Here is a 60948-nt window from a genome sequence, read left to right as displayed (position 1 = left end):
ATAAAGGTTTGTATAAAAGGAAATTTCGAACTTCAGCTTGACTGGTGCCACATTCAGGAATGTATTGGAGTTGCAAAATTGCTGTAAAAGCATCTGAAAGAGGTGGTTAGAAAATGGATGGATGGTTAACAGTTTTTATAGCTTCCTTTAATATATTATTTTTGGTTCACTGCACCATCTAACTGTAGCCTTTACACTAAGCTTCTAAAGCAATGCTAAATTCCATCAGAATGTAGCAAGACTAATAAAAACAACACTTTTGCTACTCAACAGCACACAGAAGACTTCCTTGAAAACAACTATGGCCAAAATTAGAACTTCACTAAAGGTTGCGTTAATTCCATCTCTGAAAGTCGCTTATCCAGTACAGATTTTTTGGGAATTTTAAGTTTCTCTGATTAAAGAGTTAAAGCAGCTCAGCAGTACCTGTGAAGTAAATAGTTGTACTCTTCACATAGAGTGACTGAAAACACAGAAACCTCACTATTGTGTAATCTAATAGGGGTCATCATAGCCAGCCAACCAACCAACCAACCAAAAAAAAAAATTCTTTGGTATATTATCTCCATGTATCATCAATTCTTCACCAAGGTTTGTGAAAATGGAAAGACCAGCAGACGACATCTCAGGAGCTTCCATTAAATGCTTGACTGAGTTTAGATGTGAGGCATGTTCTCCATGCAAACCATGATTCCCTCACATATTCGCCATCAATAACATTATTGAAGATAACCATATTTTAAACAGATGCTTACATACTAAGTGGGGTCCGATGTAAAAGATGCTTTAAGAATGTTCCATGTGAAACATGAGCACAAGGAGTAGTCTTTACTATAACCACTACAACAAACTGCCTTTTTTCAAGTCACTAAATGTCTCATCCTCTGGTCACGATAAGAAAATGCTAGACATTGCTGCTTCTTTGATTTTGATAAGTCACGCAGACCACCAATGAACAATAACCTGTTTTTATTAAAATCTGGGACCTTACTTGCACCCTCCACCCATCTTTAAACCATGCCTGCATCTGTAGAATCCCAAGCCTTACAAACTGCTGAACCTATATATTTAACTTGTCAACATTAGATTAATTTTAGTTGGTTAACATATGTACACCCAAGACAGAAACACACATATACAAAGGATTTGTTTCTCCAACAGTTTAGGCATGCCTACAATTCATACCAGCATATCCCACTATTACTGTTACACACTGCATATTTTCGGAATATTGCAGTTAGAATCAACAATACTGTACAATAGCAATTAACTTCTGCAAAACGTGTAATTTATCAGCTATACTTAACACATTTTTCACAAAAGTTCTTCAATGTGCTTACAATGACCTTCAAAATGTTGGACACAAAAACAGCAGATGGAAGAAAAACATCTGCCACATTAAAATAGGCAAAGGTAACTCCCAAATCTCATAAGTTATTTTACATTTTTGTTCATCTTTCTCAATAAAGAAATTTTAAGACAACTGTTCTGTTTAGGTCATTTCAAGGTTGTAACAGACACAATAATTAAAATGGGGAAGCTTGTTGCAAGAAAAGGGCATTTAAAGCAATACAACCACTTGGTAAAGGACAAATGCTCCTTGCTGGCAGGCGCATATTTACATAAATTACACACTATATTTAATGATCATTTCTTTTCTCTTTGAGTTGAAGAAAAATGTAAATAACAGGGCATGAACACTATCATATATGGAAGAAATGAAGCAAAAGGTTTCTTTTAATGTTTTCCAGCCCACAGACTTTCAGTAATAAACTACTAGCGTGGGTGAAATAATGGCAATATTTGAGAAATAATTACAGTTGACAAGAATTCTGAGCTAGGGAAATCTAACAAAGAACACTTACTTAGAAATGATGGGAAATCTTAAGATTTTCAAAAAAGTTAACTGGTTTCTTTTACCAAGTGTTATTCAGCATCAGTCACGATGATGATGTGTCACATTTAACATGAGTAAATGCAAGAGTGAAGCACTGACAACAGAAAAAAAAAGTAATTACATTGTTACTTTGTCAAGCAGCCTGCACCCTTTAAAACAAATTTTGAAAGAAATTGTTGTACAGGAAGATAAAGAAAAGGCAATACAGATTAAAAATGTACCTCGGAATGGGAACACGGGGGGGGGGGAATGGATGCCATTTCATCACCTATTAAGTGTTGGACAAGCAGCCATTTTGTGGCCAGGGAAATACTAGCAATACAAATGTGTACACAAGTTCAAAAAACAGCTAACTTTAGGTCAATGTACGGTGGCCCCAAAGAGCAACCGACAAAAAAGGTAAAGATTCACTCAATTAAACAAGGTGACATGCAGTATTAAATGTGGTGCCACACAATTAAACAAGGTGAAGAGCACAATCAAACGAGGTGATGCACAAAATTAGAAATGACATGCTCATAATCAGAGGGGTGACAAGTAAAAGTGTATGGAAAGGGTAGGTACCGTGGCAAAACTAAAGGAAAATACTGATTGGTGGCAAAGTTTGTTTGTCAGTTTCCAGTCAAGTGGTATGCTGAGTGAGGGAAATACAGTATTTTTTTTTCCCAATTAAATTGTAATTGTAAATTGTAAAATGTAAATGATACATGATGTATATTAACAGGCTGACATCAATTTCACTCAATGCAGAGTTATTTAAAAAAAAAAAATCCAACCCCAAAGAAAACTGAGGTGATCAGAGTTTTTTCTTGCCTGCAGTGCGGTACTTGACAGTTTGTTAGCAGCAAAAGAGAAAAAACAAAATCAACTCTCATGATCATGATTTATATGTGCACCGAGTGTCCATGCTGGACAGTTCTGGATATTGCACAGTATTACCTGTTCGAGACAACAAGGCATTCCTTTAAGTAGTGGAATGACTTAACGAAAAAAGCAACATTTAAAATTAAGCCCTAATTAGTACAAAAAAAAAAAATCTAAAATGATCTAATGTTTGAGGCAATCCATCTTTACAATTCTTTTTACAAGTGTTGCTTTCAGTAATGTAAGTTTATGTATCCTAAGCGATTTCTTTCAATAAGAGTAAATAAAATGTTATTAAAAAAAAAAAAAAAAGACCCTAAAGTAATCTGGGGTACTCCCTGTATTTTTTTTTTTTTAAACTTTGCATTTTTCGCTACATCACTGCACTATTCCTCAAAGGAATGCCTTGTTGTCTTGAAAAAGTAATACTGTGCAATATCCAGAACATATGGACACTCTGAGACACATAAAAATCATGAACACTAGGGCTAATTTTTTTGTCTCTTTTGCTGCTATACCTCACCAATGACACAGCACCTGATCAAACGTAAAATCAACACGGAGCACCACAGATTACAAATAAATTCCTTCAGGGACTGTTGTTATAATAAAATGGTATGTAGAATCTTAAACTGGAACAAACTATCAAGCACTGCACTGCGGGGGTTGAACTGGGAGAACCCCAGTTTACCTTGGTTTTTTTTTTTTATATAACTCTTGCATAGGGAAACAATGAAATGGATGTCTGCCTGTTAATGTACACCATCATGCACATACACCGGGAACTGTGATCACCAAAACTTTATAAGAAAAAAAGAATACTATTTCTCTCTCACTTAGCACACATCCCCTATGGACTGACCGGCAAACCTTGCCACCAATCAGCATTTTCCTTTATTACTTGTCGTCACCCCTCTCACTGTGAACACGTCATCTCTAATTTTGCGTGGCACCTCGTCTGAATGTGCACACCACATTTAACTGTGCGTGTCATGTTATTCAATTGTGTGGCACCTCATTTAATTTTGCGCATCACCTCGTTTGAATGTGCGTGTCACCTCTTTAAATTTTTTTTTCACTTGACCTTTGGGGACACTGCATCAATGAGTTCCTGACAATTAGATGGTCACATACAGTGCATCCGGAAAGTATTCACAGCGCATCACTTTTTCCACATTTTGTTATGTTACAGCCTTATTCCAAAATGGATTAAATTCATTTTTTTCCTCAGAATTCTACACACAACACCCCATAATGACAACGTGAAAAGTTTTTGAGGTTTTTGCAAATTTATTAAAAATAAAAAAAACTGAGAAATCCCATGTACATAAGTATTCACAGCTTTTGCTCAATACTTTGTCGATGCACCTTTGGCAGCAATTACAGCCTCAAGTCTTTTTGAATATGATGCCACAAGCTTGGCACACCTATCCTTGGCCAGTTTCGCCCATTCCTCTTTGCAGCACCTCTCAAGCTCCATCAGGTTGGATGGGAAGCGTCGGTGCACAGCCATTTTAAGATCTCTCCAGAGATGTTCAATCGGATTCAAGTCTGGGCTCTGGCTGGGCCACTCAAGGACATTCACAGAGTTGTCCTGAAGCCACTCCTTTGATATCTTGGCTGTGAGCTTAGGGTCGTTGTCCTGCTGAAAGATGAACCGTCACCCCAGTCTGAGGTCAAGAGCGCTCTGGAGCAGGTTTTCATCCAGGATGTCTCTGTACATTGCTGCAGTCATCTTTTCCTTTATCCTGACTAGTCGTCTCCCAGTTCCTGCCGCTGAAAAACATCCCCACAGCATGATGCTGCCACCACCATGCTTCACTGCAGGGAAGGTATTGTCCTGGTAATGAGCGGTGCCTGGTTTCCTCCAAACGTGACGCCTGGCATTCACACCAAAGAGTTCAATCTTTGTCTCATCAGACCAGATAATTTTCTTTCTCATGGTCTGAGAGTCCTTCAGGTGCCTTTTGGCAAACTCCAGGCGGGCTGCCATGTGCCTTTTACTAAGGAGTGGCTTCCGCCTGGCCACTCTACCATACAGGCCTGATTGGTGGATTACTGCAGAGATGGTTGTTCTTCTGGAAGGTTCTCCTCTCTCTGCAGAGGACCTCTGACAGCGTGATCATTGGGTTCTTGGTCACCTCCCTGACTAAGGCCCTTCTCCCCCGATCGCTCAGTTTAGATGGCCGGCCAGCTCTAGGAAGAGTCCTGGTGGTTTCAAACTTCTTCCACTTACGGATGATGGAGGCCACTGTGCTCATTGGGACCTTCAAAGCAGCAGAAATTTTTCTGTAACATTCCCCAGATTTGTGCCTTGAGACAATCCTGTCTCAGAGGTCTACAGACAATTCCTTTGACTTCATGCTTGGTTTGTGCTTTGACATGAACTGTCAACTGTGGGACCTTATATAGACAGCTGTGCGCCTTTCCAAATCATGTCCAATCAACTGAATTTACCACAGGTGGACTCCAATTAAGCTGCAGAAACATCTCAAGGATGATCAGGGGAAACAGGATGCACCTGAGCTCAATTCTGAGCTTCATGGCAAAGGCTGTGAATACTTATGTACATGCGCTTTCTCAATGTTTTTATTTTTAATAAATTTGCAAAAATCTCAAACTTTTTTCATGTTGTCATTATGGGGTGTTGTGTGTAGAATTCTGAGGAAAAAAATGAATTTAATCCATTTTGGAATAAGGCTGTAACATAACAAAATGTGGAAAAAGTGATGCACTGTGAATACTTTCCGGATGCACTGTACATGCTGCATCTGTAAAGAAGCTCGAGACACTTAACCATGAAAGGAAATATATATATCACTTTTCTAAGCTGGTTCATATTTCCTGAACCCAACTTTGTATCCACAAATCTATTTATTTAACATGTAATAAAGACGCATTTGCTGGTCAGTTAAAGATACCTAAAACATGAAATAATCAGACACCTATAAGTATATAATGGGTACCACTACACCAAATGGGAGAATCAGGCATTATTTTCATGTGTAATTAAAGTGAAGGAATTTATTCCACCACATAATGGAAAATTAACAGGTATTACCACTTTATGCAAGAGATAAATATTTGAAACACAATGTTAGAGCATATTTATAAACACAGACACAACAATTTAACATATTTATTTGATAAAAGTTAAACATACAAAACTTAAGATTAAACACTTAATAAAAATTATATTCTTCCCTAAATAGGAAGAATCTCAGAACCATGTTTATGCACAGATACTTTGCATTATTTTTTCATTTATTTTTACAAAGAAATAAAAATAAATTTGGCTGTCAAATTATGATGAAATGGTATCTTTTCTCAGGCAGATCATGAACTGTCAGGTTGAGTAGGGAGGTGCTTTCTCTGTGATTTCAAACACACAGAAATCACAAAGCGCTGAGAAAATGACTGCTGTAAGTATACACACGGGAATTAATTCATACAGAAATATATATCTTATTGTGAGCATTTTTTTTTTTTTTTTTAAACAAGGTGCACTTTTTAGTCAGTCTGAATTAACTTCAAATTAAATGAACAGTAATGTTTTAATAATCAGATAACACATAATTGTCATAGTTTAATTAATTGTCCGTTCAGGTATAATAAATGGTAACAGGCCCACATCAGTGATTGCACAAAAGATGCAATACTAAACTAGTGATTCCTTTAAGAACTAAAAGGTGGTTAAACTATTTAAGCAAAACAGGGTGTAAACTTATAGATTATGCATTAAACTATACAGCTATTCAAGCAACATATGGCATTCACTTATGTATTTTGCCTAAATTTAAATAAAAAAAAATCCACACACAACCTAACATGGCTGCGTAGGGATGGGACTACATCTAGGAAACAGAGCTGCTGGCTAACGTGTTTACAAATGGGGGAAAAAATAAATAATAAAAAAAAAAGCAGTGGACTTGCTGGCAGCTCATGTAGACTGTAGTAGGTCAATAATTTAATTCCCTGCACAGCTTCTAACTGCATTATAATCCACAACAGCCTGCTCCAACTTTTTTTTTTTTGGTCAGCAGTGTTCTAAGGAATTTTCATACAAAGACTACATTAGAAAAACCTAACTTCCTTAAGAGACTGCTCTTTTGTTCTTCTAGCAGGATTCCTGAATAACCATTACACTACAATAACATTCTGATTTTAAATCCTTTAAAATGAGAAACTGTACTAGATTCAATAAATAGTACATCTTTTTCAAGACAGTTGAACAATTTACTAAAGATTTTTCAATTCAATGCTATGAAAGTTTATGGAATATAAACTTTATTATATCTGGTTCATGTATGATAAGTATAACATGACCTGAATTGATGATGTGACCATACTCAAAAGGACAATAAATTTATAAGAAAAACAATAAAATGAAAATAATTCCTGATGAAATTGAGAGAATTCATACATAACAATTTAACTAGTACAAAAGGACATATGTCAATCCTAAACAAAATAAAAAGCTATTACAGAGATTTAATAACTGACTCTACAAACACATTTAACTCAAGTCCTGCTGTAAAAAAGGGACACTCAGGCTTACAGTTAAATGCAGACTATATTTATGTAGGTGTTGAATCATAAAAAATTACAGACCAAGTGTTTCTTTTTTTTGTTCCTCAAACTGTTTCCAACAAAAAGTTTAGTAATCTCAAAAGCACATTTTGTGCCAAGATTTAACAGCTTCACGCTCAAGACATGTTTAAAACTCTTAAGAATTCAAGATGCCTGTCTACATATGTTGATATTAAGTTAGATTTTGGTTGAGGGGATGCTGTAATAGAACATCATTAATTATATTTCTTCTAGTTGTTACTGTGGCATAAGATGCCTTACATTATATTTTGATGTATCCTGATATTGAGTCATTGGTTTATCTGCTATTCCGCATGTTCCAACGCCCACTTTGCCATTTACACTTTCTGGAGATGCAAATATACTCCTCTTCACCTAAAAAACATAAAAATTAGTACATATTTGTTAGAACATTTCTAACATATCAAAATGCAACATTTAAACTGCAGTAATAACCACACCGAAGCGAATGTTACAATGAAATTATAACAGCAACTGCAGGACGGGGGGAAAACAAAATCTACTGAAAGTGTTCAAAATTGCCCAAATATTAGAATACATAAAAACTATTAGCATTAAAAATCATACGCTAACATCTACAAAAATGAACATGTGTATTACAAAATAGCTGATCAGAGCATTTTTATATTAAGTGACTTTAAAATGTTTAAATCATTATAGAATTTGACTGAAGAGAAGGTCCTCCCTGCATGGAGTTTGCATGTTCTCCACATGTCCATATGAGTTTCCTCTGGGTGCTCCGGTTTCCTCCCACAGTCCAAAGACATTAGGTGCATTGCTGATCAGTGTGTGTGTGCGCATGTGTCCTGCGGTGGGCTGGTGCCCTGCCTGGGATTTGTTCCTACCTTGCGCCCTGTGCTGGCTGGGATTGGCTCCAGCAGACCCCCGTGACCGTGTGTTAGGATATAGTGGGTTGGAAACTGACTGAGAAACATTTTGCGTTCCACAGTAATACAAAAATAGTGATTTCAGAACTAATGCACACAAGAATACATAAGCCCCCTTTTTTAAATGGTTGATGTATACACCAATGCAATGGCATATGAGTAGGACAAAGTCACTGTATATGATGCACTGTACCAGCCCTCAAGGTCGAATCACTTACCAACTGCTTGAATTCACTGATACAATTATATACTGATGTAGCAATCTAAAGATGAGGAATTTTCAAACAGCTCAGAAAGAATAAAAAGAATTTCTGTATACTAGTTGACACTTATATTGAAGAAAAAAAAAAAAAGGGTGGACTACCAGCCAGTTCTCTGGAAAATATACATTCAGATTAGTTCCTAGGTAAAATTAGGTTTCAGGACTTACAAAGAGACAAAGAAACCGAGTATGTGCTTTGTTTTTCAATTATTGAATTGTAAGTACATAATGCATGGAGTGGGGAAGGGGTATAACAGAACTTGTGCATCTGTCCAAAACTCTTAAAGAGGAGAACCTAATTGTTGCATTGACTCTCAAATTTAAATGGAATATAAATAAAGAGGGAAGAATTGGATACATCAAAAATTAATCTGGTATAATACTTTAAAAAGTGTTAATAGAAAAAAAAGGAAGAAAAAAACAAAAATCAGTAGCTGTTAAACTTTATAGGGGACAGACTGTGAGATAATACAATAGATCATATTGCACCAGAGAATTTGTCCATTATAAAAGTAGTGCCTTTAATTGAGCTCTAATGCTTAAAAATCTTGATTCATGTTTCTGTACCCACATCTGCAGAATGGTTTAGATGAGATTTGGAGACCTTTAGAAACTTGAAGTTTTTTTTTTTTATTATTATTAATCTCAAAAAAGTAGTCAACAACTAATCTCAAAATTATGTTAGGTTGCAACCCAAATATACATATGCAACAAGGACTGGCAAACAAACATCTGTGCAATCAACTGTTCCCCCTGTATCTGTGGTTCAACTATTATATAGAGCTCCTGCTTCTGTAAATACCTCTCCAGAAACTGTCCTCACTTTCAGTAGGACTACCAAGTCAATAAACGGTACCCCTTCCACCACAGAATCAAATGATTCTATGAAGAAAAAAAATGCTCTATATAGTTTTTTGATGGGTGTATACAGAGAACGGACATTGTCCCTAGTGCCCTTATTTTTGCATGTCTCTTTTTTACACAAAACCAACATCCTTACCTGTCCTTTCTTGTTCTTTGAATATGCTTTGTTATTAAACTGTTGCCACTTCACTTTCTGATCTTCCCTCTCTTGCTCAAGTTCTTTCATTCTTTGGGCCTTTTTCAGTGCTTTTTTCTTCTTGTACTCCCTCTGCTGGGCTATTTGTTCTTTCCTGTAAGCAAAATTAAATTAGTAATACCAAATGTAAATGATAAGAGTTTTACCTAATATCTTAAAACAAATTATGCATTTTTCAAAGAGTACAACACCAATGAATATAGCATATGTTCTCTACATCTCTGACCAGAAGGGAAAAAAAAATAAAAAACAAAATGGTCAAACTAGTGTAGGTCTTCACTTCAGCTCTGCACCAAATGCTCACAACAAAAAAAAATTAATAGCTATAATACTTAAAATCCAGAAAATATTTATCTTACTGGATTCATTTAATCACTTCTCAGACTAGGACAAAAGCTTAAGGCATCCTAGCCACCACCAATACTAAGTTGCAGCCAGGCTGTGAAAGCATTTGGAGACAACTCATTTAAAAACCAATTAGGCTAGTTTTTCATTGTATGACTAGATTGCAAACATTACAATACACCAAGATTGTAGTACAGACATGCAGAACAAAAAACCAAAAAACTAACCAAAAGCTTAACAGCTTGGGAAAGCAACAATTGTTAGTTCTCAGAACAGTAACAGGTGCTTATTTTCCAAAAACAGAACATTCAAAACTGTTACAGTGTTATGTGTATGTTTTGTAGTGCACTGAAATGCTTATTTCCTCAGAATATTTATATTTGCAAATATCTGTTCATATATATTGAAGATGGAATCTACCATACACTTCACAAGAACAGATAGAAAAAAATTACTTCTAAGATGTCCCCCAAATACTTTAGGCTTGAAACTTCTGTTTAAGCTATTTAAATCAACACCATATGGTCAAATAAAACATTATGCATTAAAAAAATTAAAATAGGCATTTGGAAATGACCATTTTATTGCATATTTCTGGTACTTGAGGTGTACATTTGACATTGGAATACACTTTCCATTAGCTTGTATGATAGCAGTGGCCTTTCTGGGATAAGTTCTCACATAAACACAGAAGTAAATCAATAGGATACTGAGAACGTGGCAGAACAGTCGAGTGTGACTTGACCTTTGGAGGGGAAACCAAACACTGGGAGATGAAAGATTGTTGTGTAGTTAGACAAGCGCTGATGCAGCGTGCACAGCTGATTTTCTTTTAAAATTAGTGAATCTCATAAAAAAAAAAAAAACTATTGAAAAAGATATGTATAATCTATTTTGCAACACGTGTTATATTAACACGCAAATCAATGTTTGACAACTTTCTTACCGAATGTCAGTTTCTCATGGCAAGTATTTAGGCTTTTATTTTCCAGGGTGCCGTCTTCCCCTTAAATTACATTACCAACAACTTATTTGTTTTACAGAAAAATTCTTTTGAACACCATTTTGCATTGCAAATACATACAGGTGTCTCAGAGGTTCCACTACTGCCTTGTAATAAGGAGGATCACGGGTTCATGTCCCGGGTCCTGCCTGCGTGGTAGTGCTTTGAGTAATCAGAAAAATGGTACATACATCTGATGAATTATTATTATAATAAATATTATGCTTGTAAGAAATAACTTCAATATGCAAAGTTCCAAACTTACTGTTCAAGCTGCTCAACAAGTAAATGACCATTCCTTACGAATTCTCTCTCCCTAGAGTTGTTCAATAAGGAATGTGCAAGCCAGGGACTGGCAACTGTAATGAAACAAAGTAGCTACTGGTTTTAATTTTACTTTCACTTTGGTTTCATTTCAACCCATCACAACAGTAAAGCCAAAAAGGCAATTTACTTACTAAACAAAACAAAAAGGCCCCTTCCACTCCAAGTACATATGAAACTGTTCCAGACTCCTAAAAACTTTCCTGCCACTTGGCGAGCTGTGCTTAACTTTCTGGCATCACTCTACAGTCAAGCATATTGCTATCAGACTGTTTTGCCCAGCTGAAGCCTTGGACATGTAACATTATGTAAACTGAAAATTATGAAGGTATTGTAGAATGTAATATTTAGAACATTGTTTTAAAACTGGGCCTAGGTGCTGGGTACTGCAGCTGGCTAATGATTACCCTACAAAAATCACCCAGGAATGTAGGTACGGTCTTGTTAGGGTGTATTTGCCTAATCTGAATTCCACCAATAGGCTGTGGTACAACTCTGAAAGCTGGATGATACTATCCTTTAAACAATGAAGGATTAGGAAATGTTGACAGCTTAAGTGAACATTTTAACTGGAATGATGCAGCAAGCTGACCATTACTACTTTTCTTTATACATTTCTAAAGCTTGTACACTTCTCCTTGCTATAAAAAGATTGTTTTGTGGAAGTGAAAAATGTATCTTATAGTCTACCAACAGTAAAATTGTAAACTACAACCAACATGAAAACACCTCAACTGGTCCATTAGGAGACACATATACATGCTAAAGTATCATTCACAGGGACACAACATTCAGATAGCCCTGACAAATAATAAACTAGCAAAGTATATAAACAAATTCACTTTGAACTTGCATGCGGTTCACGAGAGGACCTAAACTTGCAGACAATGATCTAAAAACACAGTGCAATAATCTCTCTCAAAGAAAGATGAAATTTTGAGATTTAAATATGTGAGGTAACACACAGCTTTTAGGGACCTGGTTTGTAAACTTACCAGCTAAGCTCACGGTTTACCAGTGTGACCTGAAAAAACACTTGCATCTCTTCCAGGGCTTATTTCTGCCTTGCAGTGATTCCTGCCCATTTCTGTGGGATAGGCTCTGGCTCCATTTGACTCTGTACCAAGTGTGCAACTGGCCTTGTCCAAATCCAGGTTTAAGAAGGTGCCACTAAACAGATAAGAGAGCCAGAACTTCAACTGAGTAATGGAAATCTTCTTTAAATAGAAGAACTGGCAGCTCAGATTCCAGAAAGATGTGTTCAAATCTCACCTCTGTTCAACACTGTTTAAACAGTGCAAATATTCAGTTTAAAAATATGACTTTTTATAAAAGTATGAAACATTATTGATGTGGGCAGTTAATGGAGAGTTAACACCAACAATTGGTGTGTAGCACTGACACTGGTAGAAAGGAGAAAAACTGGTAGAAACAAGACACTGGTAAACATTTTCATATATCATTTATAGTGTAGTACAACTGTGGAAATAGAAAAAGAAAAGGTGGATTAAGAATAAATAGTCGACTTTCTTTGTGAAAATGGAACAACAGATGGAACATAGTACTTTTCCATAAATGACGTGTCTTTTAGTTGGTGTGTGTGTGTTGGCGGTTTGGGGGTTGGATGGGGAAAGCAGCCCTGAGTCCAGACCCAAGGGGGGCAGATTCACCAGGAAGCCGGAGACTGCAAAGGGAGTGCGGCTACATTAATAATACATGAAGAGGGGTTGATTATACAGCATTGTAAGAAGCACTTTATTACTCGGCTTCCTGCTGCTGAGGACTACTGGATGATGTGAAAGGCCACCGACAAGACTCGGAAGGACCCTGGACTTGGGTCAGTTCATGGAGCAGGGGGATAGTATGGCAGTTAAGTTGTTTCTGACCCTGGGTGAGCAAAGTAAGGCGGAGCTGGGTAGTACACATGGGTGCAGGATGAAGTAACAAAGCAGCTGGGAGTACACAGTGCTGCAGAAGACCTGGTGGTAAAGTGAGGACTCAAAAACCCTGAAGAAAAAAAGTTTTCAGGACCACATCAGCAGTCTGGCGTAAGGTGGCTGAATATATGGTCTTCTGTACTCCTCAGATTGTTACAATACAATTAGAGTACAGCTATATTGAAATGCTGGTGCACATACTGAATTACATACATACAATCAAACATGCTATATGTTGTTACCCAAATGTGGATTGCTGCCTCACTCTCCTCCAAACAATTATATATCAAAAAAAAAAAAAAACCTGTAATCACTCACACTATTTCAGTACATTTCATAAAAAAAGGATCATATGCTACTCTCAAAACTCAGTCCTCAAGTTATTTCAGTTAAACTAAAAAAAAATAAAATAAAAATAAAAGTGCACTGCAATGCTTTTAATAATTCTTAATTCTTTGCATTTATATAGCTCTTTTCTCACTACTCAAAGCGCTCGGCAATTGCAGGTTAAGGGCCTTGCTCAAGGACCCAACAGAGCAGAGTCCCTTTTGGCATTTACGGGATTCGAACCGGCAACCTTCCAATTGCCAGTGCAGATCCCTAGCCTCAGAGCCACCACTCCACTTTTGCATACAAAGTACACTGGATCAATCTGACGTGGTGAAAGGAGAACACGAAAAATTATCTCTGTGGATAGAGCATGCTGCATGTACCAACACAGACACAGCTCATCACAATGTTTCCACTGACCCATAGACATATGGACATGTGAGAATGAACCGACTGCAGATACTGTTCGGTATGCTGTCTGTGCTTGGCAAGGCAATGTTTTCACATACCCCGGAATACAAAGTACAAAGGTCAGCATCAATCTGACATGTGTTGTACTCTTCAGTGCTGTGCACTTTGCATGCAACATGCTCCATCCACAATATGCAATCTTGTTTTCTCTCTTTCTCTGTGCCATACTGGTGTTGGCTCTGCAGTCTGTATACTGACAGCTTTACTGCTCTTAGACATTTGGCACACTGTGATGCTGGCTGTGTACTTTCTTCCAAGTTGTGTGAAATGAATGGTGGCACATTGGACTTTTTTTTTTTTTTTTTAAATAAGAGATTTTTGCTCCACTGACAGAAATATTTAGTAAATTTGTTCTCCGTTTCAAAACCGGTCCCGCCCACACGCAGCCGACACGGCATTTCTCGATTGCTATATAAATGTAATGAATTACTATTATTATTAGTCCTCTTCCAAACCCTTCCCCACGCTGTCTGCAGCTCCTCTTTCAAAACCGGTCCCGCCCACAAGCAGCCGACACGGCATTTCTCAATTCCTATTCCTGCTCTTCCAAACCCTTCAGGCCGGAGGCCTCCCATACACCCCCATGCCGCTTTTCTCGATTCCTATTCCTCCTTTGGACTATTGCATCCCCCGCTCCTCTCTCATGACCCCACTGGTGTCATGTCACCGCCCTATATCTAGCCTGACCGTGTGACCTTTCACTTCAGCCTTTTCCGTAGCCTGCTACAGGAAGGTACTCGGTTAACCATTGGCATTGGTTTTGCTCCTTGCTATTCATTTCACTCCTTCCTATTTTCGTTATACTGAGACGGTTGTTTCCTAAGCCTGTGTTATAAAATGAACGACAGTATCTCTAAATTCTGCCAAATATTGCCAGTTATCTTCCGCGGTTCTTGAGCCCTCACCATTGCCTCTTCCATCAACAAACACAGGCTGTGGAACGAAATGAAAGTCCTAAAACTCACAAAAAATATGACAGCTCTTGAAAGTGAAAGTCAGTTTGTTCAATGGCTTCTTCAAGTTCGGGAAGGTAAAACTAGAGACACGGCAGAACTACCTTCTCAATGTTTACCACAACAACAAGACCCAGTTGCTCAACTTTACGGTGATATTAACTTCGACTGTGACTCCCCAAGAACTAGCTATAAGAGCAATACTGAACATCATAAACGACGATTCTCTACATATTAACAACAAAGTTCTTGATCTTATACAGGGTGAAAAAGTGACCTTCAAGAGTGTAGATACAGTAGTCAGTGACGATCCTAATGATCAACTAACGTACCCACAGGAGTTTTTACACACCCTCACACCAACTGGCATGCCTCCCCATATCCTTCATCTGAAGGTGGAAGCTGTAGTTATGCTCCTCCGAAATATTATGCCAAGAAAAGGTCTTTGCAACGGAGCAAGACTCATCGTTACCCGAATACATACAAATATTATTGAGTGCAAACTGATCGCTATCCAAAATTCTAAAACAATCTTCATTCCCAGAATCTCTCTCCTTCCTCCTGACACCAATCTCCGTTTTAAATTTAAATGCACACAATTCCCACTCAGACTCGCCTTCTCCATGACTATCAACAAGTCCCAAGGACAAACGTTTGCAAAGATTTGCGTTAATCTACAACAACCAGTCTTCACCCACGGTCAGTTGTACGTGGCTTTTTCTAGGGTTAGATGTTTTGACTCATTATCTGTCTCCACCAAAACACCTATTCACCACTCTGTCTTTCAAGAAGTGTTTATTTCTTCTTGAATTCTGAATTCCTTTCTCCATTCCTATTCTTACACAGCTGTATGCTACGACGGGTGTCGGCTAATAAATAAATTATTTATATATTGTGTATACAGTGGGGCAAAAAAGTATTTAGTCAGCCACCAATTGTGCAAGTTCTCCCACTTATCAAGATGAGAGAGGCGTGTAATTTTCATCATAGGCATACCTCAATTATGAGACAAAATGAGAAAAAAAAAAAATCCAGAAAATCACATTGTCTGATTTTTGAAGAATTTATTTGCAAATTATGGTGGAAAAAAGTATTTTGTCAATAACAAAAGTTCATCTCAATACTTTGTTATATACCCTTTGCTGGCAATGACAGAGGTCAAACGTTTTCTGTAAGTCTTCACAAGGTTTTCACACACTGTTGCTGGTATTTTGGCCCATTCCTCCATGCAGATCTCCTCTAGAACAGTGATGTTTTGGGGCTGTCGCTGGGCAACACAGGCTTTCAACTCCCTCCAAAGATTTTCTATGGGGTTGAGATCTGGAGACTGGCTAGGCCACTCCAGGACCTTGAAATGCTTCTTACGAAGCCACTCCTTCGTTACCCGGGCGGTGTGTTTGGGATCATTGTCATGCTTAAAGACCCAGCCATGTTTCATCTTCAATAATGCCCTTGCTGATGGAAGGAGGTTTTCACTCAAAATCTGACGATACATGGCCCCACTCTCTTTCCTTTACATGGATCAGTCGTCCTGGTCCCTTTGCAGAAAAACAGCCCCAAAGCATGATGTCCCCGTCCCCCCCACCCCATGCTTTACAGTAGGTATGGTGTTCTTTGGATGCAACTCAGCATTCTTTCTCCTCCAAACACGACAAGTAGAGTTTTTACCAAAAAGTTCTATTTTGGTTTCATTCCTCTTCTGGATCATCCAAATGCTCTCTAGCAAACTTCAGATGGGCCTGCACATGTACTGGCTTAAGCAGGGGGACACGTCTGGCACTGCAGGATTTGAGTCCCTGGCGGCGTAGTGTGTAACTGATGGTAGCCTTTGTTACTTTGGTCCCAGCTCTCTGCAGGTCATTCACTAGGTCCCCCCGTGTGGTTCTGGGATTTTTGCTCACCGTTCTTGTGATCATTTTGACCCCACGGGGTGAGAGCTTGCATGGAGCCCCAGATCGAGGGAGATTATCAGTGGTCTTGTATGTCTTCTATTTTCTAATAATTGCTCCCACAGTTGATTTCTTCACACCAAGCTGCTTACCTATTGCAGATTCAGTCTTCCCAGCCTGGTGCAGGTCTACAATTTTGTTTCTGGTGTCCTTTGACAGCTCTTTGGTCTTGGCCATAGTGGAGTTTGGAGTGTGACTGTTTGAGGTTGTGGACAGGTGTCTTTTATATTGATAAGAAGTTCAAACAGGTGCCATTAATACAGGTAACGAGTGGAGGACAGTGGAGCCTCTTACAGAAGAAGTTACAGGTCTGTGAGAGCCAGAAATCTTGCTTGTTTGTAGGTGACCAAATACTTATTTTCCACCATAATTTGCAAATAAATTCTTCAAATATCAGACAATGTGATTTTCTGGATTTTTTTTTCTCATTTTGTCTCTCATAGTTGAGGTATACCTATGATGAAAATTACAGGCCTCTCTCATCTTTTTAAGTGGGAGAACTTGCACAATTGGTGGCTGACTAAATACTTTTTTGCCCCACTGTACATACATACATACATACACACACACATAAACACAAATATATACACACACAAACAAACACAATGAAAAATTTTTTAAATACAGGTTAATCCAAAATGTCTTTAGTATTTGCATATACAAAATGAAAATATCTTGGGAACAAACATGATCAAGCAGGGAAATGCATTCAAACCAGATAAATGAGGACTCCCTCAAATAATAACTCATAACATCAAGCAGTCAATATAATGTGTTGACATGACAAACATACTAAACCACAAAAGTGGTTCTGAGGGAACTTGCCAACAGGTCAAAAATATCTCAGCCATGCTTCATTCTATCATGCCTGCTGTGCTGAAAGCCATAAACCAACTGCTGAGGCACTAGATTTAATTTTTTATTCTAATCGTATGGATGTGCATACATACACAATAATATGTTTTTGTCAACATAAAAAGGCAATTGGTAACAGTGTGCAGCTCTCCGAACACCACTGGAATGATTGAATGCACTTGTATTGCAATATGGGTAACTAGTGCCATTCCATTAACACACAAGTCATGTTCAATGTCAGTTTGAGTTTTGATGCTTAGCTTTTAAAAATAAAAAAGGCAACATAGGCAGCATCACATCAGAGTGATACTTAGCCCGTTTCACGATACATATTTTTGCTTATAATGCCCACCCCTAACTCTCATGGCGCAATTTTATCAGATCTAATTTGTTGGATTGCTGGTCTGAAGTTCATTTGTAAATTCTCATTTGCCCTACCAAGCAGCTATACAAGCAGACATGAAAGTGGATTTTAAAATGCGTAACAAAAAACTAAAACTTATACCATGTACTTCAAGCCATTTGTAATGAGTTTTCAAAGATTTACCCATCTTCCCAAAGCATCACTAACAGTCAACAGGATCCACCATCATTTCACAAAACTACAATAGATGGTATCCAAACAATGATTTGCTTCTTTTAAATATTGAAAAATGCATTTAGACTAATTATAACAAGAAATATAATCTCTAAATAATAGATGCAAGAATCCCTGGATGGAAGAATAAAAACATTTAAACTTTTTTTTGCTTTATTAAGCAAAAGGTATCTTTAATATATGACCACAAAAACTGTATTTAGACTCCACTTTGGTGAGTAACCATTAAAGCCCTGAAGCACATAAAAACAAAAACATTTGAGCTTCTCTCATTCAATTTCTGCAAAAATGAGGTTGAATTATTTGCACAGTATAGTACTAAACATATGTACATGCCATGTCACTGTGGAGAAATCTCTATTTATAAATAAAAAAAATACATCTCTATATCTCTCTATTATAAAAAAAAAACTTGGGAGAGAAAGACTAGGGATACGAAACGTGATCTTCAAGAGATGAAAGAGATTGACCCAGGAGCGTCTCGCGGGGACACAGAACATGAGATTCTTGCAAGACACGCCCTACTTACAACCAATAACAAATAAGACCACGGGCAGCAAAACACTCAGCCGTGTAAAGGATTTGAGCACACACAGATCCAGGGCTCTCAGAGCAGTGCGGAGAAAATACTCAAAAGCATTGGAGAGAAAAAAATGCAAAAAAGAAAAAGAATAATCGAGGTGCAAATTCAGAAAATAAGGAAAGTAATAATCGGCCCGGTACAAGTGGAATTGAAACAAAAGCACGTCCAATCAGGCTCAGAATTAAAAGACAGTGAAAGACAAAGTAGAACTTCATTAAGACGTTCAAAAACGTTGGCGCCACAGACATGCAGAACAGGTTAGAGATTATGAAAGCAGTTGAATTCTAAAGGTTCAAAAAAATGGCACGATACAAATGCAGAGAAAGTTAAAGAATATAAAAGCAGGAAAATTAGGAAGTATCAAAAAAAAGAAAGTGAAGATTGCAGTAGCGCAAACAAACGGAAATTATTACTTGAAAAAAAGGGAACATGATCACCACGGACCAGGTGTCACTGAAAAAAAAGCAGGACAAAGTGAGGAATGGAGATCGAATATATGGACATAGGTGATATGTCAGAAGTATGTAAATATTGTAAGGCTTTGAAGTTTAAGTCAGAGTATTTCAAAAACGGGGTTTACCTCACAAGCATTTATTGGTTACTTTGCAAAAAAAATTATTAACTGCTGATGATGTGGACCGTTTTGTCTGTGCTGAAATTCCAAACAAAGAAACCTATCCTGAATTATGGTACAAAGTCATTAAACACATGTCTCATGGACCTCATTTAAAAGATTCAGCATGTTGGGACTCGAAAGATTCCAAATATTGTTTTTAACGAAGTTCTGAAATAAAAGTGAAACTAATGAAATAGGAACAATTCAAAGAAAAATAAATCTTAAGTGTGTATCCGGAAAGCCAAACACGGAGGTTGGTGAGCGAAGCGAGTATAATAAAATAAAAATCTCCTTAGCGTGCGTTCAGCCGCACCCCCTTCACAATGCGAGCAGCGTTATACGACCTGCGAGAAAGAGATGTAACCACGCCCGGGGCCGGAAATAAAGGACAAGTATTGTTTTTACAAAAGTTTTAAAGTGAAAATAATGCGTATGTAAAAATTCCCATGAAAATAACAATTTCTTTAAATTGTATATTCGGTAAACCAAACCCGGGGGTGGGCGAGTGAAGCCCCTTGTATGTATGTATGAAGGTATTTTTATAATATATAGAAAGGATATATAATATCCTTTAGTTTCCTGTCAATGGTTTGTTAATAGATCTACATGTTTATTTTATCTTTACAGTGGCAAGAAAAAGGATGCAAATCCTTTGAAAATAGCCATACTCATGTATAAAGCATTAACCGGGTATACACAACAACAGGAAAATGGCCTTTTGGAAATTGAACATAGCTTAAAACAACTCATTAGCCAAAAAGGAATGCTCTTAAACAAAAGCTGTAATACTATGAGACAATTCCAAATTAATTGTGAAGAAAATGCTGTTATGTACTCGTGGTGCTTCTGCTTTGGCAATGACAATTTCCTCATCCCAGCGCACTCATGCTGCCTGATGAGAGTTCCAAAGCAGGCATGTTTTGTTTTAGTTTTCCCCCCTCCCATTTAAACCCCTCTTCCCGATTTGACATATAGCCTGTTAATGTGGACCAACAGTAGTGCTGGGCGGTATGACCAAAATTCTATATCACGGTATTTTTCAAAATTATACCGGTTTCATGGTATTCAATGGTATGTTTTTCCCCATACCTGAGTGGATGTTAACCACATTTTACACTGCAATTACTGCAGTAGAATGACCTATTCCAGGGTCATGAGAATTGTACATTGTACAAAAAAACATTTTAATGTGCATACAAGTATTAATTCAGGTTTGCATGACCTCATAAAGTGATGGTTTTCAAGGGGGTAACACCAATGAAGAGAAGGAATCACATTGCATGATTGTTGAGGTTAAAATATAGAACCTCTTTATTAAACAAAGTTTGCAAACAACTTAAACTATAATTTTGACAACATATTTTCAACCATCCAAAGAGGCATTTAGACTTAGTAAAATATCCAGAGGTGCTTGTCAAAAGTTGTATTACACTGAACATGTCGTAGAAAAGGAATAAATAGTAAATATCTTTTGTAACCCAACTACACTCTGTTAATGTTAATTAACAGTCTCTGTCCACTGACATGTTAGCTATATGGATTGTAATGGCGTTGGTTATCTCGATCCACCGCTTGCTTTTTTTGTCGTAGGCAGTACCTCTAGCAAACGCGTCTACAAGTGACGTCTGACTCAAGTGTCCTCTAGCTTTTTCAGTTTTACCTGAGGACGTGGAAGGTGCCAATCTTAGTTCCATACATTCATGGTACACCAAAGCATGTTTGCGGCTAAGGTAGTGCAGCAAATTGCTCATGTTGCAGCCTCGGGCGACATCTTTAGCTCAACAGCATTTGCAGTACATAGTTATTTGGTCTACATCCGACTTTTTAAAACCAAAGTATCTCCAGACAACAGACATGGCTCCTTTTTTGGCAAAAGTTCTTCTGTCTCATCATGTTCCAACTTTATTGTCAGATACAGCTTAAGTTTCTGAATGTTCTCTGTCCATTTTCACCGCTCAATACCTCCACTAATGCATGTACTCCGTTGCATGCATGTTTAGCGGTGTAGCAGTGAAAAAGGTCCCCCCCTTAAACAGTTTCCTGCTGCGCCATGTTCCAAACATTGTTTAGGCTATTTAAACCGGTATTGTGGTATAAGAAAAATCCGTATCAAAACAAAAATAAACGGTTTTCGGTATGAACCTGCATACCTCCCAGCACTAACCAACAGCAAGGAAAATGCAAAATTTTGTGAAAAATTGGTTCAGGTATTTTTGCGTGATTAGCGAACAAGCAAGCAAACACCCCAAGGGAAAGGGTTTACAAAATCATTTATATGACTGGTCTTAAAATAGGCTCTGATCTTCACCTAAGTTACAAAAATGAACATAGTCTGGTTTAGCTAATAAAACACAAATAATTGTACATATTGAACACATCTCTCTATTATAAAAGAAAATCTTGACACAAGACTTTTGCCAAGCAATTTTTTCAAGTCCCGCCCTCCTCTCGACCATTTCCAGTTAACAGCCCATGCCCGCGGTCCTCTCGCCTCTCATTCATGTGAATGCATTTGTAAGACACACTTCGTGCGCTCTCAGCTCTTATAAATTTTTACATTTTCCTCACTTTAAGTTCCTAATTAAAAGAAGACTTATTATGTCCAAATCTTATTGAAGAATTTTATCCCGAAGGGTTATCAGCAGAAGAAGTGAGTACACAGGCAATCCTAGCACCAAGAAACTATGAAGTACACGAATTAACGTGAAAATTGTAGGTCGGTTACACAGCAAATTGGTTAAGTGCGTATCAATGAGACTATGCTGAAAGAGTTGGTGGTGATGCTATGGAAGATGAAAACATCAACTTACAATATCCCGTAAAATATCTACAACCGTTAACACCGTCCTGTCTTCCACTGGCTGAATTACTGTTGAAAGGAGGATATAAAGTAACTAGGGGGCTCCGCCCCCTGCTCGCTTCGCTCGCCAACCCCTGGTGTTGGGAATGACAAAGAGCGTGATGTATGAATGAGATATAGAATAGTGTGACGGTGTAGATGATGCAAATAGAAAGCAAACAATAAAGTGTGTGGCACAGTGTAAAGGTTTATTGGAAAATTTCTTTGTACACGCCGTTTAAGTGTAAAAGGTAATTCCAGGTCAGAACTTGTAAGGTCAATGAAGATGGTCATTATCGTGATCAGAGTCAACTTTGTCAGAGCTTAGAAAGAGTTGTGTCTCTCCAGGAAGTAATGGAATGACTTGGGTATTTATGTTTTCCACATTAATATTTTTTGGACATAATATAGTGCGTTGTGTTAAAAGGGGCATTTGGTCTAATGAGATTGCTGTTCCAAATCTCTCTGTAACTAAGTCGTCGCAGATAAAGGCTTGAGGAATTGTAATAATATGTGGCTGAAGTCCATCTGTATTGGTGAGTGTACCATCTCTCAGTTGTAATAAGCAATTGTTATGATCTGGTTCTGGACATCGTATCTTTTTTACTAACTGTATCTTTTGAAAGCAATGCCAATTGTCTGCGTATTTTAAGGTGCACTGAACAATAGCTGAGTGCATGGCATCTGGAAGAATAGCTAATCACTGTTTAAAATCTCCTAATAAAAGTACCTTTCCTCCAAATCGAATATTATTATTCATAAACGTTTGTAGAAGTTTATGAATGGTGTTGAGTAAGTGACTTCATGCCATTGTATATTCATCAATAAACAACATTTTTTGAAGACGGATGTCACGTGCAGTGCCACCGTTAATGTTCATAGTGGATACCGATTTGTAGGATCTAATGCAGTTGATAAAGATTTCACTTTCAGGTACATCGTCAGTTAGAATCTTCTGTAGATATTCAGTATATGAATGTAAAGAAGGCAGTCTAATTTGACCCTTTTGACAACAACGTCTAAATGTATTACTTGTATTGCCAGTTGTTTCTTCAGGGAAGTGAACTGAATGACAATGATTGCAAATGACATTCATTAATCCGAATGAATTTTCCCGGTGTATGTTTTGCTTGTGCCGTTTGAGAGGCGCGTTGTTGCATGTGTAGTATTTGGGACGTGTTGTTTTGGAGCTGTAATCGATTTGCCTGTGCTGTGTGAGACGCCCGTTGTAGCCTTCCTTGCCGTTAACGTATGTCTGAGACGGGAGGTGTTTCGTTTTGAATCCGTGCCTGTTGCGATGCAGCACTTTGATTGATAGTTTGCGTCATGTGGATCCAGGATGTAGATTTGTGCATATTTGCGTTGTTGATTTGTTTCAGGGTGCACTGTTCCAATGCGATGCAGTATTTGTGCACATATGGGAAAGCAGTATGGGCCATTGCCTTTTGGTGGCCTGATATTTACTAAAAGCAAATGAACTATTGTAGGATCTAACGCAGTTCATGAAGTTTTTACTTTTAGGTACATCGTTAGTTAGAAGCTTTAGTTGAGCTTTGCGTTTTTGGAGTCGAGACATTTTTTCTTTTAGAAATATGGATAAGTAATAAGGAGTATTGCACTCACTGTTAATATGGAGACTTTTCTGCGGTTGAACGGTTAATAGTGCCTTATTGTAATGAGATCCATCTATGCTGCATAGCCGTCTATTTTGTTGTTTCTTCCGTGTTCGTGTGTTTGTTCCTGTTATCCTTTCCTTTTCGTTTTGTACCCGTGACCGTGTATTCATGACTTGTTTCTTTCTCAGCATGCGAAATATGGATAAGTAATAAGGAGGGTCGCAGTCACTGTTAATATGTTTCCTTTTCTGCAGTTGAACGGTTAATAGTGCTTTATTGTAAGGAGATCCACCTATGCTGACACCTATGCTGTCTAGTGTGAAGGTGTTGACGTTCACTTTAGAATATGTGGCTTTGGGTGTCACTTCTTATGGATTGGGGGGGGGGGGGGGGGGAGGATTGTTGTTGCGCGAGCGTCTTCTTTCTTTTTGTGTTCCTGTGTCTTGTTGAATCCCCCTCTTTGTGTGTGTCCCGTCCCTCGCTTGTAGGGTCTGTGGGGTGGTTTTGTGTTCTTTTTTTTGTGTTCCATGGGCTTGTTGAATCCCCCTCTTGGTGTGTGTCCCATCCGGTGCCTGTAGGGGGGGGGTGCCTTGCTGTTGTGCGCGAGCCTCTTTTTTTTTTATTTCGGGTCTAGTTTCGTGTGCAATGTGTTTCGTGCTTTTCCTGCGTTTGACTTTGCGCCTCATTTCTCCTTTTTGTATGTGCTCACTCCTTTTTTCTGTGGTCTTGTCCGCCACTCGCGGCCCCTCATCCGCCTTTGTCGCCCTCTTTTCTCCGCCTTTCTCCGACTCTCGCGGACTCTTTTTGCGCCTGCGCCTCTCGCGGCCCCTCATCCGCCTCTCTCGCCCTCTTTTGTCCGCCTTTCTCGGCTCCTCAGCCGACTCTCGCGGACTCTTTTTGCGCCTGCGCAGTACGTCTTTTTGCAGCTACGGCCCATGGCCGGATGTGCCTGCGTCCACCATCTGGTTTAGCATTCTCGGTTAGTAATATGGATGTTATTACGTAATTTATGTCTGAGTGACGGGCTATGCAATAGGACAAGATTAGCTGTATTCAAAATTGGTCGAACAATTCTGACATGTAAAATTTTAACAGGTGACAAGAAAGGTAATGTAGTACATCTTCTGCTGATAACATTAGACACCAAAGGAGATCTTGATATGCCATTCGTTTTAAAATATTTCCAGTTTTCCGTTAGAATAGCTTTTGCTATGATAATTTACAAATCACAGGGACAAACATTCGAAAAAGTCGGCTTATTTATTAGAGAGAAAGAAACTATATTCACTCACGGGCAATTATATGTTGCGTTGTCACAATGTAAGTCCAAACATGGAATCAAAATTCAATGAGAGATTGACGAAAAGTTAATTAAAAAAAATACACTTTTACGGTAAAACTTAGTTTTTACTTATTTGTGTGTTAATTTCAAAGCCAAACAGGACAAAAACGTATAACACAACGAATACCTCCAACGCAACATGAAACAATTTTCTTTGAATTTATTATGTTTTACTGTTTTTTACTATGGTTAATTACTTGCTATAATGTAAAACGGTTCTATTATGTAAATGTAACAATTCCCATGAAAATAATCTGTTTAAATTGTACATCCGTTTCCCAATACGTGAGCAGCAGATCCGCGAAGTGGCTAGCATGTAGCATCTGCCCGGGGGTTGGTGAGCGAAGTGAGCAGGGGGCAGAGCCCCCTAGTCATTCCAAAATTCACAGAGTAGGTTGGAAAAAGTATGTGAACCCCTAGACTAATGACTTCAAGAAAAGCTAGCTGTAGTCAGGAGTTGGTAAACTTTGAGTTCAATCAATGATACAAGATTGGAAGTGTGGTTTAAAACTTCTTTAATCTATTTAAAAAAAAAAAAAAAAAAAAGACTGAAAACATTGAGTTTGCTATTCATAAGAGCTATCTGCTGATGTGCAGCACACTGTGTAAAAATGGATCTCAGAATACCGACAAACAAGAACTGTTGCATAAAGCTGGAAAAGGTTACAAAGAACTCTCCAAGGGTTTAGGGTTATCACAAGGGCACAGTTAAACAAACTGTGCATAAATGGAGATGATTTAGTACTGTGGCTACTGTTCCAAGAAGTATAACAGCATGGCAGATGTGCCTGTGTTAGTGCCACAGTTCCTTTGTATTTTAATTTAAGCTACTTGTATATCTTTATACATCTACTTGGCCATTTTCACATACTTTTCATTTTACTTCTCTGCATTAAGAATATGTACAGCTGTGGTTTTTGGCTGTGCCATGTTTTGGTATTGTGCTCTGTCTAGTGAGTCATTATTCTGTTTTGTGCCTTTGGCCAAAGGAGCGAGTATCCACAGAGATACAGAATGATTTAAACATGCAAATACAGTCATATGAAAAAGTCTGGGAACCCCTCTTAATTCTTTGGATTTTTGTTTATCATTGGCTGAGCTTTCAAAGTAGCAACCTCCTTTTAATATATGACATGCCTTATGGAAACAGTAGTATTTCAGCAGTGACATTAGGTTTATTGGATTAACAGAAAATATGCATCATAACAAAATTAGACAGGTGCATAAATTTGGGCACCCCAACAGAGATATTACATCAATACTTAGTTGAGCCTCTGGATTCTGGATGGAGGTATTTTTGACCATTCTTCCATACAAAATCTCTCCAGTTCAGTTTAATTTGATGGCTGCCGAGCATGGACAGCCTTCTTCAAATCATTCCATAGATTTTCAATGATATTCAAGTCAGGGGACTGTGACAGTCATTCTAGAACATTGTACTTCTCCCTCTGCAGATTTCGAACTGTGTTTTGGGTCATTGTCTTGTTGGAATATCCAAACCCTGCATAACTTGAACTTTGTGGCTGATGCTTGAACATTATCCTTAAGAATTTGTTGATATTGGGTTGAATTCATCCGACCCTCGACTTTAACAAGGGCCCCAGTCTCTGAACTAGCCACACAGCATGATGGAACCTCCACCAAATTTGACAGTAGGTAGCAGGTGTTTTTCTTAGAATGCGGTGTTGTTCTTCCACCATGCAAAGCACTTTTTGTTATGACCAGATAAATCAATTTTTGTCTCACCAGTCCAAAGCACTTTGTTCCAAAATGAATCTGGCTTGTCTAAATGAGCATTTGCATACAACAAGAGACTCTATTTGTGGCATGAGTACAGAAAGGGCTTCTTTGTCATCACCCTGCCATACAGATGTTCTTTTTGCAAATTGCGGTAAATTGTAGAACGATGTACAGATACACAATCTACAGCAAGATGTTCTTGCAGGTCTTTGGAGGTTGTCTGTAACCATTCTCACAATCCTGCGCATATGCTGCTCCTGTATTTTTCTTGGCCTGCCAGACCTGGGTTTAACAGCAACTGTGCCTGTGGCCTTCCATTTCCTGATTACATTCCTTACAGTTGAAACTGACAGTTTAAACCTCAGAGCTTTTTGTAGCCTTCCCCTAAACCATGATACTGAACAATCTCTGTTTTCAGATTTTTTGAGAGTTGCTTTGAGGATCCCATGCTGTCACTCTTCACAGAAGAGTCAAAGGGAAGCACAACTTGCAATTGACCACCTTAAACATCTTTTCTCATGATTGGACACACCTGTCTATGAAGTTCAAGGCTTAACGAGCTAATACAACCAATTTGGTGCTGCAAGAATTCAGTATTGAGCAGTTACATGCATTCAAATCAGCAAAATTACAAGGGGACCTAAACTTTTTGCACAGCCAGTTTTTCATATTTGATTTAATTTCATACAACTAAATACTGCTTAACTAAAAATCAGTTCGGAAAACACCTCAGTACAGATGTTCCTAGGAAATGAAAGACATACCACTTGTCTTTTTTGTTGAAAGTAAATTATTATACAGGCTGAGAGGGGTTGCAAAACTTTTTCATATGACTATATATGGTTTAAAACTCTTTGTGTTCTAATGCAAGAGCAATGAACAGTGCTATGTGAAGCAGGCATATACTAGTAAATAAGGGCACTATAGATTATTTCTTCAGTTTAAAAAGTGTTTTTCATGTTTTCCATCAGTCTTTCTGCTTGCAAGATTTGGCATTTGTTTTGCATACTGCTGTGCATGAATGGAGACTGAATATGCACTGAATGCAAAAGGCATAAATACCTTGAGAGTGTAATTAATCACTGCTACAGTCAAATACAAGGATATGTCCTGTGAGCAAAAAATAAATAAAAATACCAAGGAGAGGACTAGAAAAAAGTAGTGATACTTTGACCTACTGGCTGCCAAGCTATACTGGACTACTTTCAATGCAAAGGTAAAAGGTCTCGATTGATAAATGGTAAATTTCCAGATCTAAAAATAAAAGTATTACTGCACTTGACAAAGTGTAATATGTAGTTTTGCTGCCAGAATTTCATATAAACAGAGAGAAGATAGGCAAATGCTCGGAAAAAGGTAAGACCAGAAGATTGTCTAACATTAAAGGAGGTGAAACAATTAAAAAAATGAAATCTGATTAAATAAGATGGTGCAGCACTAAATTCTAACTACAGAAAACGATGTTTTTACTTATTTCATTCATTAGGTGTTCATTTTTTCTACTATAAAAACACAAAAACATCATTTTACTTTTTTGTTTGCATATAGTATTCAGAATGTATACAGCATGTACCATTTATAACTATCACAACTAGCAATTGAATTTTGTAACAAATCAGACATAAATAAACTTGATATCAGTGTGATATATAACCAAGCCAAATAAACATCAAGGTATCCAGGGCAGAATTTTGGAGATTAAGTCAAAAATGTTTAAGAAGACTAAGAGGATGTTAGGTCAAATAGCTCCATGTGGGAGTAAAGGTCAAGGGAAGCTATGCTTAGGCTACAGTATGAAACACATTAATACAACATCACCTGGAATAAATATTGTGTGCAGTTTTGTCCTCCACATTACAAAGTTTTTACAGATTTATTTTTCAGATCACTGGAAAGAACATACCATGTACCCACCTTGATTTAGATTTTCCTCCATCTTCCTCAGATTTTTTTCCCTCCTCCGCTGGCTTAAGATTTACCAAAGGGATAACTTCAGCATTGCCATATCCCAGGAATGTGATAGCAGCTGTTCCATTTTCTTCATCAATTTCCTCAATCTCTGCTTCATACAACCTGTAAACAAATCACGTCTGTAAGCATGTGAGTAAAGCATTCCAACCAAGCTCTCTAAAATCTGATTTATACTTTGATTAAAAAAAAAAATAAGACACTAAAAAGAAAGATGCAACACATTTGAGCAATAAAGAAATCCACTGAAACAGGAAAAATAATGGGCATAAGTATGAAATGCATGCAAAAACACTGCATTTTGAATAAAAATACATTCTCAAAACAGCTTAATGCAACCAAATAGTATAAGAATTCCTTACCATTTTAATGTAAATATTTCAGGAAATTGTTAGATTTCTTACTACACTTACTGTCCATCCTCACTCCAGACTGCCATACAGCTGTCCCCGACTTCCCATGAATGACTGACAGGAGTTGCAGCAGGGTTGCGTGAATTGGGTATTGCCACAGAAGGTTGGCTGGATAGTAGATCTTTTGTTAACTCTATCACTTCCTGCAAGAGAATGTTTAATAATAAAATACAATTTCCTTAAATATAGGGACCAACACACAAACTTTCTAATAAATTTTTTAAAACTAAATACACATTTAAAAGTTCACTAAATTGAAAAGTGCAAGTATTAAAGTTCCTGATATGGAAGAGACAATGATTTTGCCAAGAGAATAATTTACCAACCTGCAAATCCTTCTGCAGCTTGACGAGGTCCTCATTATCTGCATCTGTAGACAGTGCTGCTTCTACTTGATGAAGCTGAGCCTTATAACTGGCTAGCTGCTTCACCAAGTCGTCAGACATCTGCCAGTTAAAAAAAAAATTGTGTTTACTTTTGAAGGGCCACACCTGCCATAGGCTGACATTAAACAGCTACTCGTACTCTTCATCAATACTGAGATGAGAGGCTCAGATTAAATCATTTTCTTAAGAAATTCTCCATTCCCTTTCTTAGATCCTCCTGCCTTGTTTGCCTCTACCTTGCCAACAGGCTACTGCCACACCAGCATCTGATCTTGTTGAATCTGTGAAGAACTGTCAGGTACGTCATTTTCTGGCAAAAATATTTATTGCCACTAAGTGAATTATAATACCATAACATTCTGCAAAGTATCATGGAATACTCTTGCTGTAAAAGGTAAATATTTATCATGGTGTTAGACAGTAACAATATGTTGGATGTTGACCAGACATGAAAGAAGGTATTTCACCGTACAGTGGAACCTTGGTTCACGAACGTCTCTCAACACGTACAAAGCGTGTTACAAGCAAAAAGTTGGCCAAACTTTTGCATGTGGTCACGACCTCACACTCGGTATACAAACATGCCAGTTTCCCTTTCGGTTTGTGCGCACCGATGAGAGAGAGAGAGAGAGAGAGAGAGAGAGAGAGAGAGAGAGACACAGAGACAGACAGAGAGAGAGACAGAGATAGAGACAGAGAGAGAGAGAAGATAAAGAATGCACCGGGCTTGTTTTTAAAGAGACTAATTCCAGCATTGTTTTAACCTCTTATTTAATGAAGCCTTTTTTTCTATTGGATTTTAACTGCCACTTCACTTCTATTTACTGCGATCGGCTCGTAGCGTGCATTGTTGCAATTTTACTTTTCTTGGTTGTTTATTAAATTACAGATTTTTCAAATGTTCATTTTTTTCGCTGACCTTAAAACTCAAAAAAAAACGTTTTTAGCGAGCGGTTCGTAGTGTTATAGTGCAAACTCTTGCAATGTTAGTTTTCAGTTGTTCAATGTTTTCTCACTGTTATTCAATGTTTTTACATTTAGTTTACTATTACGCTGTGCATTCTATGGTGTAATTAACTACATTTGTGCTTAAAAATCTTAAAAAAATATATATTTACATACAGTTTGTACGGTCTGGAACGGATTAATTGTATTTATATACAATCCTATGGGGGAAATTACTTCGGGTCACAACTAAATCGGGTTACGACCAGAGTTTTTGAACAAATTACGGTTTTGACCCGAGGTTCCACTATACTTTGTACTTGTGAAAGTATTGCAACTACTACAAAACTAATTCTTCAACCACCCATTATGTGAAGCTGCTAACTCCCAGTTCATAATTACAGGGTGCACTCTATCCCAGTATCATCAGGAACAATAAGGACTAGAACCTACTTGTGGGAGCTGTTAGTTCAATTTTCAGGAAATGAAAACTATGTTAAATGGCTGAAATGGTGCAGAGAAAACACTGTGCATCCAAAAACAGCCAGAAAAAAAAATTCTATGCAAAAATAAGATTTGTGAGAGAAGCAACAGTCAAAGCCAACAAGCTGAAGAACTATAGTGTTCAGTAGCTGACAGAAAAGTAAATATTCACCAGTCAAACATAACAGCTGCACATTACACTAGGAAGGGGACACAAAAAAAGCAATTACTGAAAAACAGGTAGGAGAGAAGATGTTTGCTGAAAGTATGCTAGTGGCCCAGCTGTGGTGTGAAAAAGTCTCATGACTAAAAACCCTAAGATGAAGCTTTTTGGCCCAAAAAGATGTGTGGTAGAAATATGATACTGCCCACGCTGAGGGAAATGGGGAGAAAAAAAAAAAAAAAAAAAAAAAAAGCACAGCGGTGATACCTTCCATCACCAAAGACTGGGCATTTGGTTAAAAAGGAAGAAAGAATTCATGATGGAAAAACACCAAATACAGTAAGCACACCAGTTTTATTATGCCAAAAAAAAAAAAAACCTGAAGCTTGGGAGACAGTTCATCTTTCATCAGTACAATAATCTCTAACTGCAAGAAAATGAGTCAGTATCAGTCCTGAGCAGTGTGCAAAGTTGGTACACGTTTACTCCAAAAAAATTGTTTAAGGTGGTATTGCTGCAAATGGTGGCTCTACAAAAATTTGGACATTTGTGGAAAAAGCATTTTTCCTTGTTAGATTCTTTTTCTAACATAAATCAATGTCACATTAGAAAACAGAGGTTTCAATGTTCCATGCTATTACATACTAATTATCAAAGGGAACTAAACTGAATATTTTTGCAAACCACTTTATACATGTAAGAGAAAATCCTGAGACATTGGAGGCCCACTGTTTTTAGATTTCAGCTTGTAGATTTAGACTAAAACAGACTTCTGTAGTATGAACACAACTAGATAGATAGATAGATACTTACTATGCCCTGAATATGAATTTGTCATTTTTGTTCATCTATACCAATTTATAATATACCATAATAAAATATATTTATTATAACATATTGAAATATGCAAGAGCCTCATCCATTTAACCATAAAACTGACATAGTCAAAGACCAGATGATATTCTCAAATAAATTTCATTCAATTTACAGTTGAGGGGGCTGCAGCCTATTTTACCAGCAGTCTGCACAAGACAGCAACAAATCTTAAGACTGATCCGTCACAGAACCCAGTCACAAAAGTGCCAAAGGGTAGGATGTAATTTTTAAGCCAAACAAACTAATTAAATATTTACCACCACATCCCAGTGCAATTCTACAAAACAACAATTGAAAGTGTGAATCAGGTTTGTTTGAGCAATGGTCCACTCCAAAAATAAATTACACCATGTTGTGAGGTCTGCTGAAAAAATAACTGGCTTTGCTATTCTATCTGTTGCAAATCTGTTTACATACACAGTGTCATAAAGCATGTTAAAAGGATCACTACTGCCTCATCTCACCCAGATCAATTAAAACTAATAGATACCTAAACAATTTCTTTCCCAATGCCGTAGCCCTAAAAAAAAAAAAAAAAAAAAAGGTCTTCCTCACTTTTATGCATGAAGGTGATGTATATAAGCATACACACACTTCCATTTGCATATCACCTTTATACCTGCACTATTCTGCAAATTTTTGCAATGTATATTGCTTAACTTCTCTGTTATTTACATGTCATGTTGTGTTATGCTATAAGCAGCTCCAAAACTAAGTTAAAATCCTGTAAATGTATACTATTGAAACATTTACTTTTTTAGTACATTTTCATACAAAAGATGCAGGTTAAAGTGCTTTACAACCTGTTAAATATGCAGTTACATACAAAGAAAAACATTACATTTAGATAAGAATAATAATGAATACATTGTATACAAAAGATAATGTACACATACGTAACAAAGCTATATAGTTAAGAGAAAGAGTTCCTAAAATATAGAATATATTTTTTTTCACTAGAAAATAAATGGGGTTCTGATATCCCATACAAACTGCACACAAGACTGTTTAACCATCATTCCACTGTTTTTCATTACCCTTTGATTAACACACTAAATATTTCAATAGAATTAGATCATTTGAATAGCCGCAAAACTCAGACACACATATATTAAACAAGACATCTGAAACAAGCAAAAACAATACCTAACAGCTCGTTAAGTATTTGTCTCTAACTAACCCTATATTGCTTTTATAGCACGCCATGCATGAAGTTATGGGATTTAACTGTGAAAAATACATGGTGTACTGTCAACTGCAAAATGGCGCACATTAAGCTTCCTTAAACGGCCAATTAACATTAAACAACATTCTTTCTATGAAACAAGGCCAGTAAGCTTAACTGCCTGCAATCTTGGTTTAAAACAAAACACGGTTCATCGAGGATGAAAACATTCCTGACACTCAGAAAGGCCCGTTTCGAAGCGGTTAGGCCTCATTAATCTAACTCGTCGATTTCGCGAACATAGGAGTGCGTAGAATCCAATGTAAAATTAATATGTAATATTGCTTACCTTGACTTAAAATAATAGTAGATCCTTTTATTGAAAACTCTTATTTGCGTTTGTTACGATCAGCACCAATTGTTTCCTTCGTTCTGTCTCCAACACACAACAACGTTCTTTCCTTGAAGTCCTGGTCTCGCGAGTTCATGGTGATGCCTACGTCAAGTGGGAGAATGAAAATGACAAGGGGCGGGGCGGGGTGGAGTTTTGAGCGTCAGAAGAAACAAGAGGCGTGTTGCGAATCTCACAAGCTTCGGAGTAAGTAGTCAAGAACGTAATTGTTTTGTCCAGTATTTACTATACTTAACGGTTATGCAAAATAAAACTCATATAATTTATTTTATTTGTAAATAGTTATTTTTTGCATTCATGAACACAATAAAAATGTAATTAGAATTTTTCCCTCACGTCACATTTAAGTACAAAATTAAAAAGAAATCTGAATCAAATTTAACATTGCACAATTTATTCATGTATACAGTAGTGTTCAAAATTATTTTTACATGAAAATATGTTTACACATTTGCAAAGAAAACAACAAAACATATTTATTGACTTGCATGATACTTCTCTAGTTTTTGTCACTTCCTAGTTTTATTTATCCCAAACGTAGTGTGCGGGCCCATCGTTTGTAGTCTTTTTCTGGTGCTTTCCTATGAATCGTCCAGCAGTTGTTCGCCGTCATACTGACAATTCCAACGTGACAGGTATCTTCTTTCCATGCCTTTTTATCTTTTATGCTGCTCTTCACTCACTATTCCAAGATTTTCAAAGAAAAAATCCATATGAGACTCATGGTGCAATCCAGTTCCTTAAAGTGAACTAATACAGTTCAACAATTTATAATTTGGATCTTTACTGTTACCTTTTACAATACCCAAGCCTCTGGTTCCAGGGTTTTTATCTCACTATCAGGTCTTCATAAGAAATCAGTTTTCTAATAACAGGTTCTGCAAAAATGCCCTCTTTCAATTTAGCTCTATACAATCCTGGATACGTGGCACAAATATATAAAACAGGCTCCATCATTTTATAAGGTTTTGACAAACTGCTTCTTTAAACCAAGCCTACATCTGTATACACTAAACTATTTCTGATGATGATTTTGGCATCACGCAGTAGCTTTTTCCCAGATAGCCATTCCTTCACTGTACAGTAAGGTCTTGGCTCTACTGTCTCACTCACAGAGAAAACAGAAAAGTTTTGTATGCTTTGACTCTTAACCAGTAAGTTGCACAGAACTTTCAAGTCCCTATATATTAACTAATGGTGCTCATTGTAGTTATTTTTCTCTAGAAAATTTTCAAAGTTTTCATAAGTTTCTTTCAAATGCACAGAATGAGCAACAGATCTTGATATGTATTTATTATGATATAAAGAAGCACTTCTTTTAAGCTTCTTTTAAATGAGTCTATAAATAGTTTTTATTCCTTCCTCATTGTAATTGCTGCCAAGTTTCTGCACTAGGCCGCTTCTTTCAGTGCAGTAAACAAAGGACTCATCTTTCTTGAAATATAATGCAAACTTTTGTTCTCTGTTTAAGTACCAAGAGAAATTTGGGTCTGGATGTAGTAAGTTTTTATCTCTACCTGCTTCACATGCTGCTCATCACTGTGTTCAATTCCAGCTATTCTGACTTTATTATCTAATAAAATAACAGCTTGCTTGAAACATAGATTTTAATTTTAGAAAATGTTAAATTAAAAAAAAAACATAAAATAAAATACTGATATTTAATTTATTATAGTGCAAAAACAATAAGCAGGCTATAATAAACAGGTAAAAATTGTGTTTTGTGAAAAAATGTTATGTAATTTAGAAAAATGCTTTTCATTTTTTAATTCAGGGATAATTCATCCATCCATCCATTATCCAACCCGCTATATCCTAACTACAGGGTCATGGGGGTCTGCTGGAGCCAATCCCAGCCAACACACCGCAGGGCGCGCACCCATACACCAAGAACACACTAGGGACAATTTCGAATCGCCAATGCATCTAACCTGCATGTCTTTGGACTGTGGGAGGAAACAAAGGTAATTCAGCGACCCAAAAATATATAAAAAAATAAAATAAAGCAATTTTTTCAGTGTATACCTGTGTAATGTGTACATTGCTTTTGTCACTGATATGTCACACTCTTGATTAGTTGGCCATCTGATATCTTTTATAAGCAACAAATAAGCAGACTTCTATTAGCAGGATTTTCAAAGTCAGTATTTTTATTGGACCAGGCTTGAAGCACAAACAGAACTTCAAATGAGCCTTACGTTTAAGGATAAATGCAGGTATGTTTCTGCTGCAGTGATAACGTTTTTTTTTCTAAGTGCAGCTGTGAGTTTAGAAGTAAAATATTGCAGGACTATATTTTATTATATGGAATGATACGGAATAATCATACCTTGTTGATAAAAATATTGTCATGCCCCATCTGTGTAGCAGTAGGGGCACAATACGTATATCTGTAATAAATGTAAATCTTTTGAAATGCATTTACAGTGCCAAATCTCCTTTGAGTGGTTCATGTTTGAGGTACTGTGTCTGGAGGCTCATATCCTGATAATTAGACATCACTCTAAATATGGTCAAATCATAGAAACTGTAAGTCACGATTTTTTGTAAAACTTGTAAAATGTAATTTTTGGCACCATTGCAATGTATTTTATATGTACCAGGTCTTAAAAACTTTTGAGTCATGTACCTGAAAAGTACAAAGAATAATTAATGTACAGTATATGGAGCAATATTTTTGGACAAAATTAATTCATTTAATAAATATGCAAATAAATAAATGCACTGTGAAATATGACAATTAATAAGTAATAACAAAATTACAGATGAGCATAAATAATTAAATGCATCATGAAATAGGTTTTTATCATTATGTATTTATTTAATTGTTTCATCATTTACAGTATTTATTTCAGTGATACTGTAGGCAACATTAAATATGCCGTGAAATTGCAACTGTCATTTTCTTATCACAAAGTTGAAGTGTTGGGCTCTAGTGAGTATTGGTTTTCAAATAGTGAATCACCAGTGTGGTGGACATGATGAATCCGTAGCTTCTTGAATTAAAGTAGTCACTAAATCCAATAATTCTGGGCAATATTTTCTTGCACTCAGACATGCACAGTCACAACTTTGAACATGTTCTTCTCCAATGATTCAACAATCAAATAAAAGTATGCCATAGTGTCCACCCTCTTAACTTCAATATGTGAAAATGACAGTTTTCATTTCAAGCTGTAGTTCATGCTGCCTTTTACATCACTGAAATAAATAAATGAAGAAATCATTTAGAAAATATATAAATAAGCAAAAAAAATTTATTATGTTATGATGTATTTATTGTCAAATTTCACAGTGCATTGATTTCTTTGCGTATTTGTTTATTATTTTTCACCTAAATATCCCTCATTATCTGGTGTTTCTGTGGGAAACACTTTAAAAAATAGCCCCATTTTGGGTTTAGCAGCAGTAGTTAAGCTAGCTTGAAAATATCCTGCACATTTTGTTTATTTTTTTTAATTTTAGTTATCTGTGTGTTTTCTTGAGAGAAGACATACCATATTGAATGGAACAGCATGTTTCGATTGTGGAACTGTAGGCTTGAACAAGCTCCTGACAAATATAGGGTTTATGGAACAGTATCCCATATTGAGTGTGTCTGCAAACCATACCTTTCAGAAAATGGTAAAAAAGTGGCATACCACTGGTTTCTTTGAGTAGTTCACTGAAACCATACTTGATCATTTTTACACACATTGTGGATTGCATGCAGTCAACACAAGAAATATCATAATACAGGTAGATGCATTTGTCATGAAGGTCTTGTCAACATTGTCCTCCATGATTTGAACACTCTTTTGTTTAAGTTTGCACCAAATTAACATGAATGCAAAAAACATTGAATTAATAATGCTAGAGAACAACACACCCATAGGATTTTTGTTTTCACCAAGTCATGTGTACATGAACAAATCCCATTCATATGCCACAGTCAAGAAATGTTCTGCACAATTCTCTTGTGATTTGAGTCAGCAGATCTAATTAATTTACATTCAAAATAAATTCAAAATTTATTTATACTTAAAGTTTTCCCCTACTTCTTTAAAAATTCTGTGGTACTCTGTTTTCCCTTGGTGCCCTTAGCGTGTGCTGATTTTGCTTAATGGCTAATCCAGGGATACTTAATTATCGTTATCATGATCATTCTATAATCTTGGATCTTCTAATGGTGGTCTGCTTATAATTCCAAGAGCAAGTTGTGAGGCAGCTTTTTGCTGTTATGTACCTAAAATCTGGAATACTTTACTAATAGAAATTCATCAGGCTAATATTGTGAAACATTTAAAGAAAACTGCTAAAAACCCCAATTTTAATTGTGTTTTTTTTTGTAGCAACATTTTAATTGTTTTCCTAATTGACTCTATGGGCACATAATTATCATATCTTTACTAATCTGTACTTTTCTCTGCCGTCTTTTCTGGTTCTTCTGTGATATTGATTTGCACTAGAACTACCACTTGATCAAGGCACCATGCAGCCAACTGTAATGATGGAATGAAAGAGGGTGCTCCAGCTGTCCACAAAACCGATATCATCGAAGCCTGGAAATAAAGAGGAATGAATGAAAAATATTTATGTTAGGTAGAATGCCAAGTGGGGGCTGGGCAGTCTTTTGGCCTTAGACACCCTGCAGATTTTGTTTTTTTTTTTTTATCTCCAGCCTAATTGGAGTTTTTTTTCCTGTCCTTCTGGCCATCTGACTTTATCACCAGATTCTCATCTTTAGAGACTTATATCATGGTATTTCATAAAAGGACTGTACTCTTCTTCTGCTTGATATTTATCTGTTTTTTAAGATCATTTAGATTTCCTTTTTTTTTCTTTGTTACTTATTCTTTAATATTATTGTCTAATCCTATTTGTTTTTCTTTTGTTGTAACTTTCTCTTTGACATCTTATCCACTTTGAGCTACATTGTTTGTATGAAAAGGTGCTATATAGATAAATGTTTTTGCTGTCATCATCATATTGAGCAAATAACTATACTTTGTTTTATAGGCTTCTTCAATGATCTGTAGTTGGGGGAATAGCCATCTTAAATGTCTGAAGATGTGATCAAATTTAAAAATTATTTCAGATAGCAAAAGGGGACCATGATGTGCATTTTTATATCATTTTTTTGATTGGAAGCATTTATAAGGTTCTTTTAATTTCTTTGCAAGTTTCCATTGCTGTCTTCTGCATTTTCCTTATATATCTTGCATTTTTTCACAGTTGTTTAGCTGGGAGTTTAAAATTCATCATGTTAGTAATATATAAACCACTCTGTTTCTATAATTTCTATCGTGATAACTGATATTCATTCCATGAGAAAAAAAGAAATACACTATGTGTCCAAAAATATGTGGACACCCTACTAAATTATTGAGTGCAGTATTCAGCTAACACATAGTTAAAAGGTGCATATAATTAAGCACATAGTCGTGCAAACTCTGTTGACAAACATTAGAAGTAAAATGGGTCATAGAATGCCATAGAACCTGAAATATCTGCTCTGCTGTATCTGCCCCAGTCAACTGATAATGCTATTACTGTACTGTGAAGTGGAAACATCTAGGAGCAACAACAGTTCAACAACATGAACTCACAGAGCAGGGCTACCGAGTACTGAAGCGCATAGCACAAAAAATTACCATCTTCTGTTGCATCACTCCCAACAGAATTCCAAACTGCATCTGTAAGTGACATCAATGCAAGAACTGTGTGTTGAGAGCTTCATGAATTGGGCTTCCATGGCCTAATTACTGCATATAATGCTAAGATCACTATGTGCAACTCTTAAGTGTTGACTGGAGTAGTGTAAAGCACACCTCCACTGGACTATGGAGCATGACTGTGTACTGTGCACAAAGTCAAGTCCATAAAGACTTGGTTTGAGAAGCGTGATATGAAACTAGAGTGAATTCCACAGAGCCCGGACCTCAATCCTATTGAACACCTTTAAGATCAATTGAAATGTTGGTTGGAAGAAATTTGTTCTCATCCAGCATAAGTACCTGACCTCACAAATGCTTTTTGGCTTAAATAGGCACAAATTCCAATGAATACACTCCAAAATCTTGTGGAAAGCCTGTAGAGTAGAGGCTGTTATAGCCGCAAAGAAGGAGGGCAACTTCATATTAATATAGGTGTGATGGTCAGGTGTTCATAAACTTTTGGCCATATAGTGTACATGCCTATGATATGTGCTGGAAAGTGAAAAATGTTTGTTTGTAAAAGCTATGATAAACTGACATCTGTGTCATCTATGCCAGGTGTATGATTAAAAAGATATATATGCATATATCTATGTATATAACAGTTAATTTATTCATGTACAAATATACACTTTATGGAAACAAGGCAAACAAGATGTATTTTACACATTTAAGGAGGAACTTACTGTACTGGTAGAAACTGCAACTTTATTGGATAAAGGGACAATTGTGCCAGCTCTTTTCTATTTATCTGCTTCTTTTAGAGATTTTGTCTGACTACTTCACTTTTTCAACCTAATTCTGCCCATCTCCTCATTTTTTCTTCACAGTAATGTGTTTGTAGCTGTGCCTCAAAAAATATCTCTCTGTTAGTGTAGAATAATATGTCATTGAATAAATAAGGGGTAGTGTGGTATCATAATGGTTAGTGCTGCTGCCATATGAATCAGGCATCCTGGGTTTCAGTCCTGCACCTGGTCATTGTTCATGTGGAGTTTACATGTTCTGTCAGTGCCTGCATGGGTTTCCCACCATGTACTCTCAGTTATTCTCCCACATCTCTAAAGATGTGTGTGTGTAAGCCCTGTAATGAGCAAGTGCCTTAATGGATTTGAGAATATTATGTTATGTTTAAATTAGTGGGCATGTGTGCAATTTGTACGGTCCATGCACAGTTGACCATCTGCTAGATGAGGCCAAAGAGCAGAACAGCAGATATTGCTTATGATGTACACAAAGAGTGAATAATATAAGCAAAATGTGTACTATCATAATCTATATTTTCTGCACATCTGAAGCAACATAAAATGCATTTGCAAGCATGTATAAAAAGTTGCCAGTTGCTAAGAATTCATTATTCACAAGAATAGGGAAGGTTTTGTATGGTTAGTTTACTCACCACATAATTAAAGTGTTCACTGCTAATGAATCCCCATTACTCTTCATTACAAAATACCCTAACCTACCATTATTGTCTCCCAAGTTTGTCAGGACATGATTGCTTAATGTTCTTGCTGAATGCTGAACCAAACCCCACGGTTTCAAGAGGTAAGATAACACAGTTAATTTAACTGTAAAGCTTACAGAACTGCCTCATCCTACTGCGGTGTTTTGTCACTACAACTTTTTCTGGTCTTAATAAAAACACACTGATGTTTGCAGAGGTGTTTGTTCTGAAACAGTGTATCAATGAAGGCTTATTGTCCACTGTATTATTTTGAAATTAGCTCTACTGACTTACTTTAATCAAGCAATATAAATTTTTATCCGTTGCAGTATATTCTATATAAAACCTTTCTGAATGTGCCTAATTTTCACTGTTGTATGAAAAATAATGCTCCACGGTAAAAGTAATAGTCTTTGTTAATGTTACAATGTATAGGAATAATACTTGCACCTTCAGTTGAAAGCATACAGGTACATTAATATTAATGTTGCTACATATAAAATGAAATGTAACATTATATGAATAATATAAGCTACGGCATTCATGGGTAAAGTACAAATTCAGTAAAAACTAAACATTTTATTTCAACTCGCATAAAAATTGAAATTCTTTTATAAGGGCAAATATTATTGTTTGTTACAGGTGTTGAATGGCTTTAGAATTCACAAGTCAGGTGTCTTCTAATGGCCATAGCATTTATATAACAATTTTTCAATTTTCCATACAAACAGTTTTATATGTCACATACTGTACAGTAAAGCATTGTGTTTTCAGCATAGTTAAATTGTTCTTACTGTTGTGCAGTCTAGAAGTGTTCAACATAATTCTTTAGGAAAAATGCATATTACTTACCATAAAAATCAGAAGACATTAACCATCACCAATTACGTAAACATTTTGCATACTGTATGGCTTCAATGCTGTTGAAGCCCTAATCAACTTTTAGTAAAAATTATATAGTTTTAAAGTAGGTCTCACAAAACTTTAACAAAAGTTAAAAAAACTTTACTTTTTTAAGACAATACCTGTGTTGCTTCCTGTCTGCAAGTGAATGTCTAAAAAAGTATGTACAAATGTGTATGTACAGTATATTGTAACAGATGAACAGCAATACAGCATAAAAGGCTGGGGTCCAACTAGTGGCCCCGTTTCCTGTTGTCTATATACAAAACAAAAAGAAACATAAACGAGGGTTAGGACCAACGTTTTTCAGCTATAAATGGTCTTTAGGTGCTTCTGTGGTCAAAGGTCTGTCACCATCATTCGCTGGTTCAGCAATGAATGCCAACTTCTGGGTTCTCATTTGTTTATATAGCTCCCATGGTGGACGGGGAAGAGCTTCCAAAATGGAGCTGAAAGTGATGTCTCTGTACCTCCCTGAAATTGTTTTCTCTCCGTAAGGGGAAAAAGGAAAAGTGGTTACCAACTATCTGTTCCCCTCTCCATTGGTGAAGTGTCTCCCTGCTTAGAGCCTTGAAGTTGCTCAAATTGCTTGAAATTCCACCAATGCATGTATTATCAATTCGGCTTAAATGATTACAGTGTCATTGGCAGCAAGAGACTATCCAGGTAACATGTAGCACAAGGGAGGAATCTATGCTGGAATCAGTGCTCCAGTTCATCACTGTGCGTAAAGGACTAATTTATAGTCGTGGCCAAAAGTTTTGAGAATGACACAAATATTAATTTTCACAAAGTTTGTGATGGCAAAGTTTTTATGATGGCAATTTGCATACACTCCAGAATGTTATGAAGAGTGATCAGATGAATTGCATCTGAATGAATTCCCTCTTTGCCATGAAAATGAACTTAATCCCAACAAGCCCATTTCCACTGCATTTCAACCCTGCCACAAACGGACCTGCTGACATCATTTCAGTGATCCTCTCATTAACACAAGTGAGAGTGCTGACAAGGACAAGGCTGGAGATCACTCTGTCATGCTGATTGAGTTAGAATGGAGAGGTTCAGATGATGTGAATAAGGTTTCTGGGTTCTCAAGAAGGTCCAGCAAGCACTAGGAATGTCTCCTAAGGAGACATGGCCCAGGAGTCGATTGATAGCATGGCAGGGCGAAAAAGAAGGTCTTGAAAAAGAAGGGCCAACACTGCAAATATTGTCTCTTTGCATAAAGTTAATGAAATTATCAATAAAAGCCTTTGAAATTTATGAAAAGATTGAAATTATACTTCAGTATACCATAGAAACATCTGACAAAAAGATCTAAAAACAACGACGAAGCAAATTTTGTGAAAAACAATACTTGTGTCAATCTCAAAACTTTTAGATAGATAGATAGATAGATAGATAGATAGATAGATAGATAGATAGATAGATAGATAGATAGATAGATAGATAGATAGATAGATAGATAGATAGATAGATAGATAGATAGATAGATAGATAGATAGATAGATAGATACTTTATTAATCCCAAGGGGAAATTCACATACTTTTGTCAATGACTGTAGAATAGGCAGATAATCTAAAACATACAGTTACTCATTCAGGGCCGTAGATTCGTATCCCACACTCAAATATTGTTTTGTGTGGAGTGTGCATATTCTCCCCATGTCTGCATGGGATTTCCTCTGGATACTCTGGTTTCCTTCCATATCACCACAGATGTTCAGGATAGGTTTACTGGTAATTCCAGATTTGCCCATATGATTGTGTTTGAGTGGGCCCTGTGAAGGCTGGCACCATACCCTGTACTGATTCCTGTTTGGTCTTAGTGCTGTTGGGATGTTGTCTGGCCTCTTGCCTTCCTGAACTGAATTCAGTAAGTTTGAAAATGAGTAAATAAGCATTGAATTTACTTGCCAATAGGGAATAAGTACAGTTTGAATCAATAAAGCATTAAAACTGCTTGCTTTATGTCTACAATTATTAAGAAATACACATTTTTGCTGTATAAAGGACCTAAAATGATATTATACCAATACCAGACGTCTGGCTGAATGCTGAAAATTGGAAAAAGTATAAAATAAATGGACACATGTTATTCATGGAAAACAAGGCAGTAAACAACTTTATAACAAAATTCAAAACAGAAGTTTAGATGAGAATGTTACAGTAATAAGGGGCTTTAAATATCCAAAAAGGAATGGATTCAAAAATCATATGCTGTCGGTCTGACTTAAGATAAAATAACAGCTTTTGCATACTGAACAGCACTGTCATAATGAGACAGTTTACAGAGAAGAGGTTTATTTGCTTACACAGGTGTACATGGTGTGATGGATAGCCGGCAGCTCAACCCAGCTAGGACGCCCTGAGAACGAAAGGATGGGGGATGGCAGCTACTTTTGGACACTGCCTCCCCCAAGACACTAGATAGCAGCTCCCCTTGAGTATAGCGGTGCCCCGGATTCCCACAGGGCATCCTAGGAGTTGGAGTTCACTGTCTCATCCCTGTTGGGTGCCATGGGTGGTGCCAGGGAGTGCTATGGAAGGACTGGGGGAATTGTGTTTCCCTTATAGCCCAGAAGTACTGTTGAGTCATGAGGATGGAAATCCAGAAGTACTTCCAGGCTGACGAAAAACTTGAATTCTCCGTCTGACCCGAAAGTGCTGGCAAATCACGTGGGACGAAGAACAGAAGCACTTCTGGGTCAAGAACTCTATAAAGGACTGCTGAAGACTCAGCAAGCGAGCCAGAGTCGGGTGGAGGTGAACATAGCTTGCTGGGAGGTGTGGAGAAAAAGTTAGAAAGAGAGATTTGTGTTTATTTGGAGCTTGATATTTCACTTGCCTGTGATATTGTGGCTGTGGTGCTTTGAGGACTATTTTTGAGAATAAGATAATTCATTATCTTCTTGGTGCTTTTACTTTGTGTCCTGAGCGTCTGTCTGTTGGGGTTAAAGGAGCAACAGCGACCCCTAGTGATCACAATGGACAGAAATCTACCCCTTAATGTCAGAAAAACCAAGGAGCTGATATATACAGGTACAGTATTTATAAATATATATTGTATATAAATGTTCAGAGGAAATATGCATTTCAGTACACTACATTCACATAACAACACACTTAAACTTGAACAGTGTTGTCAGAACAGTTTGAAGTTATGTTTTTGGAAAATAAGCAGCTGTTACTGTGCTTAGAACTAACAATTATTGCTTTCCCAGGCTATTTAGCTTTTGTTGAGAGTTTTTTGTTTTGCATGACTGTACTGCTATCTTGATGTATTCTAACTTTTGCAATTTAGTCATAAAATGAAAACTAGCCTGATTTTATAAATGAGTTGAGTCCCTCTGAATGCTTTCACAGCCTGGCTGCAACTTAATATTGGTGGTGGCCAGGGTGCCTTAAGCTGTTGTCCTACCCTGAGAAGTGAGTCTGTGCCACTAAGAGAATTACGAGTACTTTCTGGATTTGGAGTATTGTAGCTCTTACATAATCTATTTTTTTCTTGGTGTTGGTTGCATATGGTGAAGAGCGGAAGTGTGACCTTTTTGTTTGATTTTTTTTTGTTTCGTTCCTAAAGTTGTTTATCAGTTTGTTAACTTTGAAGTAAGTTCTTTTAAAGGAAGTAAGCTCAGATAGCTCAGGATTGTGAGATGAGATAAGATCATCATCTGTTTAATACTTACAAAAGGACATACCAATTGTCTTGTTTTTCCTTCTGTTATTCACTTTTCACAAAGAACCATAGAGGCATGGAGTAAATTACCAAGTAGTTTGGTGAAAAGTAGGACTTTGAGGGACCCTCAAATCTTGACTTGATGTTATTTTGGTAAATCGAGGTGAATAGGATTGACAAGCTGTTTTGCACTTTATTTTTAGATGCAAGATTGACCATTTTTGTCATTAAATATTTTTACATTTTTTGAACTATTTGTGACCTTTTTGTCTTCAGTTACACCCGCCTGGTCTTGATCTAGTGGTGGGGCACACTCTAAGATCTCAGTTGGTGCTCTGAGGGAGGTGAGGCCAAGGTTGACAACTTGCTTCATAGTACTGCTTTCTTATTTGTGATTTTCCCCAAATATTTTACATTTGTCCATCATTTATATTTTTTATTATATGATCTTATTAAATGTTACGTTAAGTTTGAAATGATTTGTCAATGATAAAATCAAAAAAGCTGAAATTTCAGTAAGCATGCATATGTACCTGTATATGTGTACGGCAATTGTCTTGAGGAGTTAAATGAATTATGTCATTTAAGAATGCCATGAAAATATGTAAAACAAATATTAGACCTAAAACATTACAGAAAGATAGCAAAGTATTACAATACAGAGAAATCTTTGCATTATTTAGGGTTTTTAAAATATTGTTAAATAAATGATACAGACCTTAATGATATAAATCATTGTAATTCATTCGAGGTTGAGAACACTTGACAACCTTTTGAGGTTTAATTGTATGAGATCGCTTAATCGCAGTAAACTTTACATAGGCTTTAACAAATGATAAAATTGTAATGGTTTGCCAGGCAAATTTAATCTGGTAATATTGCGATTTGAGGATAATGTATCCTGAAGCACTCCAATGTCTAGGTGTCTGTCCTCTATCACTGTGTTTGTAATTCTGTCTTAGGTGATTTTCCTATGTGCCACTGTGCTTTGTTTTTGTGATAGTTCTACTTTTTTGCATTCTTCCTTTTCATTGTGTTTTGCTTTTGTTCAGTTTATGTGATTGGCATTTATTTCATGGCCCTGGCCGCTGGAAATTGTGTCAGTTACGGAATCAATATTTCCAAGTCCCTCTTTATTTTTTATAATACAACGCTCATTAATAAACTATCTATCTATCTATCTATGTTATTTTAAGAAATACTGGGAGCAACATTATGAGCTTTTAAGGCATGCTTCATCAGTGACAAGACAGCAAGCATGTAGATAGTCTTCATATGGTACTAACATGCAGCCGATTGCACCTTTGATGACTGACCTTTTCTGTAAATTTGTATCAACAAGATTGAATTTGCAATGCCAGTGATTGTCTCTAAGTAAGGATCAGTGCTTTAGTAAGCAGAAAATGTTGGGCTAGAAAACATAGATATTTGGTGAACAATTCCCAAAAAGTCCAAATTCCCGTAAAACTTGCAACTGGGAAGATGTCATTTCATTGCTTTTATTAAGTCTATGCTTCCCTTTCAAAGCAGTCTGTAAGAGATGACCATGTCTTGCCATTGTGCCTTCAAGAGATACATTTCTTTATTTAAATAAGTAAAATGTAAATTAAAATTGTATTTTTTTATTAATCTTTTTGGGCAACTGTTGGAATTATCTGTTTATTCTCATAAAGAACAGACTGTGCTGGAACCAATAACTTTATTATATACATAACATTCTCAAACCTGCTTATTCCAGTTCTGGCTCGCGGGGCACCTGTCCATCAAAAGGCTAATTTAGAATTCCTAATTAATCTGACAAATCCTCAGGATTTTAAAGGAGCAGCAGTGTACCCATGGAAAGAACCACACAGGCTTGGGGAAAAGTGCAAGATCTACACATATAGTAGCTAGATTCAGAATTTGAACTCAGAACCCTGGATCTTTAAGGAAACTGCATTAACTGCTGCACCACTGTGTCTCAACCACACCTAATTGGCATCGATTAGGTTCAAGTTTGTCCGGCAGACTGTTAAGCAGTCGAACACGTACAATGGGTAAATGGCAGTGTGGGACAAACTACTGAATCATGTAGCCAAAGCAGAAACCTTCAGAGCTTTAAAAAGTATTTGAATGAGATGCTGGGACAACTGGGACAACTGGTCACCTATTGTGTATACATTTTCTTATGATTTTATGAGCAAATAACTTTCTAGCCAATACAATTGAAACTTTCTTTAAAGTAAAGATTTTAAAACATAGAAGTTATATTGGGAAAACCACAAATCAGGCAACACTGTGGACCTGAGTATATAATTTAGCACTGCCCTTTGCATTTTATTACAGTCTTAACACATAAGATTGTAAGTAAACGTTAAAAAGTAGAAATAAATAGAAACATCTCAGTCATTAGATTCATAGAAATTTTGTCATATTTTCTTCCATTTCATTCAAATGTTAATTCTGTCAAAACATAAAGATACAAAATAAAGGGCAAATTCAACAGAAACAGTGGAACACATAAACAAATACTCCTTATTACTACTCTTAATAATTCATAGTAGACATACTGCATTTTTAACATAGCCCTGTTTTTAACGGTCAGTAGATGGCACTAACACCATTGAAAAGAACTTGACAGTACAGCTGTGAATCTGAAATAGTTGGAAGTTTTTTTTGCAGATTTTTTTTATGTACTGTTGTTTTCATGTCTGTGAAGGAAGATATATTAGATATTTTTTTCCTCTAGGTGATTCCCCTTGAAATAGAAAACACCTACTTTGAGGTTAGCCCAGAATGCTTATACAAACAAATGTCTGCCAGTCAGTTCTGCCATTATCTACAATGATGGTTTTATTATTTTATCTTAAATATTGTAGTGCAAGACATTTTGTTGGAATGAAGATGTAAATGTTTAATTGGGTGTGTTTTTGGCACACTCAATAAAAAAATCAATAGTTGTCAATAAATATGAGATTCATTCATTGTTGACTCTGTAAGCTCCTTATCATCACAGGTCTGTGGATAGATAGATAGATAGATAGATAGATAGATAGATAGATAGATAGATAGATAGATAGATAGATAGATAGATAGATAGATAGATAGATAGATAGATAGATAGATAGATAGATAGATAGATAGATAGATAGATAGATAGATAGATAGATAGATACTTTATTAATCCCCAAGGGGAAATTCACATACTCCAGCAGCAGTGTGGTGTGATATCCTGGATTCAGAAAATTAAGGGATGGGTGGACATTCATTTTGAGGGTGAAAAAATCAGTAATGCCTTGACATGGTGTAAGTATCTGTGTGTATGAATTGGCCCTGATGTGCTTAAAGACACTTTTCAATAACAATATTAGATGACTGTTACTGCATGGTATCCTGGCCAGGGTTGGTTTCTGCCTGGCACTCATATCTAGTAGAAAAAAAATTGAGTTCTCTATGAATTTATGCTAAATGAAAGAAGTTCATAAAATTAAAGGATCTGTGAAATGAAAAGAAATGTGGAAAAAAAATCTTCCTTTGTCAGTACACTTGCTGCTTTGTGTTATTCCCATAACTGCAAAAATTGCCTGGATATGATTTGGTGAAGCTAACACAAATAAAAACAAATGGAAAGATGGCAATGATCATCATTCTCTAGTAACCACTAAAAAAACACAATTTAACACAAGAACACTTTGAGGTATTTATCAAATGAGTGAAGAGGTACTCTTAAAGTCAAAATGTTACATTCAGGGTGGTGCAATGGGTAGCGCTGCTGCCTCGCAGTTGGGAGCCCTTGGGACCAGGTTCGCTTCCTGGGCCCTCCCTGCGTGGAGTTGGCATGTTCTCCCCGTGTCTGCGTGGGTTTCCTCCGGGTGCTCCGGTTTCCTCCCACAGTCCAAAGACATGCAGGTTAGGTGGATTGGCGATTCTAAATTGGCCCTAGTGTGTGCTTGGTGGGTGTGTTTGTGTGTGTCCTGTGGTGGGTTGGCACCCTGCCCGGGATTGGTTCCTGCCTTGTGCGCTGGGATTGGCTCCAGCAGACCCCTGTGTTCGGATTCAGCGGGTTGGATACTGGATGGATGGATGGATGTTACGTTCATGCATCTCACAAGAACTTTACTGAAATCTGACTGGTCTAGCTTGATTGAGTCATTTGTTAGATGGCAGTAGAGTGAATAGGGGGTGGATTGGTCAGAATAAATGTTAATAACTTTACATTTTGTTCTGAAAAATTAGAGTTAAAGTGACAAACACTAATTTTAGAAGTACACACGACTCTCTGTCTTTCTCTAATTGCTTCTTGTCCCCAGCAGAGGACAGATGTGTTGACCTCCCATGTTAAAGTTTGGTTTAATATGCTGCCATCCAATATCAATCAAGTCAAAGCCATTATGCAGTAGTTACTGTATGTAAACATGTAAATAACAGTGCTGTTTGTATTGTGTGTGCACAATATATAACATATATATATATATATATATATATACGTATATACACACACACGCACACACACACACACTATATATATATATATATATATATATATATATATATATATATATATATATATATATATATATATATATATATATATATTTCTATATACATTGTCACAAAGTGGACGCTTGGTGGCGCTGTTGCTCACCTTTACCCCAACAGACAAACACTGGACACAGGTTAAAACTGCTAAGAATATTTTTTACTTTCTTTAAATAGTGCCCCAAAGCACCTCCACCACAACAAACAGGCAATAACTATAATAATAACACACTAATTAAACAATTCTCTCCTCCCAGCTGCTCCATCACACTCCCTCCCAACTCCGGCTCTCTTTCTGGGTCTCCACTAGTCCTTTATATAGTCCTTGACCCCGAAGTGCTTCTGTCCTTCCTTCTATGTGTTTCACCAGCACTTCTGGGTCAGATGGAGACTTGTATTTTCTTCAGCCCGGAAGTACTTCTGTCCTTCTGTCCCCATGACTTGGGAGTACTTCCAGGGTATATTGGAAACAGAAATCCCTGTGTCTCCCTGCAGCGTCCCCTGGCAGCACCCATGGTACCCAGCAGGGCTGTGAAGCTGAACTCCACCTCCCATAGTGCACTGCGGGAATCTGGGGCACCACTAAGCTGCAGGGAAGTCGCCATCTAGCATCCTGACGGTTTCGTCCAGGTTGAGCTGCCGGCCGTTCATCACAACATATATATATATATATATATATATATATACACACATATATATATATATATATATATACACACACATATATATATATATATATATATATAAATATATAAATATAGTCACAAACTATGGGGCGGAGTGGTGGCTCTGAGGCTAAGGATCTGCGCTGGTATCCTGAAGGTTGCCGGTTCGAATCCCCATCACTGCCAAAAGAGACCCTACTCTGCTGGGCCCTTGAGCAAGACCCTTAACCTGTAATTGCTCCAGGGGCGCTGTACAATGGCTGACCCTGCGCTCTAACCCCAAGGGGTATGCGAAAACTAACAAATTTCTAATACGAGAAAGCGTATAAGACAAAATAAAGAACAAAAAAAAAAAAAAAAACTCGACAAAGAGCCATAGCAAGGTTTGGGGCAGCCACCCATATATTGTTTCCTGGCTTCAAAATTAAATAAATTGATGTACTGAAGTGTACAGATAAGAGTCCCAAACAGAACTGAGGGGATAGAAGAAAGGTGTAGGCTTTTAAAGACCAGTATAGGAAGTGACCTCAAAAGGGGTCGGAACTGGAAGGGTCTTCATCCATAGGTGGAATTTCCCGTGAATGGTCTTTTAAAGTGTTTGTTTGTAGTGTTATTGCTAGTGATTTGAAAACAATAGTTAATTGTTTAATTTAATTGACCTTAAGCAGTCATCCACGTAGAAGTTATTGAGAACGGTGTTAACAGCTTCCTCAGGAAATGTATCTCTGGAGTCTTCGGCTGTTCTACGCAAAGCATAAGAAGCACAACTGGGTGAAGAAGTAGCACCAAAAAGATGTACTGTCATTTTATATTCTTCAAGGTCTTTACTAAGATTACCTTCAGGCCTTTCTGAATCTTGTAAGGACGCTAATGAGTGTGTTAGTTAGGTCGGGGCCTTTTAATAATTGCTCATTAAGTGAGATTCCCTGGTAGGTGGCTGTGCAGTCAAAGACTACTCGAATAGATTTGACTGTGTTTACGAATGCAATGAATGTAATTACCCCGATCTACATGCTGTCAAATGAATGAACCACACGCCGTGGCGCAACGTTAGAGGCTTCGCCGCTGACATCCGAGGTTCAATTCCCCGAGAGGGGAGTACAGTGAGTGTGTACGCCTGATGAGCCCAGAATTAGGGCGAAACATGTGTCGCGTACTCTTTGCATTATTTGACAGTAAACTATTTCAACCATTCTATGATCTGCTTCTCGCAACTGAAATGAGGGCACCGTGGCAGATGTTAGCTGACTTGCTAACCAACCACAAGCATTACCTGGTAGGTAACCACCCATAAAATCAGATTGTGACACAGACTACGAATGCAATGAATATATGTATATATATATATATATATATATATATATATATATATATATATATATATATATATATATATATATATATATATATATATATACTCTATATATATAAAATCCTAAGCCTAAAAGTGCACTGATTTTATGTGACATTATGTCATGTTTTTTGTCATGCTATGAATCGGGCTTATTTTAAAACCTATATATATATGTTTGGTATCATTCTTTTCAGAATTTATCGAACTTTAATGTGATGTTATTAGATTTTCAGATACTTATTCCATTTTTAAATTATAAACTAAAATATCAAGAAAGTCGTGGTTTTTAATATCAAGAAAGTCATGGTTTTTAATATCAAGAAAGTCGTGGTTTTTATTTTTGATCAAGTACACTTTCTTTCACAGGAACAAACTATTAAAAAAATGATCTATTCATTACGTCAATGTTTGTATTTAGGTGATTTAGTTAGCTGAAGGTTGACTTACGCTGCAACTGGGGGTTTGGGTGGCGAAGGCGCCGGGGGGCTTACCCCCTAGTATATATATGTATACAGTATATACTCATGTGTATTGTCTTGGTAGAGTAATATACAGTATATTGCTCTACTTTCCCCTATTGTATTATTAATAAGTAGCCTTTGTCAGAATGCCTAATCTCACAGACTTACCACTGTTTATAAGGTATTATAGTAAATAACTTATTCCCACCTTCCCTTCTATATCTATGGGCAATTAGGTGTAGTAAAAAGACAAGCAGGAGTTAAGTTACACATAAAACAATGTATTATTGATAATATTCATAAATAATAACAATATGCAAAGTACATTTGATTATTGGCAACCATACAACCTGATTAAATGGTGATGTGTAGTTTCAGGCGGCACACAGACTTGTAGTTATTTAAAATGTCTCTAGTTAAGGCATCATTCAGCTTTCTTCAGAACAGGCCGTATTTCTGTTCTAATATGGCTGCTAAGCTGTGGTCTCTATTGTGTTGTCCTTTCGGTTCATGGTGTGATGGTCTTCATCAGTTTGGTAAGAGAGATACTTCTTCATCATATGTTGGTTAGTAAGAGAGACAGTGTGAGGTTAAACAAGTAAATTTATAGATGTTCTGTCTAAGCCCTACAGCCAATAGGGTGTCATAGTACTTAAAGGCCTCTGAGACAAGCCAATTCCAAACCAGCATACCTCAGACCAATGGGGAAATAGAACATCTTAATACCTGCCATCCCCCAAAACCATTTGTTGAGCTAAGGTTTGCCAGTTAGGCAACCTGGCTTCCTTGTGGGGGGGTTGAAAGACTCTAGCAGAGAAACACCTGTGTCAAGCACCCCCTTCCCCCAACTCTGTCGTAAAATTCAAAGAGACTCAGTCGTAAAGGGTGGGCAAACACGAATGCCTCTCACCAAAGTAACACTAAATTACATTGCTTTGCCTGAATTACAAATAAAGACATACAAATTATTTATCAAGTTATATACAAAATCTCACATCACAACATCATGTATACATAGTTCTTAAACCATCATAATATTAACTTATTTCAAGGTACTGTATTAATCTAAGGGCAGCTGGCTATGAACAAAAAATCAAAAATTCTATCTGACAGATTTATTTCCAAAGTTATATAAAGTTTTATTTTGTGCCTCATGGAGCTTCATGTTAGTGTAGATTTGCTCCTTCAGTACCAGCTCATATATGAAATTTATGATGTGCTGGAGTCTCATTCAGAGTAACATTCTGCCTTTTTTGTTTGCTTCCTGGTTAAGCTCTGGTTCTTCTTCGTTTCTGAGTAAACAGTGTAGCAGATAAGCGTGTTGTCCACCTCTCGAACCCTCAGGTACCACTCTTCAGACCAGGTGAAAATATAACAACTATTTATTTTGTTGTCGTACCGTGCACAAAGCACTCCTTCCACCACACTCACAAACATAATACTCTCTCTATAATAACAATAAACTCTTTCTCAATAATACTCCTCCACTCCCAGACACGTCGCCACCCTACCTCCCAGCTCAGCTCAAATGTCTGGGCTCACCCAGAGTCCTTTTAAAGCCCCTGACCCGGAAGTGGCTCCAAGCCAAACCCACAAGTCCGTTTTCCTTCCGGGTCAGGGCAAAGTCCTTTTCTTCATCCCGGGAGCACATCGCTTCTTCCAGTCACGTGACTGGGATGCACTCCCGGGTTAAAGGGCATGCCAGAGCCCACTAGCCCCCCTACAGCGACTCCTGGCGGCCCCCAAGGTATCCAGCAGGGCTGTGTCAAAACACTACAAAGTCCATAAGGCCCTCCTGGAACTCGGGGCACAAATATGCTGTCCGGAGGGCTCCTCCTAGCGGCCTGGGGGTGATGACCGGAGTCCATAGCCGGTCGTCTGTCACAACAGACATTAAATAAATGGACGCCTTACAAATGACATTGGTCATATGAAACACAAAAGGATACTGTGAACAAAATAACATATGGATGGTGGCTGTCATAGGTGCTCAATGAAATAATAATAATTTTAAATATCCTTATCTTTGTAATATTAAAAGATTTTTTCTTAATGTATGAAAAAATTTGGTTTGATGACTATCATGGATATTAACTGTACTTGCATATTAGCAAATTTGAATATGGCTTCAGTAAAAGAAGAGAAGGAATAATGAGCTTTGCTTGCCTTTTGTTCTTCTGTGGCTTCCTTTCTTGTCAGATGAATGGATCATACTTAATAAGTATAGCAGTGCCTAGTATTTATTCTTTTGATACAGTGACTCCAAAAAGTCACAAAATCATTATTTTTTGTATATGAATGCGGAAATATTCCTGTCCTTGAAAAAAGAAGGAATGATAAGCATAAGAGCATGGACACTTAAACATCAGTCATAGTATTCATTAGAAGTGTTGGAGGCTTGTTATCTAATCTGATGCTTGATTATTTCATGATAAAAGCAGTACACTAGCTACCATGGTACTGTTTATGATGGGGCAGTAAGGTAATAAGATCTTCTTTACAAATTTTCTATTTTAGCAAAGGAATAGAATAAAGCAGGGGCTGCAGAAATCCTCTCTCTTAGTTAATGTAGGAACACAAGACGTGACCAAGGACAATTGTGAGATTCAAAATGGAACTGATACAGTAGATGCTGAAATCTTGACTGAGACAAAGTTTTACAAAGCAAGGGGTCAAAACCATGATATTAAAAAGAGGGATTGGTAACCAAAAACAGAAGAGCTAGACCAAAATAAGTAAAACAAACTCATAAATAAATGCACTAATGTAACACAAGGGCCTACTTCAATAAGAAACAATCAGCAGTCAGGAAAGTTGTTTTCTTTGATGTGTATCCCTTGAGAGGTAAAGCATGCTGTGAACACTGTGTATATATACCATTACAACTATGACACTATAATGTGATCAGGGTCACATGAAGTCTCCAAAAGACATCACTTAAAAGAAAATAATATATGAGAAAAAAGAAACTTTGTCAAATTAAATCAAAACAAAAAATAAACCATATTAATGTAATCCTCTGTTGTAAAAACATAAAACACACAAAAATACAGGTGTAAAAAAGTGTTAACATAACAGTTAACAGGTCTTTTCATACTAATCATACTTGTCATTTTTCCATAACCTATTTTCTTGTTTAGCATAAGACACAGATTTTTGATATTAACAGTTGCAACTTTCTGTTCGTGTGTGATACAGTGGTGCTTCACAGGACCAGGATGTGTATGCTGACTTTATTAGTGAATTTCATTTGACCCAGTAGTAGGACGGAGTGGTGGCTCTGAGGCTAGGGATCTGCACTGGTAACTGGAAGGTTGCTGGTATGAATCCCATAAATGCCAGAAGTGATTCCACTCCCTTGAGCAAGGACCTTAACCTGCAATTGATCTGACCTATGTATGATGTTAACCTGCAAGCAGGACCTCCAGGCTGCAGGGAAAACTTGGGGGTTGGTGGCAGGACCGGCACTCCAGCCACTGTAAAAAGCCTCACACTGTTCCATTTGATCTAGTGTGTTGCATGGCTGCACTTGGGTCCTAATTTATGTTCCTGAGGTGGTTCTTCATGTGGTGGATGCTGTATCAGTGCCTGCTCCCAACCTCTCTCTGTCTACAGCTGGGTTTTGCCTTTCACTCAGTTCTATATTTCTGAGTCAGTTTCTACTTTGGACTTTTTGTTGACAAGCAGTTCACATTTTCCAATTTGCACTTTATAAGTAAGCCTTTTATAACTAACTAGCCAACCCGCGGCGTAGCATACACCGCATAATTATGTATTGATGGGTGAACACTTCCTGAACGACACAGTTGTCAGTACTTGTAGATTAAGGTGTAGCGGGTCTTCGTTGTTGACGCTTAATATAGCTTGCGTACTGTGAGGTTCCGGAGTCACAGTTGAGAAACACTTTTTTAATGTCTTTTAAGCACAGGGGAAACAATGAACATGTGAAATATCCGTAATGTAATAAGCCACCAAGAAAAGTAACATTGCAACAATGCTATCTACGACCCGGTCGCTGTAAACAGAAGTGAAAACAAAATCGAGCCCGGTGCATTCTTTAACTGCCTTGTGGCGCAGTAGTAGTGCTGCTGCTTTGCAGTAAGGTGTCTGTGGAAGATTGTGGGTTTGGTTCCTGGTTCCTCTCTGTGTGGATAGCGCTTTCAATACTGAGAACACCGCTATATCAATGTAACGAAGTATTATTATTTTTATGTGTCCAGCGCTCTCTCTCTCTCGCGCGCGCATGTGTATGTGTGTGTGTGTCGCTCGCTCTCTCTCGCTCGCTGCACGTGTTCCTGCAGGCATACGCTGCATAATTATTTATTGATGGCTGAACACTTACGGAAAGACACAGTTGTCTAAAAGGAGAGAAAAAAATGAACATTTGCAAAATCCGTAACGCTGCTTTCAATAAGTGCAATGCACACGCATTTAATTTGTCGGCCACTTTTTGCCAGCCGTCCTTTTTGGTTTGGGCTGCTTTTGCAGTGTTACCACTTGTGCATATTAAATCTTGAAATCCTTTGAGTAACTAATTAACTAACTAACACCCACCCACCCACACAGCTTGTGTAGAAGGTCAGCTGCTGAGAGAGCGTCTCGACTGTTGCAGGGCCTGCATCGGTGAAGCAGGTGAGATGCTAATGAAACAGAGGCACAGGGCCTGACACGATCGCTGTAAGCAGAAGTGAAAACAAAATCGAGCCCGGTGCATTCTTTAACTGCCTTGTGGTGCTGTAGTAGTGCTACTGCTTTGCGGTAAGGAGACTCTGGAAGATTGTGGGTTCGCTTCCCGGTTCCTCCCTGTGTAGATAGCGCTTTGAATACTGAGAACACCGCTATATCAATGTAGCGAAGTATTATTTTTCTTATGTGTCCAGCATTCTCTCTCTCACGCGCGCGCCTGTATGTGTGTGTGTGTCGCTCGCTCTCGCTCTCTCTCTCGCTCACTCACTGCATGTGTTCCTGCAGGCAAACACCGCATAATTATTTATTGATGGATGAACACTTCCGGAAAGACACAGTTGTCTAAAAGGAGGGAAAAAAATGAACATTTGCAAAATCCGTAACGCTGCTTTCAGTAAGTACAATGCACACGTGTTTAATTTGTCGGCCACTTTTTGCCAGCCGTCTTTTCTGGTTTGGGCTGCTTTTGCAGTGTTATTGCTTGTGCATATTAAATCTTGAAATCCTTCGAGTAACTAATTAACTAACACCCACCCACCCACACACAGCTTGTGTAGAAGGTCAGCTGCTGAGAGAGCGTCTCGACTGTTGCAGGGCCTGCATCGGTGAAGCAGGTGAGACGCTAATGAAACAGAGGCACAGGGCTTATTGGTTTTTAAAGACTGCTTCCTTCATTGTGTTTTGAGGGGGAAACATACAATTGTCCGTGACTGACAATTGGAGGACCGCCGTCGCACGCTCATTCAGCGATTCACATCCGCGACAAACATGCCTCTTCTTACATGGTCCTGCCACGTCCACCCTCGTTCTCAATGCATACACACCGCCTGGTCATGTGCCCGCTCGCAAGAGCAACTCACGGAGACCCGCCCACCAACTCTAAGACCATGGCGTGTAAAACAGTTTGCGATGGTGGTGCGTGCGTCATAACCGAAAAGAATAATGAAAAGTCAATGTGGCTCAGAGGTGCATGTGGAGTCTAGCTGAGACAAATGTGAATGACGCCCTGCGTTGTGAGTTGCTGCGTCCGAGTTGGTGGGCGTGGCTCTGCGAGTTTTCGTCGTATCTAATGGCCTTAGAGTTGGTGGGCGTGGCTGTCTTGCGTGCTTTCCATGGGTGGTTACTTGTCGGTGGCTAAGTGAATTATATACAGTGATCCCTCGCTATATCACGCTTCGCCTTTCGCGGCTTCACTCTATCGCGGATTTTATATGTAAGCATATTTAAATATATATCGCGGATTTTTTTCTGGTTCGTGGATTTCTGCGGACAATGGGTCTTTTAATTTCTGGTACATGCTTCCTCAGTTGGTTTGCCCAGTTGATTTCATACAAGGGACGCTATTGGCAGATGGCTGAGAAGAAACCCAACTTACTTTTCTCTCTCTCTGTTTTGCGCTGACTTTCTCTGATCCTGACGTAGAGGGATTGAGCAGGGGGGGCTGTTCGCACACCTAGACGATACGGACGCTCGTCTAAAAATGCTGAAAGATTATCTTCACGTTGCTACCTTCTGTGCAGCTGCTTCGTGAAGCGACATGCTGCACGGTGCTTCGCATACTTAAAAGCTCGAAGGGCACGTATTGATTTTTGCTTGTTTGTTATTCTCTGTCTCTCTCTCTCTTTGTCTGCTCCTGACGGAGGGGGTGTGAGCTGCCGCCTTCAACAGCTTTGTGCCGCGGGTGCTTCGCATACTTAAAAGCCCAAACAGCCCTATTGATTTGTTTGCTTTCCTCTGTCTTTCTGACATTCTGTGCTCCTGACGCGCACTCCTTTGAAGAGGAAGATATGTTTGCATTCTTTTAATTGTGAGACGGAACTGTCATCTCTGTCTTGTCATGGAGCACAGTTTAAACTTTTGAAAAAGAGACAAATGTTTGTTTGCAGTGTTTGAATAACGTTCCTGTCTCTCTACAACCTCCTGTGTTTCTGCGCAAATCTGTGACCCAAGCATGACAATATAAAAATAACCATATAAACATATGGTTTCTACTTCGTGGATTTTCTTATTTCGCGGGTGGCTCTGGAACGCAACCCCCACGATGGAGGAGAGATTACTGTATATAGATTCTTCTGAGAACAGTAGTTTTTTTTTTGCTTTACTTACTGTGGAAGTAGTGGAGATTTTGCTGCCCATTGTTGTACAGTTTTCTTTGCAGTCTTACTTATTTCTTATCATGGGCTACATTTTTGTTGTTGTTTTCATCAGTCCCTGTCATTGATATATGATACACCAATGGTTTCTTTCTTTTTAAAGGTATTACAAATGATTGAAATTGCTATGTATGTTTGGTTTCTACTTATTGAATTCTTCTTTTCTGAATTCTGAACCCAAAAGAATGAGTAAAAACTAAATTGAAATAATACACATTGTCACATACGTGCGAGTAGGAGGCATCTAATGGTCTTGATTAATTGCAAAACCAAATCAGAGCATGGGGCAGCGGGGTGTATTGACTGTCTTTCTCAGTTCCTTGCAGACCCTTTCTGGGAAATCCTGCTAGGTTCCGGCACATTTGATGATGTTACTTCCGGTCCCGACGACATCACTTCCTGTTCAGGTGTCCCTGGATGACGTCACTTTCGGTCCCAACAACATCACTTCCTGTTCCAGGCCCTTTGATGACGTCACTTCCTCTATGGGCCTTTAAAGCCGCCATCTTGCTTCCATTTAATCAGTTCTGTTTGGACTTAGTCTTGTGAACAACTCTCAACCTTTTGCAGCCAGGGATATTATACAGGTGGCTGCCCCAGACCTTTATGATGTCAATTGTTATCACAATATTCACACATCTTTTATTTGTGCATGATCAATACAACAGCCATTTCTGACATGGCAGTCAATATTGCCAGCACTTATGTTGCAATATAACCAAAAAGAATGGAATAAGCGTGCAGTTTTAAAGATGATATGTGCAGAAATACTCAGTAGTAAAGGATGACATACTTGTTTCATATTCATTTTTTTATTTTAATTGCTGCCTGCTTGTGTTATATGGCAGTGACACCTATTTTGAAAGGACTGTCCCAGAGTTTTTGAAGAGTACTGTATACCTGAAGAGAGAAAGCTGTTTTTTGTATGACATTAACATAACATTTGCAAGCCTGTTAAATCCAATTAAGGATTCTAGTGGACCAGAGGCCATTTCAACAATATTACTAATCTAAATTATTGAACTGAGAAATGTCTGATATGAAATATACCTGCAAAAATATATCATGAGCATTAATGATATGTACTGACCTTGTACCAGGTCATGTTTTAAGTAAACTGTGGAATATGCGAGAGGTTTTGGAGCTGGGTAAAATGAAGTGGATTCTCAGTGCCAGCTTTTTAAAGAAGTCTTCAAGTCAATAGTGGTACACACATGAAACAGTAAAGGAACATGATGAACTGATCTGAGACAGTTGATATGGTCTAAAGTTCCTCTCACTTGGTGATGGCAATAGTATCATCATACAGTTTTTTACTCACAAGAAATAACTCATCTAAATGATAATCACAGTATGTCAACTAGCGAGCTTCACTACCTAATGCAGAATAGGTACTGTATTTCAAAGTGTAAGCTGAGGCTCTAGGATTACCAAAGTAGACAGGCCATTTGTGCAAGATATCTGAGTGTCTCAATGCAGATGTGCCAGGC

The 60948-nt window shown here is 37.5% G+C and overlaps 1 protein-coding gene across 2 annotated transcripts; it reads right to left on the bottom strand.

The window, feature by feature from the left end:
• Positions 1 to 5886: 5886 nt before the first annotated feature.
• smndc1 (survival motor neuron domain containing 1) lies at positions 5887 to 33988 on the bottom strand. Of its 2 annotated transcripts, none has more exons than XM_028795843.2 (6): positions 33831 to 33987; positions 29790 to 29909; positions 29464 to 29606; positions 28997 to 29155; positions 9522 to 9675; positions 5887 to 7726 (listed from the first exon to the last, which is right to left on the bottom strand). In XM_028795843.2, exons 2-6 carry the CDS (start codon positions 29907 to 29909, stop codon positions 7589 to 7591), a joined length of 714 nt encoding a protein of 237 aa, XP_028651676.1. In that variant the 5' UTR covers positions 33831 to 33987; the 3' UTR covers positions 5887 to 7588. The 2 variants fall into 2 exon arrangements, with proteins under 2 accessions (XP_028651676.1, XP_051778149.1); XM_051922189.1 differs by lacking the exon at positions 5887 to 7726 and adding an exon at positions 12249 to 12423 and having other exon boundaries at positions 9527 to 9675; positions 33831 to 33988.
• Positions 33989 to 60948: the final 26960 nt, after the last annotated feature.

The sequence above is a fragment of the Erpetoichthys calabaricus genome, chromosome 2 (genome assembly GCF_900747795.2).
Source record: "Erpetoichthys calabaricus chromosome 2, fErpCal1.3, whole genome shotgun sequence".
In the NCBI taxonomy this organism is placed as follows: domain Eukaryota; kingdom Metazoa; phylum Chordata; class Cladistia; order Polypteriformes; family Polypteridae; genus Erpetoichthys; species Erpetoichthys calabaricus.
The sequence above is the reverse complement of the archived record's forward strand: the minus strand, read 5'-3'. Positions and strand labels throughout refer to the sequence as shown.

What these genes read in the sequence shown, in the direction of transcription:
- smndc1 (XM_028795843.2), bottom strand. Translation starts at nt 29,909, where the DNA reads ATGTCTGACGACTTGGTGAAGCAGCTAGCCAGTTATAAGGCTCAGCTT. An exon ending in AGCTGCAGAAGGATTTGCAG is followed by an intron (nt 29,607 to 29,789) that starts GTTGGTAAATTA and finishes ATTCTCTTGCAG; the next exon opens with GAAGTGATAGAGTTAACAAA. An exon ending in CAAAGAACAAGAAAGGACAG is followed by an intron (nt 7,727 to 9,521) that starts GTAAGGATGTTG and finishes TATGTTTTTTAG; the next exon opens with GTGAAGAGGAGTATATTTGC.